At 38.3% G+C, this 72,089-nt stretch overlaps 1 pseudogene; it reads left to right on the forward strand.

The window, feature by feature from the left end:
* Positions 1–17,509: 17,509 nt before the first annotated feature.
* On the forward strand, positions 17,510–27,673 carry LOC149181119 (beta-amylase 1, chloroplastic pseudogene; annotated as a pseudogene).
* Positions 27,674–72,089: the final 44,416 nt, after the last annotated feature.

The following is a 72,089-nucleotide window of genomic DNA, read 5'->3' on the forward strand; positions in this document are numbered from 1 at the left end:
TGAAAACCACCTCAGATGAAGGTGGGGATGTGTACTTGGCTTCTTCAAGTACACATGTAGATCATGAGGCATGGTTGATTAACTCAGGTGCATCCTTTCACTTCAATCCACATAGAGATTGGTTCTGTGAGTATGAGAAATATGATGGTGGTGATTTCTTCTTGGGGGATGACAGTAAGGCTAGAATCGTTGGTCACAAAAAATTAAAGTTGAAGTTGCAAGGTGGAAGGGTTAGAACACTTCCGGGTGTTCTGGATATTCTTGCATTAGCTAGAAATCTAATTTCTGTAAGGAAGCTGGATGATGTAGGTGTAAAAACAGTGTTCGAGAAGGATACCTGCAAGATGGTTCGGGGAGCACTAGTATTGATGCGGGGAGTTTGAATTGGAACTCTGTACAAGCTGCAAGGTAGCACTGTTGTTGATGGGTGCAACAGTTCTGTGGTTCTTGAAAGTGGAGCAGAAAATCTAGTGGTCTCTAGAGAGAAAACCATGTTGTGGCATCAAAGGCGTGGAAATATTGGAGAGAAGGGCCTTCGAATACTTCATGGTAAAGGTATGGTAGAAGGTATGAGTAATAGTTCTCTGGATTTTGATTTCTATGAAAATTGTGTATATGGGAAGAAGAATCAGGTGAGTTTCCCCTCTGGTGGTAAGAGGGCGAAATAGATATTAGAGCTTGTGCACAGTGATGTGTTTGGACCTGTGAAGGTTCCATCACTGGGTAAGTCTGTGTACTATGTATCATTTATAGATGAATTCTCAAGGAATACATGGATATATTTCCTTAAGAAGAAATCTGAAGTCTTTGATAGGTTTAAAGAATTTAAGGCTCTGGTTGAAAACCAGAAAGAGAAAAAGATAAAGGTGGTGAGGACAGATAACAGTGGAGAGTTTTGCAGTAAGGAATTTGAAGAATTCTGTAAGAAGTGTGGTAGCATGGTAGAAGACTACTCCATATACACCTGGGAAAAATAGAGTTGTAGAAAGAATGAATAAGACATTTATGGAAAGGGCAAGAAGCATGCTTAGTGGTGCGGGGTTAGGACAAGAATTATGGGCAGAGGTGGTGGAGACAACATGTTACCTAGTCAACAGATCACCTTCATCAGCGTTGGAGGATAAGATTCCACAAGAGGTATGGATTGGTAAGAAATCCTCTTTTTCACATCTGACGGTATTTGGATGTGATGCATATGTACATGTTCTGAAGGAGAAAAGAACCAAGTTGGATAGTAAATCTGAAAAGTGCGTCTTTATTGGGTATAAGGATGGTTTAAAGGGTTATAAGCTTTGGAACCCAGTAACAAGGAAGGTTGTGTACAACCGAGATGTGGTGTTCAGAGAGGTGAAAGACGTTATTAAACATGAAGTCCCATTAAAGGAACCTGAAAAGATATAGTTGAGCTTAAGGAGGAAGAATCAGACTCTACAGCAGAGGAGAAATCAAAAGATGAAGAGCCACAAACTTTGGGTGTGAGAAGATTAGTTCAAGAGAGAAGGCAACCAGAAAGGTATAGTCCATCTGCTTTCTATTCAAATTTTTCTTTATCTATTGCTGATGATGGTCCCAGAACTGTGAAATAAGTAGTAGATTCAGAGGATGGAAAACTATGGAAAGAGGCCATGGTTGATGAAATGGCATCTTTGCACAAAAATGAGGCTTGGGATCTGGTGGAGTTGCCGGCTGGAAGGAAACCCATTGGCAACAAATGGGTGTTCAAGAAGAAGACAAATGTAGAAGGAAAGGTGGAGAAATAAAAAGCTCAGTTGGTAGCAAAAGGTTATTCCCATGTGTTGGGAATTGATTTTAGTGATATATTTTCTCCTGTTCCCAAGGTAGCTTCTATTAGATTACTTTTATCTGTTGTTGTTGCTTATGATTTTGAGGTAGAACGGATGGATGTGAAGACAACATTTCTTCACAGGGATCTGGAAGAGGAGATCTACATGAAGCAACCTGAAGGTTTTGCGGTGAAGGGTAAGAAATAACTGGTATGCAAGTTAAAGAAGTCTCTGTATGGGTTAAAACAATCACCAAGGATGTGGTATCAGAAATTTAATACATTTATATGGGGACTTGGCTTCACCAGAAGCAAAGCAGATCACTGTGTGTATTTTAAATTAATTGGTGACCATGTTATTTATTTGGTCTTGTATGTGGATGATATGTTGCTGGTTGGAAATGACAAAGAAATTATACAAGATTTGAAGACCCAATTGTCCTCCAAATTCGACATGAAAGATCTTGGTGCTGCAAACTATATTTTGGGCATGGAAATTAAAAGAGATCAGGCAAAGAGGAAGCTCTGGTTAAACCAGAGGAAGTATGTCAAGACAATAATGCAGAGGTTTAATATGCAGGATAGTAAACCGGTGAAGGTTGCTATTCCTGTAGGTGTAAATTTATCTATCGAACAATGTCCCAAGACATAAGAAGAGGAAGAGGGCATGTCCCGTGTTCCATATGCAATTGCAGTTGGTAGTCTGATGTATGTGATGGTTTGTACTAGACCAGAAATTGCACATGCAGTGGGAGTATTGAGCAGGTTTATGTCAAAACCAGGGAAGGAGCATTGGACAACAGTGAAGTGGGTTCTTAGGTATTTGCGTGGCATTAGGATTGGACAAAGTGTTGGATATTCATGGCTTTATTGATGCATACTAGGCTGGAGATCTATATCAGAGAAGACCTACAAATGGGTGTGTGTTTAACCTATTTGGAGGTGCAGTTGGTTGGATGAGTAAGAAACAATCTGTAGTGGCACTATCAACTACAGAGGCAGAATACATGGTAGCCACTCATGCAAGAAAGGAAGCAGTTTGGTAGCAGAGATTGTGTTCAAGTATGGGGTTAGTAAAGGGAGCTATAAGGATAGATTGTGACAGCCAAACTGCAATTTTCTTGGCAAAGAACCCTGCTTATCATTCAAAGGCAAAGCACATTGATGTTCAGTATCAATTTGTGAGGGATATGATAGAAGACAAAAAGGTGTTGCTGGTAAAGGTGGACACTTTGAAGAATACTGCAGATGCATTGACAAAATATGTGAGCTCTGAGAAGTTCTCTTGGTGTAGAGAAACAATGGGCATTGCAGGGCTAGATAAATGAATAAGCTCTCTTGTGGCCCCTTGTGGAAAGAAAACAACAAGTGGGAGAATGTTGGGTTGTGTTATATTCTTTCCACGACTAGCCCACATAGTTAACCGGGAGGTTAGAGGTGGGGCAGAGCTCCCCCTTCGTTGCACTGATTGTGCAGTGGGGGCGGCAGCCCCCCCTATCTAGGGGGTTTGAGGCGGACTTACCAATGGTTTTTTGCATAGTTTTCGCACATGGTTTTGGACGCGTTGGTTTTCGGTCCATGGTATTGGATGCTTTGACATGTATAAATATGTATTGTAACATTGAAAGGAACAAAATGAAAAATCAATCTGGTAGTCCTGGTTTTGGGATCTAGTGGAAAATCTCCATGTATATGTGTTTTATGTGTTATGCTTTCGCATTGTTTATTTTCTGTGTTTTAGAATTCATATGCAGGTAATTTTTGTACGGGGTTAAAACCTACACTATGGATCCTGATACCTGCACCAATGTGTTTAGAACTTCCAAATTAGATCTCTTTCTGAGCTCAATTTGGTAAAAAAATTGCTCAATATATGCTTCAGTCAATGTTTTCCTAAGAAACCCCGCTAAAATTAGAGAAGACTCCAGTTAACACCGCCAAAATTGGAAATTATGCATAAATTGGTGTGCCTCCAAAAATTTCGCCAACTTAAAAGACAGATTAATTAATTGAAAATTGGATTAGCTGCGCTCTAAGCGCACTTATCCTTTAGTGCTAGCCCATGGTTTATGCTATGTGGTCATATGGTGATGGGGTTGGCCCCCTTCACTCCACTATCAACATTCGATGTAAGCATAAATAAAGAATTGGGTCCATCGTTTAATAATTCTGTCACTAGCTCAACAGTTATGCAAGGGAGTTGGGAGGGGGAGGTCACAGGTTCAACCCACCCTCCGCTCGTCCCTTCATACATTTTTCCACCCCAAAAAAACATTGCCATTCAATTGTTTCGATGCCTTTGGATATAGTTCGGAATTATATCTATATCTATATATCTATATATATATATATTTCTAAAAAAATAATTTCCACATAATATTCATCATGACCCATAATTCTGCCTTGGAGGACATTGGGCAATTTCACCTTCACAAAACTAAATTGGTGAATCCTAAAGTGACACCTGTCACAACCTCATTAGGCAAAAACTGAAGAAGATTCCCATCATGCCGACTGTACTGCCATGTCATCATTATGTCATGTTCTGCAATTTTTTTAGTTGTTTAGAAAAATGAACAACAGGCCTTTTCTCCCTCATTCAGACTCAGTTTTCAGTGAAACGAATTGCATTGTGATCGTATTGACGAGACATACGTGGTCATTTAGGTTTTGAGCCAATCTGGGAACTTTGATTTTTGAGCTAAATACTGAGCACTCGATCATTCCTCCCCACTAGAAGCCTTTTGGACCCTAGAAGATACTATCCATTGTTCAACAGGTGAGGGTATAGCTCCCTCACCTTCTAAGTCTGCAACCATTTGGCTTGAGAAGGCTTTTGTCCCTTGAGTCCCACTCTAAGGTATTCGACATCTCCTCTCTTTGAAGTCCTAGTTCTTTTGTCAAGTATGAGATCCTGTTGAAGCTCATCTAGATATTCTGGTGAGAAATCATCTATTGATGTAAGCTAAACATGCTCTCCTCGATCATCAATCAAAGGAGGTTCAAATAATCTCAAATTATCAACATTAACAACAAAGTATATTTGCATAGAAGGAGGAAAATCAAGCTTAAATGCATTGTTACCAATCTTTTCCAGAATTTTAAAAGGACCATAATGGATTGGTTTAAGCTTTTTACCTTCCCCTTGAAGTCTCTCTTTGCTAATATATAACTAAACTTCATCGAAAACTTGAAATTTATGATAAACCTAGTGTTTATCATGCCTTTCCTTGTAGTTTCTTTGACTTTTCTCTAACAGTTCTTGCACTGTATGATGTATCAACTGAATTTTCTCTATGAGCTTCCATGCCTTATCGATGTCACTGTGACCTCCGATGGTGACTTCTTTCTCAAAGATGAACTCTAATGGAAATCTTGGCAAGTACCCATAACATGCATCAAATGGCAATGTGTTTGTGGAAGAATGTTTTGCCCTGTCATATGCATGATGTATGTAATGCAATTGTTCATCCCACAACTTGGGATGTTTGCTGCAATATCCTCTAAGAAGATGAATAACTTTTATCTTGCCCACCTTGGTGTTTCCATCTTTTTGTGGATGAAAGGTTGTACTCTTCTTTAACTTTGTGTCCATCATGTCCCACAAATTTGACAAAAAACTCACAAAAAATCGAGAATCTCGATCACTTCCAATAGAAGTAGGAAGACAAAAATGAACCCAAATGTTTTGGAAGAAAAGATGAGTTGTTTGTTCAGTTGTAATTTGCTTTTACATGGTGTTAGTATGCACATTTTTCTGAACCTTTCTACAACTACATATAAGTAATCATGACCTTTCCTTGACAATGGAAGACCTCCTACAAAATCCATTAAGATACTCTCCCATGGACGTGAAGGTACTGGAAGTGGAGTGTATAAATCAAGTTTCCTATTGCTAGGCTTACTTGTAGCACAAAAAGAACATCCTCTTATGAAACGAGGAACATTATCCAACATGCGTGGCCAATAACAATACCTTTGAAGATTCGCTATTGTCTTGCCTACACCAAAGTGTCCAACAATCAATGAAGTGTGCACCTCCCTTATGATACTGTTTCTTTCTCCCCGTGGAATACAAAAATTTCCCAAGTGATACAAAAAACTATTATGTACATGATAATACAACCCTTCAATTTGATTTTCTTGACTCAACTTGCATATACTTCGTGAAAGTCATTATCATTTTCATATTGTTCTATGTAACTTTCATGCAAAACAAAAATATGCTTGAGTATAATAGATGAATTTACAATAGGCCTTGAAATCATATCATCTACCTTATTGTAGATTCCCTTTTTATACCTGATAACCAAATGAAATTGTTGTAGAAAACCCATCCATATGAAATGTTGCGACAACTGCAACTTTGATTGTGACTGTAAATACTGCAATGGTTGATTGTTGGTATGGATGATGGTCTCCTTTCCCATAAAATAGTGCTTCCATTTCTTAACACTTTGTGCCAATGCATAAAGTTCTTTGTCATATGTGGGATATTTAGTTACAGCTCCATTTAATATTTCAGAATGAAATGAAATGGGCTTACCATGTTGCAATAGAACTGCTCCTCTGGCATAATCGTTTGCATCCATTTGAATCTCGAATGGTTTTCTAAGATTTGGAAGTGCCAATATTGTTGGTGAACTTATATTTTTCTTCAAAGAATCAAATGCTTTCTTCTTTACATCTCCCCAATGGAAGACTTTCTTGACACTTGTTAATGCATGTAATGGAGTTGCAATGGAAGAAAATTTAGCAATAAAATTTCTCCAATATTGTGCTTCCCCTAAAAAGCTTCTTACCTTTGTAAATGTATTGGGCTTGGGCCAATTCAGAATGACCTCAACCTTAGAGGGGTCAATCTTCAGTTCACCTCCTCCAATAATGTGTCCCAAATACACCAAATAAGTCTTGCCAAATTCACACTTAGACATCTTTAAAAACAATTGTTCTTTTCTCAAGACATCAAGTACTTTGTTTACATGCATGACATGTTCATCTCTTGACTTTATGAAAATGAGGATATCATCTAAGTAGAAAATGACAAAATCATCTATAAATGGTATCAATACATCATTCATTACCCTCATGAAAGCTGTTGGATCATTTGTAAGACCAAAAGGCATAACAAGCCACTCAAATAATCCTTTTTTAGTTGTAAATGCAGTTTTCCAAATGTATTCTTTAGCTATCCTAACTTGATGATAACCACTTCGTAAGTCTAACTTAGTGAAATACTTTTCATACCTCAACTGATCAAGCAAATCATCAATTCTTGAGAGTGGCTAACGATTCTTGACTGTGATTTTGTTCAGTGCACGGAAATCCACACACATGCACCAAGTTCCATCCTTCTTTGGCACCAAGACAATGGGCGAACCACATCGCAAAGTAGATGGGCATGGAGAACATCCTGTTGCAACTGAATCTCATGTTGAATTCCCCACTTGGGAGGTAACCCCTTTGGTTCCTAAAAATCTCACCATGCTTGCCTATCACATCAAACAAATCAGATTTCAATTTATCATCGCAACCTTTAAAATATTCATAATCAATATCATTCTTTTTCTTGATCATGAGAAGCACAAAATTTTTACTTGCATTTACTAGTCTCTTCATCTGTCCTGAATTAACCAAAGAAATGTTCAGTTTTTTACAATGGGCTCTCACTATGTACTCCACCCCATTCTTGAGAAAAATGTATTTGTCGTCATGACGATAAAATACTTTTTTTCTATCATACAAATAAGGACTACCCAAAATGATTCTTGAGATGTCAAGTGGAACTACATCTAATTCAACTTCATCAATGAACTTTTTAGTAATGGAAAACTTGAATAAACACTTCCTTGTAACATGTAAGTTTGCATTGTTAACTATCCAACCCAATGGATATGGCTTATGATGAGGTACAGTTTCAAGGTTTAGTTTTTTAACCAAGTCTTCTAAAATCAAGTTTGATTGTGACCCATTATTAAATAATGCATCAATCTTTGTATGATTTGAAATTACTCTAACATGAAACAACTCTATTCTTGACTCTTAATTTGGAGTGTTGTTTTGACTATGTGATGAACTAGTGCTTGCAACAGTTTCTTTTCCTTTTGTAACCATGGCTGAAATCTTGGTCTCATCACCAGAATTTGAACCAAGGTCATGTTGTGTGGTAGCGGTCATATTTTGTTTTCCCTTATTGTTTTGTTTCTTAGGCCTTAATTTGGGATGCAATTTCCAGTAGTGGGCTTCATCATGCCCCTCTTTGGAATAGTGTTTGCATGTGATTTTCTCCCCTTCTTTCTTCACACTTGCATTCTTTTTTCCCTTCCATTTTCCACCCTTTTCTTTCTCCTTACCCTTGAATGGCTTCCTCTTACTACCCTCTTCCTGAATGTTCTTTCCTCTAGATTCAAGGTGCATGGCTTGCACACATACCTCATCTAAGTTATTTGGATTAAACATAAGGATATTATGTTTCATATAGGAATTTAAACCCCTAATATATTTCAGCAGTGTATCTTGGGAATTCAAATTCACTCCTAATAACAAATCCCTTTTCGTAAACTCCTGTGTATAATATTGGACTGTTTGGCCTTTAAGCTACCTAATATTCTGCCAACTCATAATGGATTTTTTCATATAGGCTAAAGGTTAAAATAGTATTTTAATTGAAGAAACAAATTTAACCCAAGTGATGTATATATTACCATGCATTCTCATTTCCTCTTGAGTCTTTGCTTCCCACCAAACTAGTGCAGCTCCTTCTATCCTCAATGAAGCCAACTAGATCTTTATGTCATCTTCTTGAAGGTTCTGAATTTTGTAGTATACCTCCAACTATCGAATCCAATTGTCCAACTTTTCTGCATTCACCTCTCCATTGTACATGGGAAGTTCGAATTTTATGTCCAATTTTAGTAATGGAGTCTTTTCTTTTGGGGTTTTTGAATGAGTGTGGGCAGTTTCAGTGGTGGTAGTGGAAGATGATGATGTGTGAGATGGTGAAGATGATGAGGATGGTGGAGATGGATGTGGCTTTCCACCATTCCCTTTGGAATCCTTCTTCTCGACATTTTTGTCCTCTGAGCTTCCTTCTCCATATGGAGGTTTAGAACTCTCTCCAACCATTTTAGTGTTCCTCTCTTCATAGAGGAATTTAACCATCTCAGTCAAAGTATAGAAAGATTTCTTGAATTAATCCTCTTCTGAAGAGGGACCTTCAGGCTCTCTTTCTCCAGACATAATCGCTATGGATTCAAGCTCATAAATTGGTACTGCTTGTACCTCTTCAATCTCAGTTGAAGGAAAAACTTGAGCAGTTTCAAGTGCAGTTGGAATTGGAACTTTGGGTGGTGGAGATTGTGGCCTTATGGATCTCCTTCTTCTGGGCATTACCTTAGGAGTTGAAACCAATATCTTCCCTTCTCATTTTTGAAACTTTAACTTTGTAAGCATCACAATTTTGCAACCATTAAAACCCTAATTGCACAAACTCAGGAAATCAAGCAATTCAACCTTTGCTCTAATACCAACTTGATCTATTTTTGTATGACTAGTTTTCCCGTGCTAATAACAATGAAATATTTATAAATATGTGCATGCTTATTGCTTCTTGTGTTGAGGTTTCATTAGCTGTTTGTGCATAAAATTGGGTAAATTTCCTTAAGTTTAAAAAGAAATTCATGAGAAAAATAGCTTCAAAAAAAAACACTGAACATAAAACATGTACAGTGCAGCAAACCATCAAAGAGACACATTAATACACTGTTTTGACGAAGGAGTTCACCCCTCCTGGGCTACATCTCCTTGGTCCAGCTTCCATGGCTTGTGCCTCTATATTAGCTCAATGTAGAAAAACTGTTGTTTACAAAGCTCTATGGCTCCTACCCACACCAATGTGTTCAGAATGTCCAAATTAGCTAAGAACAACTCTTTCTAAGCTCAATTTAATTGAAACATTACTCAAGATATGCTTCAGTGAATGTTTTCTTATGAAACCTCACTAAAACTAGAGAAGACTCTAGCTAACACCGCCAAAATTGACAATTCCGTTGAAATTGGCGTGCCTCCAAAACTGTCGCCAACTTAAAAGATAGATTAATTAAATGAAAAACATATTAGCGGTGCTCTAACCGCACTTATCCTTTAGCGCTGGCCCATGGTTTATGCTGTGTGGTCATATGGTGAAGGGGTTGGCCCTCTCCGCTCCGCCATCGGAATTCCCTGTAAGCATTAGTAAAGAATTGGGGTCAACGTTTAATAAGTCCACCGTTGGCTCAACGATTATGCGACAAAGTTGGGAGGGGGAGGTCATGGGTTCAACCCACCCTCCGCCTATCTCTTCATACATTTTTCCACCCCAAAAAAACATTGCCATTCAATTGTTTCAGTGCATTTGGCTATAGTTCACAATTATATATATATATATATCTATATATATATATATATATATATATATATATATATATATATATATATTAAAATCATATTAAATAATATAATAAATATATATATCAATATTTCTAAAAAAAATAATTTCCACTTAATATTCATCATGAACCCATAATTCCACCTTGGAGGACATTGGGCAATTTCACCTTCACACAACCAAACTTGTGAATCTTGAATGACACTTGTCACATCCTCATTGGGCAAAAAATGAAGAAGATTCTCATCATGCCAACTGTATTACCATGTTGGGAACGGGTCCCCTGGGGTCACTTTTGGGGTTAAAAGCCCAAGTTTTGGGGCTAAAGGCCCATGTTTTGTGTAAAGGAATGTAAAGTCTCTGCATTTTGTGGTCGCAGAGCACGAAGATGTCAAGAGTCAATAAAAGGTTTCCACCCTTCTTTTGTGTAAAGGCATGTCAACTTTAGAGATCCACCCATGGTTCGCAGACCATGGGATTTTATAGAAAGGAGGTCTTAGAGGAGTCTAAGATAGTTCAATTCAAAGTGGAGCCTTGTTATGTTTTATGCATGAGTCTGTGAGAGCTAAGGGTGAAGAGTCTTAGCATAGGAAGAGGCTCTGCAACTGAGTGCGCAGAGGCCTAGGGTAGAAGTTCGTGGCTAAGTGCGAAGACCCTTGTAGTTGTGTGTGAAGGGTAGTCATAGTCTGTACTCGATATTTGAATCAATAATAAAGAAGAGTGTTCTGAAATTACCTGTGTATTTTACTTTTTTTCCTTGCATGTGATTATGTTATGTTGAATAATGGGCTAATGTTTTAATGCTACTCTGATGCGCGGATCTATATGTTTCTCTGTTTTATATGACCACAATTAGAGATATATGTTTACGCGAAGATAAACATAAATGCATGTTAAAGTAACCAATACTTAAGCAAATCTGGGTAGATACAGAAGTAAGAGTAGTTACAAGGGCACGTAAGTGCCTGATCTATATATTTAGGGCTCGCGAAGGATGAGCAGAGACTTTCACAGAGGCTTTGAGGATGAATAAGAGAAGTACTTGGATAAGCCGTAAAGGGCTTATCGATCTGCGTGAAGGAAGGTTAGGGAAAATAACCAACATCACAACCATCTCAGGGTGCGGAAACTTGGTTCCTGCATCCCTCCATACTGCTTCGGGTGAGACTTCAGTCCGCGCTCCACGGATTGATGCCGAAAGGTCTAGTAGTGTAGGGATTTGCTTGGTTGCTTAAATGTTGAACTTGGGTCAGGGCCCAACAAGCCAACATGCCACGTCATCATTCTATCCTGATCTGCAATTCTTTTAGCTGTTTAGGAAAATGAACAATAGGCCTTTTCTCCCTCATCTGGACTCAATTTTTATTGAAACAAATTGCATTGCGATCGTCTTTATGAGACGAACACAGTCATTCAGGTTTCGAGCCAATCTAATAACTTTGATTTTTGAGCTAAATATTGAGCACCTAATCACTATACGTTGGTCTATTCCCAATATTCCTTGGGATAAAAGAATATGCCTCCTTTGCAATACTAGGAAAGTCAAAGATGAAAATCACTTTCTCTTGCATTGTCTAGCCCTTATTTACATTCGTTCTCATTTCCATAACATTTGCCCCACTACCAACCACGTTGAGTCATGAGAACTACAGTGACCTCAGAACACTTCTTTCCTTTATTTTCTATCAAAGAAATAAATCTTGAATAATCTCAACTAACTGCTTCTTTCTTAAGGTCCAATATACCACATTGGTCTCAGTGGACGTTAATCATCATCATCATCATCATCAATAATTATTATAATTAATGTGGTTGTGCATGTGATTGATATACACCTATTATTATTATTATTTATTATTATTATTTAATTGCTATTATTATTATTTAATTATTATTTATTATTTGTTATTATTTAATTATTATTATTATTATTTAATTATTATATATTATTATTATTAATGTTATGAATTATTATATGATATTATTCTTTAAATATTGATATTATTTATTTATTACACCGTAAGGTATTTCCCTTTGAAATGAACTCCCCTCTTATCTTACCTATCTTACTATGATCCTTCTAATCTGTTGTTAGACAATTAAAATGTTTGTCACCGTTGGATCAAACATATAATTGAAACTCAAACCATCTATTATGCTTCTTTGTAGAACTTAGACCATCTATTATGCTTCTTTGTAGATTTTAGGGTTTAGTAGAGGAGCCGAGAGAAGACTCGAAGCGGAGCGAAGGAAGTGGAGCCTGAAAATGATTTGGATCTTCTACATAAGGTGTTGGAAGCCTTGCGTGATTCTCCTAGTCAATAGAGTGTGATAGAAGACATTGAAGCACAGATGGGTGTTGTATACTCTGTCTTGGGGAAGCATGCTGAGGCACAACATTTGTTAAGGAATGCCATTGCAAAATTGAGGGCTAGCGGGGAGATGAGATATGTCTTCTTTGGCATTGTTTTGAACCAAATGGGAATAGCTTGTGTGCAGTGCTATGATATAAATGAAGCTGTAGATTTGTTTGAAGATTCAATGTATTATAGGGTTTAGTAGAGGATCCGAGAGAAGACTCGAGGCAGACCCCGAACATGCTTTGGGTCTTCTTCATAAGGCGTTGGAAGTCTTGCGTGATGCTCCTGGTCAACAGAGTGTGATAACAGGCACTAAAGCACAGATGGGTGTTGTATACTCTATCTTGGGGAAGAATGTTGAGGCACGAGATTTGTTAAGGAATGCCATTGGAAAATTGAGGGCTAGTGGGGAGATGAGATCTGTATTCTTCGGCATTGTTTTGAACCAAATGGGACTAGCTTGTGTGTAGTGCTATGCTATAAATGAAGCCGCAAAATTATTTAAATAATCAAGGTTGATTTTGGAAGAGATCTGCAGTCCCTATCATCCTGATATGCTTGCTGTCTATAGCAATATGGCTGGAACATATGATGCAATGGGCAGGTGAATAAATTTAAACTTTTTATTGAATTGCCTCCATGGTGGTAATTGTAGTTTGATTTTGATTTTGAGTTCATTGCTTCAACATAAATCCAAGCTTTTTAGGCATTCACATTCTCATGGTGGCTTGGGAGGTCTACACAAGTTTCTTAGGAATTTTGAATCATTTTCGATGATTTCACTCATAGACAGGTTGAAAAATAAAAACTTATTGACGGTTGTTTTAGTATCTGCATGTCTTTTTAAGACCTTGAGATTCTTAGTCAAATCATTATGCTGAAGTGAAAGCAATTTTTTGGTGGGTAAACATAACACGTCCATTATTTTGACACTACATACACTTAAGTCCTCCAAGTTTTCGATGAATCCATTATACTGAGGCATTTTCCCTGTGCCTTTTCTTTTCAACTAGTCTGAACATCTTCACTTTACCTCAAATCAGTTCTTCACACTAAAAAAATATTCCATGTACTATTTAGCAAAATTTCAATGGAACATTCACCATTATATCTTACATTTATGTTGTTTCTCTATATATATTTGTCATTTTAAAAGTTCTTAAGATTTTTGTAGTAAATTATACTTTGGGATTACATTCGTCGATAAATTTCTTTATGGAATGAATAACTTTATCTCATGTATAGGTTGGATGATGAAATTGGTGTATTGGAGCATGTGGTAGGAATTAGAGAAGAAAATTGACACAAAAGACATAGATTTGGATGTTGAGAAACAAAAGCTGACATAGCTCTTGAAAGAAGTTGGCAAAGCTAAAAGTTGGAAGGAAAAATCCCTTCAAAGCATACCTAGTTCTCAGAATAAGAAAAAGTAAGACATCAGAGGATAAAACATATGATTATAATCCATAAGATCATCTACTGTATGGAAATTAATTAAATTAGAAGGTATCTATGCATTATTCTTTTGTGACAGATTGTTGTAGGACCTTTAAGAGTCTAATAAAGGATTGATATAACTAGACACTGTTGGTTTTCAAGGTTCCTAGAGTCTATCTATAGATTTTTTGATTGATTTGGAAATTTCATACTTCATTATATATAAAATTTCATTAAACAAAATAGCATGAGGATGCCTAACAAGGACAGAGTTACATTTAGTCCCCAAGTTTGGATAGTGCAAAATAGAGAGAAACCTAAAAAAAATGTGCTTAGAAAAGTGATCTATTTGAAGTTTGAACCTGTATGCTACTCTAAAATGTAAATAATGTTGACAGGAAGGTTATATATATATATATATATATATATATATATATATATATATATATATATATATATATATATCGAGAGAGAGAGAGAGAGAGAGAGAGAGAGAGAGAGAGAGAGAGAGAGAGAGAGAGATATGAGCGCTTGTTTTTATAATGAAAATAGAGGGTTATATTTTATAAATGTTAAAGATGCAAAAAAAATATCTTTATTTCACCTGTCCTCCTCCATGTGATCTTGTGCAAATACAAGATTTTAATGGCTACACCAACTAAGTATCATCAGGCTTTGTTACACTAACATGAATTCTAACTCAGTATAATTAGGCTTTAACACATTAACGTACATTGATTTGAAGACGTGTTTCAACAATATCATTGAAATTGCAAAACAATTCGAGTGATTAATTTAATAACTTAGTACATATGGAATCCATTTTATTCAAGCTTAATACAATAATTTAGTTAGTTCCTCGTATTTCTTAAAACTCGATAACTTCAAAAAAAGAGCACAACATCCCGACATTGGAAATGACTAGATGGAATACTCCTTATGGTGAGTTTTTCCTTGAGTGGTATTTTGGTATGCTTCTTGTTCATGGAGAGAGAATCCTAACAACGGATGAAGCCATTTTTCATGGCACTGGTGGCAATTTTATGGTGGGTCAACAGAACAAGTCCATTAGTTTGCCCCTCTGCATACCCTAAAGTCCACCAAGTTTTCAATGAATCCATTATACTGAGGCATTTTCCCTGTGCTTTTTCTTTTCAACTAGTATGGTCGTCTTTACTTTACCTCAAATCAATTCTTCAAACTCACAAACTATTCCATGTACTAATTAAAAAAATTCAATGGAACATTCACCATTATATTTTACATTTACGTCGTTTCTATATATATATATGTATTTGTCATTTTAAAAATTCACTAGATTTTTGTAGTACATTATACTTTGGTATCACATTCCTCTATAAATTTCTTTCTAAAATGAATAACGTTATCTCATGTACAGGTTGGATGATGCAATTGGTGTATTGGAGCATGTGGTAGGAATTAGAGAAAAGAAACTTGACACAGAAAATACAGATGTGGATGTTGAGAAACAGAGATTGACATAGCTCTTGAAAAAAGCTGGAAAAGCTAAAATTTGGAAGGCAAAATCCCTTCAAAGTGTACCAAGTTCCCATAATAAGAAAAATTAAGACATTAGAGGATAAAACATATGATGATAATCCATAAGATCATCTACTGTATGGAAATTGATTAAATCAGAAGATATCTCTGCATTGTTCTTTTGTGACAAATTGTTGTAGGACCTTGAAGAGTCTAATAAAGGACTGATCTAACTGGACACTGCTGGTTTTCAAGGTTCCTAGAGTCTATCTATAGATTTTATGATTGATTTGGAAATTGCATACTTCATTATATACAAAATTTCATTAAATAGAATAGCATGAGGATGCCTAATAAGGATAGAGTTACATTCAGTCCCCAAGTTTGGCTAGTGAAAAATAGAGAGAAACCTAAAAAACAATGTGCTTAGACAAGGTGGTCTATTTGAAGCTTGAACTTGTATCTAATGGCCTCAGGATGGGCCAGGTACTGCTACTATTCTATCTTTTGATGATCTGGTTTTAAATAACATTTCTTTGAACAAGGATTGGATTTGTTAATATTCTTCATTGTCTAAACGTTGTCATTATCGTACCGATTTTATAAAAACTGTACAATTGCAATCCATTTTCATTATGATCTAGTCTTTTGGCTTTAAAGTGTATTGTTGTCATGGGGTTTATTAGATCTTATATATTAAAGCATACCAAGATAGTTTCACTTATCTGTTCTCAATAACTGAAATTTTGTCTTTGGCTCATTGCATAAAAAGAATAAACCCTCTCAGATCTTCAACCATAAATTAGTCTTCAGAAGAAACAGAGCTAACCTATAGAAAATTTACTCTATTATAAATAGAAAAAAGTGCATTGCCAAATCTAAGTGCAGAAGCTGCAAGTTAAGAAAACTACAATTTTTTTCTCTTTATATTGGCATTGCTTTGTGTTGGTGATCATATTTGAAAGGCTCATTTTAGATATATTATAAGGCACGGTTACATTTATTCTAAATAGTTAGGTGGTTTTATATATAGTTACAACTTTATATTTAGTTTTATAGGTTGAATTAGGAAAAACATGGATATTTATATTTAAAATTTCGGTTTAACATTTTGGTGAAGTACCTATATATAGATCAGTTGTTCGTTTTGCAGTGTTTCAACCCACATACTCAACGCCATGTTTCAATTGCAAAAATTATTTAAATGTTTCTTTACCAACTTGATTGAGTCTTCCCGCTCCATCTTGGTTTGTGTAAAAAATTATTTACAAGGGAATTTATGTAACATTTTATTATATTTATTTGCAATCACATTCTATGTAAGAACCATTTCAGGATATTTTGTAAATTTTCATTTTTGTGATTGTCCTAGTTCATATGCTACTCTAAAATGTAAATAATGTTGACAGGATGGTTATATATATATATATATATATATATATATATATATATATATATATATATATATGAGCGCTTGTATTTATAATGAAGATAGAGGGTTTTATTTTATAAATGTTAAATATGTGAAAAAAAATATCTTTATTTCACCTGTCCTACTCCTCTATGTGATCTTGTGCAAGTACAGGCTTGTAATGGCTATGCCAACTCAACATAATTAGTTTTTGTTACATTAACATGAATAAAAGATTTTAATGGTTACACCAACTCAATATCATCAGGCTGTGTTACATTAACATGAATTCAAATTCAGTATAATTAGGCTTTATCACATTAACGTACATTGATTTGAAGACGTGTTTCAACAATATCATTGCAATTGCAAAACAATTTGTATCATTGCAACTATATAAAAATTCATTGTGATTAATTTAATAACTTAGTACGTATGGAATTCATTTTATTCAATATTAATACAAGCATTTAATTAGTTCCCCGTATTTTTTCGAACTACAGAATTTCAAAAAAAGAGCACAAGATTCCGCATTGGAAAAGACCAGCTGGAATACTCCTTATGGTGAGTTTTTCCTTGAGTGGTATTCTGTTATGCTTCTTGATCATGGAGAGGGTATCCTAGCAGCAGTTGAAGCCATTTTTAGTGGCACTGGTGTCAAGCTTTCTGGAAAAGTGTCTAGAATACATTGGCATTATGGAACTAGATCCCATGCTCCTAAACTCACTCTTGGATATTATAATACCCCATTCAGAGATGGGTATCAACCATTAACTTCCATGTTTGTGAGACATGGGTTGTGTCATGCGGAAAGAGTCGATAGTGCGGACAAAACCGACCTCCCTAGAAGCTAAGGCTTTCTAGTGACAAACAAGACAAATAAACACTACCTTTCTCTAAACATGCATTCAGAATACAAGTAATCAGGTGATTGTAACATACCTTTAGTCCAACGCTTTGTAGTAGTCCAGCCTCGCCGATCCGGATGAGCTCCTCCTTCTCTTCGAAACCTGCATTCGCTAACAAGCCAAAAGATTAAATAGCACCTGATAAACTCATAAAACAATACATATCCATCATACAGACCAAGGAGTATATGAAACAAATCATGAATAACAATCTGTTGAGAAAAATGAGTTCATTTGCATTAAGTGGAAACAAAGGAAACCATTACAACCTGAGCCTTGGTGTTGTGCAGGTCCCTCCTAGGGTCCAGCAAGAGTTCTCCTTTACTTTGATCAGCTCACCCACTTCCAAATAAGGCTAGGAAAGGATGGGAATCTCTCCTCTCAAGCTCTATAAGTGAGTCCTAATTCCAACAGCATCTACCCTTAGGAATGTTCAGCTTTCAACCTCCCCTCCCTCTGGCCCAATGCCTGTATTTATAGTGCTCTAGAGGAAGTTATTCAGGTCCACCATCAATGGGATAAGCCCCTCTTTGGATGGGATAGCTCCCCTCTTGATGGGATAAGTTCCTCTTTCATAGGGATACATGAACCATCTGGAGGCGCTCAATACACGTCAAACAAGCTTCTAGAATGCTCTAGAAATGACCACAAGTAACTTTTTTGAAGTGAAACTTGCGCCTTTTGACCTTTACAGGAGTACGCACCCACCCCTTTACAGACAGAGCGTACAAGTACGCAGGTATTGTGAACTTGGGGTGCGTACACGCAGGTAAGGCTAAGAGAAACTGCGTACCCAGAGATATATAGATTTTTAAAGAATTTCTCTCTTTCTTGGAGTTTGACATGAAGAGCAGAGGTATGAGACTTGCCAAGGAGGATAGTATGACAGTTGATGGAGCCATACTAACTGCAAATAGTCATGGTGACAAATTTTAGTGTAACAGATTGCCCCCTAAAGTGCGAAGCTTGTAGTAGATTAGGGTTTCATATCATCTAGGAAGGGTGAAGTACTTTATCATTTCAAGGATTATCTTGTGGAGAGCCCAGTCGGAACCTACAAATATTCAACACAAAATACATATATAAGATCATATCATCGCTGAGGTAGGCATTCCCATACTCAGATTGAAAACTTTAACTAACAAACTAACTACTGCTATGATACAGGAATGATTTCGCAATACATCATAATCATAGACTCTTGTAGACACAGTATGGACGCAGTCATCTGTTTATGATTAGTCTACTGTACAATGAATACAAAACTCCTCGCAGCCTGGATGGTGGAAACTAGATCCAGGGTCTTCATTTCTACTTCCCGAAAAGGTACGATTCTATCCATGCGAGTAAATGAGTTGATGTCGAACATGGTAGAAACCACTTGATTACCAGTCGATGATGTAAATTGTTAACACGTGTGAGAGAGACCACCAGTGATGTCAATGGTTCTCAAAGTACCCAGTACAATCCATGAGATGTGAATGAATGAGTTGATGTCGAACATTTCACGGAATCCTTCGATCGAAAGTGAATGATGTAAACCGTCGTCAAAGGCGAGAAACCTGCCATTGATGCATGCAGATTTCAAGGTACTGACAATTTCTAGGTCATCTTTCTAGATAATGTGCTGATGTCGATAGAAAGTGACCCATTGCAGGCAAGCCCACAACACGAAATCATAGATCAAGTTGAAGAAATGTAGCTGTAAGGACTGACTCAGGGATGGTCGAGATGGATGACGGGTATTTTGCAGATGAATGGTTTATTTACAGTGGCCTCTTGAACACATAACGACACAACAGATGGCTTGGTGACATTTGACCCAAAGTTAATACCCGGCTGAAGACTTTCAATGTGGTTTGATCAACTGTGAGGCAAAGGATTTCCTAACCCAGGTGAATGAAAAGTGTCGTGTTCAAGAGTGGTGATAAGGTTTCTTCTGAGACAAAGGATAACAAATAGGCTCATTTTTCTCTCTTTTCCCCCACCATTTCTGGCAAGTACCTCTTTATTTTTTACAATCTTGAGGAGGATAACATATGCTTGATTATAAGCTCATCCTTCGGATGAGTCCAACTTAGTTTTGATTCGAACCCTAAGAAGGAGTGGTTCGTTCCTGTTTGTAATCGAACAGGTCCTTTACTGTGAAATTTTAACAAGTCCAGTATAGGAGAAACTCGACTTTTTTCAATTTTAGAGAGTCTGAAAAAACTTAAGAAAACTCCAGGGTTGAACTTTTTCATAAATTTGTGTCTCCCAAGCCCGAAAAAGTATAAAATAATACTTGAGAGAACCGCTTGATCTTGCGACCAAGGAGTACTTTCATGATTAGTGTCTTCGACCTGAAAAGTAAAAAGCGATCAAAGACACGTCGTTTTATTTCCAGTATCGAATTTGAAACGACAAAAATCTGGCAATCTTTTCCTGTTTTTACGGTCAAAAAAGGGCTATAAGGGGACCGTCTTTTAATTCCGTTTTAACGAGTGTAAAAGAAACGCTCGGCAATCTTTTCATATTTTAGGAGTATGAAAAGGGCTTAAAAGAGAACTCCAAGGTTTCACTTTTTCGTAAGTTTTAACGAGTTCGAAAAAATGATAAAAATGTACTCATGGTTTTCACTTTTTCATAAGTTTTAATGAGTTTGAAGAAATGATAAAAATGTACTCATTTGGCCGACTTTCAATTTAATTTACGAGCAGGAAAAGACGGAAAGAACTCGGCATTTTCATTTGTTTTACGAGAATGAAAGATAGGAAAATAATCTCGGGATTTTCATGAGTTTAACGAGTCTTGAAAATAACTGAAATTGACTCGAGATAGGTTTCATTTTTACAAAAGCTTGAAACAGAGAAAAACTATGCTTCAGAGTAGTTTCATGTTTACACAAGCTTGAAACAGAGAGAAAACTGTGCTTGATGCCCCCTAAGCATAACTGCTAGAGCGCAAGACAAGGAACTATGCTCATGACTACTCTCTACAATCTACCTACTTAACCTACCCTTGTTTCATTTTTTAACGAGCTTGACACAAGACAAGGAACTATGCTCAAAAAGTTTGCATGCCCCCAGTATAATGATGCAAAGCGAGGTACATGCCCCCCAGGCTTCATTGCATTCAACCAGATGGATGGAATGAAGGTTTACTTTCAATATTTAACTTGAAAAGGGAGTTGTTTCATTTTTAAGGAGGTTGACACAAGAAAAGAACTATCCTCATACCTGATTCATTTTTAACGAGGTTGACTCAGTAATAGGAACTATCCTCATACCTACTTTCTACAATCTACCTACATATCCTAAAATCTAGCTGATTCATTTTTTAATGAGGTTGACTCAGCAAAAGAACTATCCTCATACTAGCATGTTCCATTTTTTAACGAGGTTGATACAGGAAAAAACTATCCTCGCACACACTGATTCATTTTTTAACGAGGTTGACACAGTAAAAGGAACTTTCCTCACCAACTGATTCATTTTTTAACGAGGTTGACACAGGAAAAGAACTGTCCTCATACTCACTGATTCATTTTTTAACGAGGTCGACACAGTAAAAGGAACTTTCCTCGTACTCAATGATTCATTTTTTAATGAGGTTGACTCAGTAAAAGGAACTATCCTCGTACCCTTGTTTCATTTTTAAACGAGCTTGACACAAGACAAGGAACTTTGCTCGAAGTACCTTGTTTCATTTTTTAACGAGGTTGAGACATGAACAAACTATCCTCGCACCCTTGTTTCATTTTTAAACGAGCTTGACACAAGACAAGGAACTTTGCTCGAAGCACCTTGTTTCATTTTTTAACGAGGTTGAGACAGGAACAAACTATCCTCGCTACATCCAGTTCATTTTTTAACGAGGTTGAGACGGGAACGAACTATCCTCGCACACATTGATTCATTTTTTAACGAGGTTGACACAGTAAAAGGAACTTTCCTCACACCTGATTCATTTTTCAACGAGGTTGACTCAGTAACAGGAACTATCCTCGCACCTGATTCATTTTTTAACGAGGTTGACTCAGTAACAGGAACTATCCTCATACCTGATTCATTTTTTAACGAGGTTGACTCAGGAAAAGAACTTTCCTCGTGACCAACTGATTCATTTTTTAACGAGATTGACACAGGAAAAGAACTGTCCTCATAACAGCCTATTTCATTTTTTAACGAGGTTGATACAGGAAAAAAACTATCCTCGTCAACTGATTCATTTTTTAATGAGGTTGACACAGGAAAAGAACTATCCTCAGACACACTGATTCATTTTTTAACGAGGTTGACACAGTAAAAGGAACTTTCCTCACCCTCCAATTTCATTTTTTAACGAGGTTGATACAGGAAAAAACTATCCTCGCGACCAACTGATTCATTTTTTAACGAGGTTGACACAGTAAAAGGAACTTTCCTCACACCTGATTCATTTTTTAACGAGGTTGACTCAGTAAAAGAACTGTCTTCTGACACACTGATTCATTTTTTAACGAGGTTGACACAGTAAAAGGAACTTTCCTCACCCTCCTATTTCATTTTTTAACGAGGTTGATACAGGAAAAAACTATCCTCGCAACATTGATCATGGCTTCCAACTGGAAGAAAGACATGTCAATGGACACACCTTGATCATGGCTTCCAAGAGGTCTTCATCAGAAGGAAGAATACTTCTTTGGAAGGAACACATGTCAAGGGACTCAAAAGGGATAAGAACATCGTGTTCAAGTAATCCCATAGAGTTTTCCATGTCAATTACCGGATCTAAATCAAAGGAAGATGAGCAAACAATGAGAGGTTCACTTACATCAGTAACTGAAAACATGGGACCCGTTGCCACATAATTAACCCGTGGCAGGGTAGATACCACTTGAGAGTCAGGAACTTTTAGGGCTGTCATATTATTGGTAGTTGAAACAAGACTAGGGAGCGAAAGCTGGTCTACAGTCACAATACTGCCATTGTGAGGGAAAGACATCACGTGAAAGAGTGTCGATATGACAGCTTTCATTGCATAAACATAGTCTCGTCCAAGGAGTAAATTGAAATCCAAGGGACCTCGAACTACCATAAGATCAATACAAACATTTTTACCTTCCAAGGTAATAGAAAACTTAGGAAGGATCCCTAAAGGTTCACTAATGGTTCTGTTAAAATCTTTCAGATTCTACGTAATAGGCGCAAGCTGAGGGGAACCCAAAGCTTTCCAAACAGTTGAGGATAAAATACTAACAGAAGCACCTTCATCTACCTGAGTATGATGTATGTCCCTACCACCAGCCTTGACAATGATTTGGAAAGGGATGGAGGAAGGAAGACGAGGTTCTGTCAATCTATTCCAATCAAAGGAAAAGACCTCAGTACTTGGAGGGGGTTCTGTAGAAACAGGTGAAATGCCCCCCGGCGTAGAAGAATCTGATGTAACAAAAAGAACCTCAGCGGTATGAAGTTCACTCTCTAAAGGGAAAGTGGGATCGACCGAATGTGAAATTGAATCGACCACTTGATCAACTAATGGATCATCAACCTGGGTGACATGAGTTTCACTCTCCAATGGAAGAGTGTGATCGACTGTACTTGAATTTAGATCAATCACTCCGTCAGTTGACGGTAGGTTGGGAGAAAGTTTACGGTGACCAGTTGGAAATTCTTGCTGTGGAACAGTAAGGTTTTCCAACAATTTTGAGGCTTCATCCATGTGAGGGCAAATGTGAGTTTGATGACTCCCTTTGCATAACTTACAAGGAAACCTAACTTTACCCTTTTTCCCAGGAACCTGACTATCACTGGTTGATGGATCAATGGAAAGTTGATGAGATTTTTCTGACCATACTTCCAAGACCTTTGGAATACCAGGACAATTGACAAGGAAGTGGTCACCCTTACAAAGCCTGCAAGGGTATTTGGGTTTACGATGCATGTTGGAGTTTTCCTCAACACAACTAACACTTACAACCACGGTTGGTTGGTTGAATTCTTTCTTATCTTGCTTCTTCTTCTTCTTCTTCTTCTTCCCTTTCTTCTTCTTCTTAGACACCTGGTTACTAGCATCAAGGCTTTTACCAAGCGAAGAGGAAGAAATGGAGGAAGAAAAATTAGGCGAAGAAGGTAAAGGGTCAACAGAAGGTTGGTGATGTTGAGATGGTGAACTCTGTTGAGGTGAAGCATTCGGTTGAGGTGGAACAATTGGAGTATTTTGGGCCAACGAAGTTGAAAATAACCATATCGGTAAACCTATTGTAAATCCAGGTAATGACAAAGTAGCCATATAAGGAGGACCAACATTTCCAAAGTAAGGAAAAGTACTAGGATTCTCATTAGGAGGGGTTCCTAGGTTGGTAAATTCCGGAACATTTGCCATTATATTCAACTTCAGTGAATTTTATTAACAATTTAAAACTAAAATTAAGAATTCACAATTCACACTTAACAATGAAAATTCACAATTCACACCTATGGTCTCTAAAAGTAAAAACAAACAAATTAACACACGCTATCAAATCTAGGAGTCAAACCACACAAAAACAGTAGCCTTCCGGACCGAAAACACTAGTTGGTGATGAAGCCCAACATTGTCGAATTCAGTACAGAAGTGGCGGGTGGAACAGTTACCCCGGCAACCTGCTTAATGAATAGACCGGCACAAGTTCCTCCACTTTAACCGTCTCAAGTGAAGTGAACCCCCTGGAAAATCCAAGTGAGTCTAGCCGACGTCTGCTCCAGCTACAGTGGGATCTTCCCTCCACCGTCACCTTCGGTAGAACCCTAAATATAATGGTCACTAAGGTCACCAATAGCAACAAATACACCTGGGGGAACAGTCTACGACCCGATAGCACGCAAGGGCAGAGTAACAAGCTCATTCCCCTTGCCGGCTCCTTGACAATAATCCAAGGTTTACCAACAAGTGACCCCAGGCTCCTTGACAATAATCTGAGGTTTACCGTTTGTAGTACGTGCGTATCTGGCATCTTTCCCAATGAAGGAGGATTGATCCCCTCACTGGTTCGGACACGGTCTCGTGCTTCTCCTTTAAGAGGAGCTTTCCCAGAGCATAAATGTAACTATTGGATTTATCCTACCATAAGATGAGCTACTTGTTTGGTTTTACTGTCTTGGAGAGTTAATTACTCTCCTACTCCAAGACACTAGCCTAAGCTATGTTGGTGTTTCAGAGCCCTAGAAATGTAAAAATTACTAGATGAATTTTAATTAAGCGTTGTGTTATTAAGGCTGTTATTACTCAAAGGGGTAAATGGATATGAAACCAATGGTGTTATGACCCGACTCAAAACTGAATGCAATCGAATATGATAATGTAATCCTTTCAATTCGATGAATCCTAACTAAAGTAAGGAGAGAGTTTCCATTCACTTCCAACAATGCAAAAATTGATCACTAAGAGAAAATATAACAAATTCTCTAATGCACTAATTTCATCAAGAAAAACTAATGCAAATCAATCCCAAAATAGTTTTTATTTTATTTTTATTTTTGTGTAAATTCAAATCAAAGAAAAATGATCTAAATCTACGATTGATTTTTCAGAATGTAAACTATGCAATTGTAATCTATGCACAATTCACTTGAAAAGTATGCAAATGTAATCTATGCACATTTTTCATTCATATTCCGAAAATGAGAATTCTAATTATGCAAATGTGATCTATGCAAGAGAATTCTCAAACACAAGACGATTCTAATGTAATCTAAGAACCAATCAAGTGCAAGTCGAGAAAATTGGGCAAGAGTTCCAAAGATCAAAAATAAAAACACTAAAAGGCGATTAACACTCATACACAATTTAGCCCCCCCCCCCCGGCGAATTAGGGGGAAATTTTTTTTGCAAAAACAAAAGCAAAAAGATGCAAAATTGTGAAAGGACTGAGACAAACCTCCAAGTAATGACCAAAGGAAATCAAATTAAGAATTTCTCGAAAAAGAGACTCAAAACACCCAATTGATGAAAGCTTAAAGTAGGAATGCTAATGAAACAAGCTTAGATGAAGACTTCTGACAGGTAACCAGTGGATCTGGGCAGCAAAAACAAATTAAAAACAAAATCTAAAAGATAAAAAAGAAAAAATTGAAATTTTCTAGGCTTTTGACAGGGGTACGCAGGCAGCCTGTTTGCACAGGTGCAGGTACGCTCTGTGTACAATGCTGCAGTGCGTACAGGTACGCACTGTGCTCAACGCAGAGGCTGCGTACTTCTAGCAAAACCAAGAAAAACTAAAATCTAATTTAACACTAAGCTATCCCACCCAAATGCACAGTCAAACAGCCAAAAACTAGAAAACAAACGACTTTTCTCAAATCAAAGTTTCACACAAAGGAAAAATCATTCACATCAATGGAGTTCCCCAGTGGAGTCGCCATTTTGTCATGCGGAAAGAGTCGATAGTGCGGACAAAACCGACCTCCCTAGAAGCTAAGGCTTTCTAGTGACAAACAAGACAAATAAACACTACCTTTCTCTAAACATGCATTCAGAATACAAGTAATCAGGTGATTGTAACATACCTTTAGTCCAACGCTTTGTAGTAGTCCAGCCTCGCCGATCTGGAAGAGCTCCTCCTTCTCTTCGAAACCTGCATTCACTAACAAGCAAAAAGATTAAATAGCACCTGATAAACTCATAAAACAATACATATCCATCATACAGACCAAGGAGTATATGAAACAAATCATGAATAACAATCTGTTGAGAAAAATGAGTTCATTTGCATTAAGTGGAAACAAAAGAAACCATTACAACCTGAGCCTTGGTGTTGTGCAGGTCCCTCCTAGGGTCAAGCAAGAGTTCTCCTTTACTTTGATCAGCTCACCACTTCCAAATAAGGCTAGGAAAGGATGGGAATCTCTCCTCTCAAGCTCTATAAGGGAGTCCTAATTCCAGCAGCATCTACCCTTAGGAATGTTTAGCTTTCAACCTCCCCTCCCTTTGGCCCAATGCCTGTATTTATAGTGCTATAGAGGAAGTTATTCAGGTCCACCATCAATGGGATAAGCCCCTCTTTGGATGGGATAGCTCCCCTCTTGATGGGATAAGTTCCTCTTTCATAGGGGTACATGAACCATCTGGAGGCACTCAATACACGTCAAACAAGCTTCTAGAATGCTCTAGAAATGACCACAAGTAACTTTTTTGAAGTGAAACTTGCGCCTTTTGACCTTTACAGGAGTATGCACCCACCCCTTTACAGACAGAGCGTACAAGTACGCAGGTATTGTGAACTTGGGGTGCGTACACGCAGGTAAGGCTAAGAGAAACTGCGTACCCAAAGATATATAGATTTTTAAAGAATTTCTCTCTTTCTTGGAGTTTGACATGAAGAGCAGAGGTATGAGACTTGCCAAGGAGGATAGTATGACAGTTGATGGAGCCATACTAACTGCAAATAGTCATGGTGAAAAATTTTAGTGTAACAGGTTGATTTTCAATTTTATTTGCATTGAAATGAACGATTGGGAACAACTACGAGATGCACAATGCTCCCTAGAGAAACTGATCAAACAAGTCATCCTTGCAACTCAGAAAGTTGGGGCCCCTCTTGTTGGGGAGAATGCTCTTCCAAGATTTGATCAAGATGCATACGATCAGATTGTTAGGAATGCCAATCTATGACTGCCAAAAGATGGTCATAACACCACAATGGAACCCATGTGTGCATTCACTTATTTGAGAATGAACCAACATTTGTTCTAGCCTGAAAATTGGAGGTTATTTGTCTCATTTGTTAGAAAAATGGCACAAGGAGGGGCCTAAAATTCATGGGAGCAAGAACACAAAGATACAAACTCATTTGTCTATGCTACAATCCCATTGGTCCAAGAGGCTATTGCACTCTTGCATAATTAAGCCTAAAGCTTACCTTTTTTGAAGCAGGCAAAATCTGAATGTAAAACATATTTATTGTTGGAATTAAACTAATGTGTTATTTCACCTATCCTACTCCTCCATGTGATCTTGTGCAAATACAAGCTTGTAATGGCTATGCCAACTCAATATAATTAGTTTTTGTTACATTAACATGAATACATGATTTTAATGGCTATGCCAACTCAGTATCATTAGGCTTTGTTACATTAACATGACTTCCAACTTAGTATAATTAGCCTTTATCACATTAACATACATTGATTTGAAGACGTGTTTCAACAATATCATTGCAATTGCAGAACAATTCGTATCATTGCAATTGCAGAACAATTCATTGTGATTAATTTAATAACTTAGTACATATGGAATTCATTTTATTCAAGCTTAATACAAGAATTTAATTAGTTCCCCATATTTGTTCAAACTCCAGAACTTCAAAAAAAGAGCACAACATCCCGACATTGGAAAAGACCAAAACCCAAGCATTGGAAAAGATAGAAATTGAAGCTAGCATTAGTGTTGTGAATTTCTTGGCAAGAATATAAAGCTATAGTAAGAGGACGAATAACTGAAACAATTATAAGCTTGGCCCATGTACTGCACTACCTCTTAAAAAAATTTGTTGGGTTTGATGATTGTCTATGTTACCTAAACATGATGGTTTCAAGCTTGTATACCCATATTTATCCACAGAGGTAATGCAGTAGAAACACTTATCCTAAATCAGTAGCATAATTCAATACATTTTGAAGGCTTTGAAGTCACTACAGATATGATGTAAAACAGAGCTCTTGTATACTAGCATCATATCCCATGTTATTATAATTGGTTTGAAGTGAGATAACATGTTCCATATTGATGAGTAAGTGCAACAAAGGAGGCATGTTTGTGGAGTGTTGCTGTTCCAGAATAGAAAAGTCAACCAATGGTTACAAATAGTGATTTGATATACAATGAGTATATGATATAAAGTTATAGTAAGAGGACGAATAACTGAAACAATTATAAGCCTGACCCATGTACTACACTACCTCTTAAAAAAATTCGTTGGGTTCGATGATTGTCTATGTTACCTGAACATGATGGTTTCAAGCTTGTATACCCATATTTATCCATAGAGGTAACGCAATAGCAACACTTATCCCAAATCATAATTTTGATGTGATGCTCTCAAGAAAGGTTTTAGGACTTTCATCCTGGTTATAGCCAAAATGTGCAATATTCCAGAAGCCCTACCTTTTCCTTGTCACTCCAAGATCTATGGAAGAAAACTCATCAGCTCTCCAATAGTTATGACACGAGAACAGGGCTATGTTTGAGGATCCTAGTGTAGAATTTGAATTTTAAAGACTTCAAGTTGACCCTGTTTATGTTGATGATTTTAAATAAGTTTAAGCCTCAACCTGGTCTATATTTTTTACATATAGGTATAAATGGGATATCAAACAGTTCAATATGTATAGTGAAAAGAGCACCCAAGTCTAGAAATCGATTTATGATGCATGATAAACTTTTGTAGCAGTTTTCCAGTGTTCCTTGTAGCATAATTCAATACATTTTGAAGGCTTTGAAATCACTACAGATATGATGTAAAACAAAGCTCTTGTATCCTAGCATCATATCCCATGTTATTATAACTATTTGAAATGAGATAACTTGTGCCATATTGGCGAGTAAGTGCAATGAAGGAGGCATGTTTGTGGAATGTTGTTGTTCCATAATAGAAAATTCAATGAGAATGATGATGAGAATGTGGGTAGGTGCCTAATAAGCATGTGTTATGTTTGAGCCTTGATCATCATCAAATCAAAATCAAAAACTGCCTAGAAAATTATGCCCTTTTTGCCTTAGATTCCTTGGACAAAACCCAGAAAAAATCAAAAGGGAATTTCTCTTATTTTGACTTTGGATTTTCGGCCTCTTGGGAGCTGCTCTCTGGCTGCATCTGCTGACTTTTGGTCTATTGGAAAGTGCCCAGAAAATTTTTCCCTTTTAGCCTTAGACTCCTTGGAAAAAACCTAGAAAAACCCAAAAGGGAATTCCTCTGATTTTCGCTTTGGATTTTTGGCCTCTTGGGAGCTGCTCTCTAGCTACATTTGCTTACTTTTAGCCTACTGGAAAGTGCCCAAAAACTACCCAGAAAATTATTGCCTTTTAGCCTTAGACTCCTTTGAAAAACCTAGAAAAATACAGAAGGGAATTTATTTGATTTTGACTTTGGATTTTCGGCCTCTTAGGTGGCTAAATCAACCTCTATGTATTTATGGATGCCCAGAAAACATGCAGTCCCTTCCTCTGTGTGGCTAGCTGAGTTGGGAATCATTGCTGGAAACTCCTGCAATCTCTATGTAACAACCTCCCTGGGGCGGGCATGGATGGTCCCTCGAGGTAGAGGTTGAATCTTCCCTGCGGAAGACTTGTGGCTAAATAGTCGGTAGACTCGCTAAGCAATAGAGCATACAAGAGTGAGTTTGTTTGTCAAATATTCAAAATGAAAAAAAAATGAGTATTGATCTCTCTTTATAACTCCTTAGCCCCCCTTAGCCTCATATGGGCCCCTCCATCCACCCATTCGATTTTCCCTCCAAGCATATCGAATGGCTAATTCAAACTCCTATGTGGGTGGCCCCCACATTCCACGAGCAGCTAAATAAAGTTGATTTGGCCCTTAAGTCCCTAAGTTGAAAGTGTGGGGCCCTCTTCCTTAGTAAAAAATGTGAAAAATTGTGTAGTAGAACCCTGTTACTAATGTGTTTGAGAAGGGACATGATAGTCCTCCCCTCCCAAATGTTGCTTTCGCTCAAGCAACCTTAGTTGGGTGCTCCAAAATATGTTCACCATCCCAGGTGGCATCCTCATCTATCAAGTTCTTCCAATGCACCAAACATTGCTTGTCCTTAAGAAATTCCTGAACAAACACCCTCTCTGTCGGTGGACCCCCACTATCACTGCAAACTTTACCAAGGTCCCAAATGTTCAATTGGATCGTCCTAGATTATTGTACTATCCTATAGTGAAGGAGTCCCTCGATACCAGGATCCCAAGCCAATCCTCCCAACATGAAGTCCCGCTTTCTCCACTCACTATCCTACAAGATATGGGCATTAGAACCCCTGTGTCTATCACTAATAAGTAGAGCATCCTGACGATGTAAAACTCTGCCCAAATCCTCATGAAGTTGCTCTACCGAATAGTCCATCTCATGCAATACAAGAGTAAACCCCTAAAGATGCAATCCAATCCTGGTGAAATTGAACCCTCGTCTACCCAGGCCTTCCTTAATCTCCTCCTGTCGATCACCCTGCCACACCGGTGAAGTTCCCCACACCATCAATGAATCACTAAAATCAAATGGAATATTTGCATGACCCTCCCCGGTAGAAACCAACTCACCTCTATGGGTAGTTGAACTACTCACCCTATTATGCTAGAATTCCCTGCCCATCGTAGAAGGAACCTATCCTGCTGACATCGTGACACCCTGGTCATGAATGACTGCCTAGCATGCTCAGACAAGAACCTCCTCTCCCATAACTCTCAACAATAATCTATATTATGATAGAGGCTAGGCCAATCTTGCCAAAGTGACTCAATAATGCCAGTGCCCATCACTCCATGGCTAACCCAAATCACGAACAACAATATGCCTTGTCCTATATTGAGGACTTCAGTGATTGCCCATGTGTCTTCCTATGAACAAATCAGTCTGCTTGTTATCCTGACCATGTTCACTGAGGAGTGGAGTATCCCACCAATCCATTGGATCCCTAGATCCCATAACCATACTAGAGGTCCACAAACCCCAATCCTCCCTCTCTGTCACTATGATATGCTGCTAGTTGTTGGGACCCCTTTGTGCCCCGTCTCTACCTCTTGTAGGTATCCAATAGGTATGCACAAAGCACCAAGAACTCATGCCACAAATATCCATCTATTTTGTGCCTGCCAAATCACACAATGAGATATGCTATCCTAGCTCCTGATGATGTGCTCGGGTACTTCCAGAAGCCTAGGCATCATCCTGCCAAGAAGGACTACTGTCAACCACACCTCATGCTCCCCTAATGCCCCAAGCCGCCCAACTGAAAAAGCACCATGTAACTCCCTCTCGATCACCTCCCCAAGTGTGACCCTAGGGGTGGAACATATGCTACCTCAACAATCAACCATGCCATCCTAAATCTATAACCGTCAACTTGTGCACCTACCAAGTGGCTCAATTAGAGAGTCTTCTCTCAACCCATGACACGTGGTGTCTCATCCAAGTGCCTAGGGTGAATCCCCCATGCCTTGCTGCCTGAATGGAGAGTTTCAAAGTGAAATAACCAAACTCTCTGCGATTGTAAGAAACACTGGAGGATGATGGGTGGGTATGTCCCAAAGAGTATGATCAAGATTCTGCCGAAATGCTCAAGACTAATCCTATGGACGACCCTCTCTCTGCCTCGGATCTGCTGATAACTCCCTCGAGGCTCTGCCTCCACTAAACATGGTGGCCCCAATTGCTCGACAATGTTCTCATGGATCCTCAGTGAGTTGCGTCCAATGGCACACCTATTATCCCTGTCCATAAGTCTCCCTGGAGGCAAAGTTCCAAGAGTCCGTTGTACCATATCATGTGTCACTGCATACCACCAAGTACCATTGCACTCCATGAAATGCCATTGTATGCCGCAACCTATCCTTGTACACCACTAGATACCCCCGACTACGGCTATACCATCATGTACCCTCCTCTGTCCTTCCTATGTCACTACACCTATCACTCCCCGCACGTCCTCAATGCGATGTGAGTCACTCCTCCTACCCCACAGTCTAAACCGGCATGCTATGGTATACCACCATGTATCTCCATTCTCCTCTACAGACCACTACTCCTCGCTACATAGACCTGCACACCACTGGGTGTTATGGCCTCTAATTGGGTCTGTTTGCATCAGGGCACATCCCTCTATATAGCATTGAACACTACGGCCTAACTCTGTGTAGTCTTGCGTACCACTCCATACTATCATACCACCCTGTAACATATGGTATCTTGCATGTGCCAAAGTGTCTGCCACTCTGATAGTGACCCCACCATGATGCACATCATGTCCCCTCGTCCATCCTGGTAGACCTTAGCTCCCTAACTCCACTCCTGCTAAGGGGGGATCTCTGCTGTGCCGATCATCTGTGACCCCTGGGTCCTAAACCTCAATGGGAGAACATCGTCTCCATACAATATTTGGTCTGGTGACCTAACCATGCCACCTCTTCCTACCAACTCTTGCTAGAGTAAGCTAGTCACCCTGTGACTCCATCAGCTGTCAATATGCCAAGACAACTCATGAAATTTGTATGCTCTATTGTCAAACCATCTTGTCACTAGTGGTGACTGGGGCTCTAGTGGAGATATGAAAATGTGGGTGCACTCAAGCATCAAACCCATCCCATAGCTACTACCATCACCTACAAGCTCTATGATGTGATGGAAAATCTCACCTGGATCCCAAAAATAGTCCTACCCTCGAGTCCCTCTTGTAATCCATGGCCTCTGCTGACATGTGGCCATGGATGTATTCAACTACCTAACCTATTCCATCAAGTACCAACTCAGTACCTCTCGCCATCCAATCCTAAAGGAGGGATCGAATGTGTAATCCTCTATGGAAGGAACAAGTCCTCCAAGCCGATGTGGTATCATGCTCAGCTCAGTCCTGCTAACTTGTCCACCACCTCGGGTACGTTTAGACAACTCGAAATCCCTCAATCCAATGCATAAGGGCGGGTTAATAACATTATATACCCCACCAGTGGGCCTCCGAAGTGAACTATGCTGAAAACCCAATGCATGACCTCTATGCTGCCCCTCATCAATGGCTAGCCCAAGGAATGGTTGCACATCCTCCTCCATCACGAGCTCGACATGAGCCTTCGACTGCTCCTCCATAGACAACCCAATATGCACGATATGCTCACCATTTAGTTGTAGGTGACTATGGTATGGCAAATCCGTCATAGATCTGGAGGCCTCTGTACCTATTGGCTCCTCAACAACAGTGAAGCTGCCTTTCAGCACCTCACCGACCTGTGGTGCATTGTTATCACCTGAGAAATCAGTCATAATGCCGAATAACTCATCAATGGATGACGCCTCATCAATGGGTGTATGCTCAACTATCTCTTTGCCAACCATGGCCCCTTCAACTACTCTTTCATGTTTTTCTTAATACTTCTCATCATCCCTGCAAAATCCCAGTGAATCTCCATTGGTTTGTGCATACCCCTTAGTTCACAGAATTCCTAAAAAGAGAGGGATTCCTGAATGCCATGACCCAATGATTGGTATGCCCTCCAAATTTCCCCCAATAACTCCAAATCAGTTGAAATCATGTTCGGATTCCCAACTGAGGAATGAATCAATATCTTCCCCACATCAATCATCATTTGCTGTATCCTCACCGCTTCATAGGTGACTGCCATGTTGTTTGATTTTAATCTTTCCCACAGGCTGAGCCAATATTATGGCTCTGATACAAATGTAATGCTCCTAAATAGGAATTTAAGTGATAAACCAATTAAACAAACAGTGCAATAGTGGAAAATTAAAAGCTTTTAGCAAACACCCATGAAACACTGTAATACTGGAACTATTGAGCCATATATTATGAAATATGAGAGCATGAGTATAATATATAAATGGAGTAGTGCACCTAGGCTTGTCACAAGGACAAGCTGGACCAAACCCAAGTGGTAGAATAGCTGGAAAGATTGTTGTTCAGTTGCTGCTCTACTATGCTCTGCGTTGTCCCAGTAAACTACTGATTTGCTGACTTCGACCTGCTGGAAAGTGCCCAAAAACTGCCCATAAAATTCTGCCATTTTAGCCTTAGACGCCTTGGAAAAAACCCAGAAGGGAATTTCTCTGATTTTGACTTTGGATTTTCGTCCTCTTGGGAGCTGCTCTCCGACTACATCTACTGACTTTCGGCCAGTTGGAAAGTGCCCAAAGACTGCCCAGAAAATTATGCCCTTTTAGCCCTGGACTCCTTGGACAAAACCCAAAAAAAATCAGAAGGGAATTTCTCTGATTTTGAGTTTGGATTTTCGGCCTCTTAGGAGCTGCTCTCCACCTGCATCTGTTGACTCATGGCTAAACAACCGGTAGACTCGCTAAGCAGCAAAGCATACAAGAGTGAGTTTGTTTGTCAAATATTCAGAATGAAAACAAAATGAGAGTTGATCTCTCTTTATAACTCCTTGGGCCCCCTTAGCCTCATGTGGGCCCCTCCATCGACCCATTTAGTTTTCCCTCCAAGCATATCGTATGGTTAATTCGAACTCCTATGTGGGTGGCCCCCACATTCCACTAATAGCTAAATAAAGTCGATTTGGCCCATAAGTCCCTAAGTCGAAAGTGTGGGGCCCTCTTCCTTAGTAAAAAATGTGCAAAATTGTGTAACAACACCTTGTTACTAATGTGTTTGAGAAGGGACATGATAGCCAATATGGTTGCAACACTATGAGCTTTTATGATACTGGGAGGGTCCTATGCCAATTTGATATTATATGTCCCTCAAAGGAATCCTACAATTGATCATAAGCTTTGGAAAATTGCTCTGGCACAAAATTGTACAAAATCCAAACACATATGCAAGTGTCATTAGAAATACCTGGGCTCTGATTTCTTACTGGCATTTATTTCTAAATTCTATGCATTTATTTCTACTCACCCAAAATTGGAAGAATGGATAAAATGGTAAAAGTTTAAACTTTAAATATCAACAATGCAAGCCTTAGGTTAGGATACCAGGAAAGTATTTTCAATATCATAATACTTATGTTCATTATGAGTTCCCAATTGTAAGGGAAATAAAATTAAGAAGGATCACAAATTACAAGCTACAGAACAAGGAAGATGAGGTAATGAGACTTTGTAATATTAACACTTCTAAACCTCAACTGGTGCTCATGATGATAGATTGTTTTTCCTTCCATTTCATTGGTTTAATATATCATATTACAATAAAATTTCTTGGAAAATGAAGCAAAGAAGTTCGTTAAGGAAAAAAATGCATTCAAAAAGTTGATCAACATAAAATAATATTTATACTGTACCTAATATGCATCTTCATATTCTAAACCAATCGGTTGCAGCTCATCATCTGCATTAGGCTTCTCAAGGTCTTCAAAATATAAGTTGGATACAATATTTCTTAGGTAAAGCTCGAGTTTTTCTTAAAGTTATTCTAACAAAGGATGGATTAAAGCAAAAGCCCAACAACATGAGAAATAGAATGAAGTTGAAAACCCTTGGTGGCTGGGTTTCCTTTGGGACATTCTTTGTAGATGCTTGAAGTCTATTGTGGAGATCATTGGTAGTCTTTTTTCATATCTTACTAGTGCATTTAGAAGAAAAGTTCCTTATAAGAAAGGAAATTTATGGCTACTTCGGGATATCCTTATTCTAGATGATGATGATGATATTGAACCCTAGCTAACACAAAGAAAACTTGTACAACATAATAGGTTAGGGTGCATATCAACTCAATCATGGGAGTCTCATGCAAAAGGATAAACCCTTGATATTGAATATTTTCCTTGAGCAACCCTTAACTATAATCTTAATTTGGACAAGATTGTAAAGAAACAAACCCACATAAAAGAGAAAATGCATCTCTTGATTGTAGGATCGAGATTTGGGTTCAAATATTGTAGGGGGCATCATGATGTTTGTTATATTTCCCCTATAGGTCAAAATTACTATTCTCTTTTACAAGCATGTTTGGCATGGAAGCAGAAGCAAAATATTCAGGGAGTAATAGATGGAAATCATGATGATAATGTGGAGGCTAACAAGTCAAGAAAATGCTTTTGGGGGGTGTTTCTTCATTTCCTCCTCTTTTCTGAAAACTAGGGCATGGGTTGCAAGAAACATGTCATCAAACGTTGTATGTCCAAAGAGGTTAAGAAGAGTTTATAGCTTTAGGGAAGTAAAAAAACAATAAAACAACAATAATGAAATTGTTGAGGATGCTTTGAAAACTGACATAGGACTAAAGAGAGAGCTTTGACTAAGAAAATGTGATGAGAAGTGCAAGCACACAAGGACTGAAACTCAAAAAGTCAAGGAAAGGTCTACTAGCAATTTATGGATTTGGTAGTAAAAGGAATAAACTTGGATTAGAAGATTTGCTTGAAGGTTCGAAATGAAAGAAAGGAAGACCATGCCCCCCTTATGAAGAGCTTCCTATGCTACCTGTGCCCAATTTTTGCTACACTATCAGGGATATTGTATTTGAGGCTACAAAAAATAAAGAAGGATTAACTTGGAATTAAACAATAAATGAATCATTATCATTGGGATTAATGATGGATGTTTAATCCAAATGAATCATGTCGCACGTGTGTCTTGTGTCGTAACAAAAAATATAAATTTATGTATTATTTTTTTCTTTTTTCGCTTTATAAACCATTTCAATGGTAATGTACGGCAGGACTACCATTTGAAGGATGCATATGGGAAGTTGGAACCCGTAGGTGATTTTAATGTTGTATTGTCAGGAGATGAATGTTGGCATGTCAACTGTAGAGCGAATTTTCTGAATAATTTTTGTCATTTGAGTCTAATTATTTTTTGACATTAGACTTTAACTTTTGCTTTTAATTTGGCATAATGGTTGTGCGGGTGATGACCATATCGCTAAAAGATTGGACCAGTTTTTAGTCAATTAAACTGCGTTAGAAAGGTTGCACTGTGTTAGATCATGGGTGGAAAAATCCTTGATCTCTCATCACATGTCGGTTGTTCTGAAATGGAGATTGGAGGGGCCATGTCTCAACATCCCCTTCAAATTTAACAGAATCTGGTTGGAGGATGAGGATTTCATTTCTTTGGTTGATAATTTTTGGAGGGATTATCCTCAGGTGGATGGTAAATCCCCGATGTTGCATCTGTCTGGATTACTACAGGCCTTGAAAAGTCGTGTTAGGGTCTGAGAAAGGGAGAAGAAAAGAGATTTGGCTAGAGAACTGAATAAAATTTCAGGTGAAATCGAGCATCTCTACAATCTAGTGGAGAGGGGCAACACATTTGGAAACATTTGGTACTCTCAAATCCCTAGAGGCAAGAAAGCGACAGATCCTCTCCCAATGGGGGGCGTCCTGGAGGTTCAAGAGTCGAGCCCTTTGGCTGTAGGAAGGTGATAATTACACAAAGTTTTTCCATCACTACGGAAATCAAAGGAAAAATCAGAACTCCATTTGGAAAATCAAAAGACTGGATGGAACTGTTGCCTATTCTACTTCGGAGATCCAAAATGAAGCTACTCTACATTTTCAATCCTTATTTCAGAAGCGACCTGGAAACTATATCGAAGATCAGTTATGGGGTTTGAGTGAGTATCCTCCTATGTTCAATGATGAATTGAATGTGGAAGTTTTTAGACCGGTCACCCTTGAAGAAATTCTACAAGTGTTGAAAAATTTTGCTAAGGACAAGAACCTGGTTCGAGATGGATGGACCATGGAATTCTTCTTACTATTCTTCAATTTGGTTGGGAAGGACCTGGTTAACATGGTGGAAGAATCTCAGTCTCTATGACGTGTTGCGGGATCTATAAACTCCACCTTGATTACTCTCATCTCCAAAGCTTCTGATACATCCACTTTCTTGGACTATCAACCCATTTCGCTTTGCAACATAATCTATAAGCTCATCTCAAAAGTCATTGCAGAGCGCATCAAGGGAACCCTCTCCTGCCACATCTCCAAGGAACAATCGGATTCCTCCACAATACACTGATCCATGATGTTGTCGCCACTGCTCAGGAAGTCATTCATTTAATACATACCAGGAAGATGTCGGCTATTGTAATGAAGGCGGACCTCTAGAAAGCGTATGATTGTGTCGACTGGTCTTTTCTTAGACTCATTCTTACAAATATTGGTCTATCAATTGATATTATAGTAATGATTATGGCCTATGTCACATTGGCTCATTTTGCAGTTCTGATTAATGGCTACCCCTCCAATTTTTTCTCTGCAAGAAGGGGTCTTCGACAGGGGTGCTCTCTTTCACCATTTTTGTTTATTTTGATGATGGATTGCCACAGTCTCAAACTTAGGGAGTTGGTTTCAGAGGTCCATTTTGAAGGTATAAGGTTGGCGGCAAGCATCAAAGTCTCCCATAATTTATTTGTGGATGATATTATTGCTTTTGGTATGGTTTCCTGCCTTTAATGGAGGCATTTCCATGACATATTGCAACAGTTTGGGGAAGCATCTAGTATGAAGGCTATTGAAGGAAAATATTTCATATCATATTCTATTGGAGACCTAGGTGTTATTAAGACATGTTTAATTTCCGGACTATGCCTTTAGGCGAAGGTCTCACATATTTGGGTTTTCATATCAAACATAATAAATATAACGCCTTAGATTGGAAATGGATGTTAGACAAATATAGGAGGCGGATTAATGGTTCGGCACACAGGAGGTTATCTTTGGGTGGTAAATTTATTCAGCTTCAAGTTGTATTACAACAAATGGGAGTATACTAGGCACACCTATACATCTTGCCTGCATCTGTCATTAAAAAGATCAAACAAATCATGGCATAGTTCATCTGGTCCGACAGGGAAGGGCACCACAAATTCCATCTGTGAAAATGGGATAACATCTCTACCCGTAAGGAGTTGGGGGGTTGGGGTATCATTGATATCCTCCTTTTTGGATGAGCCCTCATCCTCAAATCTATGTGGCGTGCATTTTTCACTATTGGTATTTGGAGAGACATTGTTGCTACTAAGTATCTTCATAATAGGGGGATTGAGTATTGGATCAGATTGGCCCGTATTGGAAATTACTAGGGCTCGTACATTTGGAGATGTTTTCAAAAAGTGGGCGATTGTCTTTTGTAGCGAATTTGTTGGGCTTTTGGCAGAGAAAACCATATCTTGATAGGCATGGAAAACATAAAAGGGGTGGAGGCTACTCAAGCCTTGTCGAAAAACTTGATCTTTTACCTCCAGCAACGAGGGATTTTTTTATTCTTGAACAGGTTATTGATGACTGGAATGGGCACTTGCCAATCTGGAAAAGCACAAAGTCATTGGGTTTTTCTAACATGTATATGGACGAATGGGAGGAACATATTTTTCGATTAAGATACGCTGGCCTCTGTAGATATGAAGTGGGCGACTTGCTTACCTGGGTGGGGAAGCTTCATGCAAATCTGATCGAGGTAGCATATACCTACACGTACCTATTTCATTCACATCACTCCATACTCCAACTGTCTTGGTTTTCACTTGTTTGGAAAATTGAGATTCCCACCAAGATCATTCTCTTTAATTGGCTAGTTTGGAAAAATAAAAACCTTACCTGGGAGAATCTGTGCAAGCGAGGCTAGATGGGACTAGGGAGATGTCCCACATGCAGGAATTCCATTGAGGACAATGGTAATTTATTTTTATATTGTCAGTTCACATCCTCCGTTTCGTATGGTATATGCTCATCTCTAAATGTATCCTTCAGAATATTTGACAACATGAACGACTGCTTTTTGTGGTGGCTGCATCAGGAAAAAAAGAACAAGGCCATTCCTCTTCTCACCACTTGGGATATTTGGTGCGCTAGGAATAGACTTATTTTTGAAGGGATCCTGACAATCTCTTCTGTCATCATTCACAAAGTATTAGTCAGACTTCAGGATTTTAGGATCCCATCGAGTGTGATTAAGGATAGGTCCCTTAGATCTGCTCCAAATGTATTACATTTCTCGACAAGCTATTTTCATGGTGCTCCTCATAATTTTATTTTTGTTTATGGCATTTGGTTGAGGTTGGATCATATCTGCATTATAGACTCTACTAGAATGGGGTACAGGGTACAAACGTAAGGGCGGAAACTCTGGCCCTGTGGTGACTATTGTGAATTGCCAGGCAACTTTGCATTGATACCCTATTGGTGTATGGAGACTCACAATTCCTCATCAATGGTATTACAACAAATCCAGATTTCTCTCCCCCACATCTTTCTGCTTGGATTGCACAGATCAAGCTTCTCATGGGAACATTTTCTGAGGTTACTTTCTAACATATATACGGTGAGAAGAACCAGGTTGCAAATTTGTTGTCAAAACATGGGATTGTTGATTCATATGGTAACATCCATTACACATACATGGAGGGTGTGACCATTTTGACTCAAGGATCATTTCCCCTCCCTTAGTCTTTTACCTGTTAGCGTTATCTCTTATCACATATATGTTTTTGTTTTTTTTTCGACGCCACAATTTATCACTTTTTGTATGACTATATGGGGATATTTCTCATCTCGGTTTCATTTCCAGATATGGTAGAAGTCACGTACCACAATTTGGCTGTTTTTTTGCCTTTGATGGACACTTTGAATATGGAAGGATATTTGGTCTCCTTCAGGTTTTTTGGCAAAAACATTTTGAATATGATAGCTAAGATACGCTCTTGTTTTATTTCGAATACATGTACTGGTACATTATATAAACCAATGTTTTTTTCATCTGAAAAAAAGTGTACATATAATAGAAAGTTAAACACAATAAGGTTGGATAACGATAATAATTTCATTTGTATATAATTTTGGAGTTTAATTTTATAAACAAATATAATTAGAAATACTAAAAAAATATACATTTTATTTTTTCATTATATATATATGTGTGTGGGGGGGGGGGGTATGTTATTAGAAATCTTGATAAAAGGATTTGAGTATAATTTTGTTTTTATTTATTAAATTTTAGAAATATTTTAAAATTTGTAATAAAAATAGTTTAATTAAAAATATTATTTTTTTTAATTATTTTTTAATTTTAAATATTTCAAATATAATTTTAGATTATATTTTTCATAATTTTTAATTAAAAAGATTATTTAATATTCTTTTTTAATATTTCAAAGACAATATTTTTAGACTATTTTTTTCATAATTTTTAATTAAAGGATTATTTTTTAATATTTTATTTAGTTTTTAAACATTTAATTTTTTGGATCATATATTTTCATAACCCTATTTATATTTGTTCTATTTTATTCAAGTTCATGTAGTTCTTAGATCCTCTCCAAGCTCTTGAACAAAACTACCTACACACATACTACAACATATACCTCTCTTAACCTTTTGTAGCATGAAATAAATCTAATATGCAAATAAATCTAATCTAATTTCCTCATGGAAAATAAGATCTACTAACATTTAATATGAGAATCCATAGATATCATACATTAGAGGGGTAAAATGTCATAAATTTATATATCAGAAGTGAAGAAAGTATAATAGAGTTATGTTACTTTGAGATCATTGAGGCATCTTTTTTCTCCAAGCTCTTGAGACACCCCGTTAGCCCTATGTCAAGTGTGAATAGATCAACAGTCAAACCTCAAAGTAATAGTACGAATGTCTAGTTATATTCTCCTAGCATAAAGTTATAATAGATTCTTGATGTGTAATGCCCCTCATGAAACTTCTCTATATAGGAATAAGAGATAAGGTAAAGAGATATGAATTACGCTGAAACTTCGTGAAAATAATTCTTGTATAAGTCAAAGAGTTCATCATGCATCATAGTCAATCTATCCTTTGTTCATCTCCTTGTAACTCGCTAGATCTAGAATTTTCTAGGAGTAGTTGTGGGTTGCATTAAAGCAACAAGTGACTAGTTGCTTCTTGCTAATGCACAAAATGTGATATGTCACTCTTTTTCCTAAGGAAAAAGTGACAATGAAAAAAACCTATGGTTTTAGAGGTAAAAACATGTAATCTCAACAAAGTGACATTAGTATGTCTCCTTTGATGTCTAGGTGACAAATATAGGTATAAAAAATGCTCCTTGATGTTTGAAGTGAGAAGAGGAACTGATGGCCAAAATACATTACCAAGGTACATATCAGTGGAGAGGCATATAGAAGGAGCTTGTATATTAAAGAACCAAGAAGTAATTGCAAATAATTATCAACCAAAAATATATATAGATCAACCCATAAAGTAGACACACCCATTCTTAAATATAAGAAAGAGCGTGGATTCCAAAACAATACACTATGAATCCATGAAACAAATACCAGGGTCATGAAGAAGTACATGGTAGATCCATGTCATAAAAGATATTATATCTATGAGAAAATACAATATGGATCTATTTCATAATATATATAAGGAATGCATATAACACCAATGATAGTGCTAATGTGATATTCAAAGAAGTCGTACAATAGTGATATACTCCGTCATGGATTGGGGTGGATATCATTAATGGATGATTCCCCCTAGGTCCACGCCCCAAGGTATTTAAACCAACCTTGTCAATGATATGATTATATGTTGTATGAATAGATAAGTTGATGTTGAGCATGGTAGAATTATCTAGTTATTGGTCATTACTAAATACTATTAATAGGCACAAGGGGACCCACCAATAATGAAAATGGACTCCATGCACCTAGTATGATAAAGCTAGTGTAAATAGAGTAGTTGATATCAAATGCTTATAGAATCAATTGATCAATCATTACTCAAGTAAACCCATTATCAATCATAATGAAAATTTCCACTTATGACTATAAGCTCCAAGGTACTAGTTGGATTCTAGATCCCCTTCTTAGATATTTGTTATTCTTGAAATGAATAGATTTGTTGGAGGCCTTAATGTATCCCCCAACAATCGATAATAGACAAGCATCGAGAAATGTTTTGAAGATAAAGTCACCATGTAAAACTAACATATGGATGATCAACATGAAAGGTTAAAAAAACAATAGAATTGATGACTCAGACTTCACTTCCCTTAAAAATATTTCATGTCATACTAATTACTTAGAAACATTGATTAAGAGGACCATTGATATAGTGATATAGTGCATAAGGCATTAAATCACTCTCCATGGTGATTGGAAGAGCAACTACTTGGAGGAATAAATGAATGATAATCATGGTAAAATTCCTAGGCAACTAATAACCCAACTATAAGAAAAGGACACAAACAAATGTCATGTTCAAGAGTCATGGTAATTGATATTTTCCACTTAATATAATAGAGACCATGATTTCACCTCCCTTATTTTGAATTTTTTTTGTCTTCTTAATGTTTTTACGAGTGTAAAAAAGAGATAGAAGTATGTTTGATAGTGTCTTTTGTTGGCCCAAGGGTCACACTGGGGGGGGGGGTGTGACGGTGAATTAGTGTGAAAACAATTTCATAGTTTTTCTTAATCACATAGCCATATAGCAATGAACTATAAGAATTACATCATCAACTATAACAATGCATCATCATATTAGTAACAGATCAAGAAGCTACCAACAACACAAGAAGGCTTCACATCAGTAAAGGACACAAATTTTTAGGTGGAAACCCATATCGGAGAAAACCACCAATCTTCTTCTTCTTTATCTTCAATTCAATTAGATCAATTTGTAGGTTCTGACTTGCTAGAGGAAACTACCCCTAATATATGCAAGTTTCCACTTACAGTAGTTTAAAACTTGATTGAGTCACCAACCTTAAAGGATGCGAGCAACTGTTCACTATAGCCTACAACATGATTAAGGCTTCAACCTCAAGAATGAATAGGCTCTAACCTAAATGAGGCTTCAACCTCAAGAATGAGTAGGCTACAACTTGCTCTAGGTTCTAACTCGATTGAGGCTCCAACCTCGAGAATGAGTAGGCTCTAACCTACACTTGGCTCTGACCTAATTGAGGCTCCAACCTCAGTGGAGACACCCACCTCCTTCTTCTACTTCCTTATGGACCTCTATTTCATCTCATTTTCAAAATGGATCCACTATCATCATATATCACTAAGTTATAAGGAATATCATAATCTTCAATCTTTTGTCATCATCAACTCAACTTGCACATACTGTTGTTTCCACAATCAAAATAATTGCAAAACACTATCATTAAACCCATAATTAATGCCATTGCAAACAATGCAACCATAATAAGTGTATAATCTACAACCAACATGTTGTAACCACTATAACAAAATTCATATAAATCTCTATTGTTGGTTTTCATATTGTTTTCCTAAGCTTTGTTTTGACCAGTTCATCGTTTTGGTCACTTAGACCTCTTTTTGGAACTTGTCTACACCATGTACTGAAAACTACTGCAACCAACTCACAGACCTTAAAATCAAATAAAATAGATTATGGCCATAAAATATGCGTGAAAAGAGCATCATAACCCTCTAGTTACATTCATTTCTGAGCCTTGATCGTCCATCTTCTTCCATATCTCAACTTGGACAAATAATTCTCCCAAAATTCATATGATGAATTAACTGTGCTACAAATTCATACTTCTCATGCGCACTTGTACATAATAGGAATTCTTAGTTTCGAAGCTAAAAAATGCTCATCAATGATTAGCTAGATATTTAACAGAATGCAATCATGGGTGAAAAAAAAAACTAAACTTTACCCTTTGAAAATCGAACCTCTGACCTCAACTTTTTTGAATACAATCCCATGACAATTGCTTTATTCGGTGTTAATCGATATACCATGTTTCATAGTTAATTTTGTTGTCAAATATGAAATGTGGCCTTACTCTATGACACATGGCTACATTGCATCAGTCCTTTGGGTAATCATGATTCCAATGTGTGAGACCATGTTGCATCATCTCCTTGGCTTATCCCGCTTTCATTGTATCAAAATGACAAAAAATTGTTTATAGCCCCACACGACAGTCCTCCTTTAACAACCTGATGGGACTATTGTGGCACTACATGAGCCAACTTGCCTTAAGTGGCAAAATTTTAGTTAATCTAAACTGTCCATATGGTAGACATTTATTGGTTGATTCCTATAATGTTATCATTCATTGCATTATATTGTGTGTAACATGCTCATCCTTCATCGGTTAACATAATAAAACAAGGATGCGCCACAACCTTTTCTATGTGTAATTGGTTATTAAAATCTCGCAAAACATAGTGATGTTTCCTTCATAATTATATTTGGGTTTCCATTATATACATATATAGAGACAAATCCTTCATTATATGCATGGCCAACTTCAAAAATTCTATAATATATATAGTTATCACCAGGCTTCCACTGCCATATAAAAAATATGCCAAATTTAAAATTCAACCAAAACTTACCTCCACAAAAGATTTAGACCTTAATTATGTAAACATAAACAATGAACCATCAAACAACTCTAGAAATCATATTTACATGGTTATGCCTCTCCACAAATGATCAATAAATTTTTGTGAGTTCTTTTAAAGAAAAATACCCATTTGTTGGCTTGTTGGGGCCTAACCCAGGTTCGAAGTTATTTAGCCAAACAAATCCCTATACTACTGGCCCTTTCGGCAACATTCTGTGGAGTGCGGACTGAGGTCTCACCCGAAGTAGTATGGGGGGGTGATGGGACCAGGTTTCCGCACCCTTGAGATGTCTGAGAGGTTGAATTGGTCCAACTTCGCGCACTTCCCTGGCCTTCGCGCCTTGATATATTTGCCTTCGCGTAGCCCTAACCAAGGGCTGTGGGGATTCTACACTACTGGAGCAATGATCTGCACTATTTCCCTAAGTCACACCCGAGGTCTTACTTATCTTCTTACACCAGTTAGTTATCTTTGCGTAAATGGAATCCTTATGTTATATTTATTTATATAACACATTCATATGATTTCGTGCAACAAATAACTGGTAAACTTGCGATTCATACCCAATAATACATAAAACAGGAAAATATACATAGAAATAAGGTATAACTTCTCTTTTATTAATTCTTCCCACAGTTACAGACTCGACTTGCCTTGCGCACTCAGCTGCAGGGGTCTACGCACTCAGCTATGGACTACTAGGCCTCTTTGCACTTAGCTGCAGAGCCTTCTTGTACTGTACAACCCAAAGACATGACTTACACTTGACTCAACGCTTCATCAATCCCGTAGACTCATCATGTTTCTATTTTATTCACTGTTTTATAAACTTAGAGCCTCGCTCTATTTATACAATCACGTGGTCCGCGGACCATGGGTAGATATTTCAAGCCAAAATTATATTACAAAAACAAGGGCAGACAACTCTGTGACTCTATTATGACTTCACGCTCTGTGCCACAAATCACAGTGCCTTTACAATGGACTTGGTCAAAACTTGGGCTTTAAGCCCCAAAACATGCCTTGGGGGGGATTCCACGCCCAATAGGCCCCCAACACAAACATCATGACTCACCTTCAAGTCACTTTCTTGGTATGGAGATCTTCACGTGGAGTCCCTCCAACTCTGCTCGAACAACTGCAAGGTCAGCAGCGCACTGAGCGGCTACCTACTGAATCTTCCGTATCCGTTGTTCTAAGACCGCAGTGTCAGAACTGCTTCCCTACATCTATTCCTGCATCCCCTGCATTTTTTCGAGCTTGCCTTCAATTGTTTTTATAATGGTGAAGGCCTCGTCAGTCCAAGCCTGAATGCATGCCTTCAAAATTGCTTCTTGGTGTTGTGTGGCATCCACTTGCTCTTTTATCGCTTTGGCCTGTTGCATTCGCGTGAGCCTCTCAGTGAGGGCCACCATTTGCGGGGTCCCTTTGATGTTTTCGTACTGCTTCTGGAGCTCACGTACCTCTGTCTCTAAGCACTGGATGTTAGGGTCCTCTTGCAGATTAGTGAGGACGTCAAATGACTCCTCCAACATTCTGGTGCAGTCCCTTACTGCACTACTGATCTCTTCCATCCCCAATGTAATAGTGCTAGCGCACTGTTCTCTTACCTTTGGAGGGGTGGATGGTTGCGCCTTCAACCGCAGCTCTGCTATCTAAAGGTTTGGCTCCAGTTGAACCTTAGTCATTTCTTCTCGCGCCTCATGCACCCCTGCTGCTAGTTTGTGGATGCGTGCCTCTGCTGGTGTGTCTGTTAGGATGCCCAGCTTAGGGACCATCTAACAGGCTTCTTCCAGTACCTGTACCATCTACTTGTTTTGCATCACCACCTCATCGCGTTGCAAGCTCAACTACTCCATGTTGATATTTTGCTCACTCAGCACTTGCAGCGCACGGCTCTCCCTAGCCCGCAGTTTTGCAGTAATCCCATCCTGCAGAACATATAGTGTCTCCTGCGGGAGTGCAGCCATGTTGATCTCGATACCTTTCAGTGCGCTAATCGTAGGCCCGTCGACCTCATTTATTGTAACCAGTGCCCCTTCTGGTAGCATTGTTGTGTTTGTTGTCCGAGTGCGTAGCATCTGCTCTGCTGCAGTTGTCCCTACTGCGAGGCTAGTCGAAAGGGTACTAGACTGAGGAGTGTGCACCTGTAACTCCTGAAGTTGCGCTCTGAGGGCCCCCAACACAATCTAATTGTTCTCCGCAAAATTTTGGAGGGCCTCTGTGGTGACATCACACACTGTTTCGCCTATGTCATGCAAATCACGCTTAGTAAGGGTGATCTAGCCGATCGATAGCTTAGAGGCTTTCACCTTCTTGCACGGCCCTGTTCGTTCACTCAGGCATTAGTGCTTCAATAGTGTTGATGTTGTTTGTGGGTCCACACCACCCTCTTCTTCCTTTGTTTCCATCTTTGTCTGCTGCCCATGCGAAGGTGACTTCTAGCCCTTGCGCGCCTTCTGGGCTGCCTCCTGTGCTGCTGCTGCTATGGCCTTTTTCTGTTCTACTCTTGTCCGCATAGCGTCCCGTGCCTCCTGCGCTTTTGCTGCCATGGCTTCCTACCTTCTCTTCTCTGCCAACTGCGCCATGCGCAGTTTGGCCTCCTCGTTCTTCTTCTGTGCAACAGACTTCTCTACCGCCACGATGTCTAGGGTGCACCACTCCGATGGCCATGTCTCCAGTACATCGAAAATTACATCATCTGTGGCGATGAAGGGTAGCTCGCTTCATTTCTTGGCTGGGTCCTTGCGCGCTCTAATATATATACTGTGGAGGTCTGCTTCAAATTTTGCAAAACTTTGTAGGTTGTTGTAGATAGTGGGTAATAATTGTGGCTTGTGGTTAATCCCCATTTTGATGTTCATTTCCATGAACACCCAGAATATCTTGCTGTCACGGATCTGGTTCACGCCTTTCGTGGCCCACAACGAAGCGTACTTCGCGGCCTTTGACAGATCCCTGTTAATTGTGGGGAACTGACTATCATCCGGCAATTCCCCTGCCATGAGCACTATGGATAGCAGAAGCCATGCATAGTGGAATGTTTTTCCTTATTCTTGGGCCTCACAGAAATTTTCCAGGAACTCTTTACATAAGAACTCAGACTAGTTGAATTGGACCCCCTCCACGCACTGATCTGCAAGTGCCACTGTCGGCGCGGGTACCTCATCTGCACGACACTTGAGCATAAATTTACTTGCCAGTAGTTGGGTTTCCACTTTAACTGCTTTGTTGTTGATGCTGGATATGGCGTAGCCCCTTTTCTTCTTCTCCAACTTCTATTTGTTCTTCATGGCCTTCGCGATGGCCAAGTCACCACTCTTCCCCTCCGAGATGTCTGTGGGGTCCTCTCCTTTGCATGGGAGCTGGGTAACGGGGTGGATTAAGTGGTTTGTAATGGGGATAGGATCCTCCAGCCACAAACATCCACCATGCACTAGGCAGAGCGGCTACCTGATGACGAATATTATTATTTGGGTGTGGTGGAAATGCGGTGCCTAGAGCAGGTTTAATAACCCTGCCTTTTCCACTCTGCATAATCACTTTCACAGCTCCATTTCAGTAACCCCCGTTGCGGTGTTCAACTTGGGATTCATGAGCTGCATGGTCTCTAGATGAGGGAACTTCTTGTTGTCAACGAGATCCAAATCTTCAAATTTCAAGTTAGGCACCTTCCCTAGGTGCATTCCCACAAAGATGATGTCATCTGGGAGGAGCAGAATCTAGAGAGAGCTCTTGCTCTCGTCGAGATCCTTGGGCACTTTTGCCTTCCCCTTCCATGGGGGGATATAGGCAAGCAGCTTTGTTGGAGGGTGCACAGGCTTAGTTTCTTCCTCCATGCCTTCGTCCTCATCTTCTTTAATTATAAGGTCCTCTAGGTCTTCCTTGTCCTTATTAGTTTCCAAGTTAATTGCTTTTCCTTTCTCCTCCATCGTTAACTTGGTGTTCAACAGGTTTTGAGGGGACACACGTATAGGAATCATTAGTCGTTTGTCTTTCTTTGGCCTCGCGTGCGCGGTGATTTAAGGATTTCTGCCACAATCTCAATGCCTTCACAGGCATCCCCCAAAGTCAAGGCCTGCACGACCTCTTCAACGATCATATTTGCAATTTCCCTAACTTCTTATGACGCTCCCATCTTGCTGGTCCTTAAATATTTCAATCGCGTAGTCAGGGGCTTAATCAACACCCAACACAGGGCAAACAGATCTTGGCTGAGAATACACAGGGCATCCAACAGCTCAATTTGCAAATGACCAAGTGTTGTTTGCTGGGCATCCATTTGTAATTTATAGCGCCTTTTGAATTTGAATTCGACCGCTCCCCCAAATCTAGTTCATTAATGCTCCCTTGGTGGCAGATTTTCCCAAATCTTTTCCATAAAGCACATCTTAAATTCTTGCCGCCTACTTCCTTTAGTCTCAAGTTGAGCATCACATCGTGAATAGTGACTCCAACAGTCACTTTCTAGCCAACCCGCGTGGCAGAACGATCCCCCTTGCATAGTCGTAGACCTTGTGACACTTTTCATCTGCGCATAGCTCTAACATCATATAGCTCCCGAGCCGAGTAGTTTATAGTCTTGCACCTCCTTTCAACTACCTAGAGTGCTAGGACTGTACTTCCCACAGCTAGTCAGGTGGCTCTGCCACTTGTATAGGGTTTCATTCGGGCATCCATCACTTTTCCTGGAAAATACCCACCTTTTATTGTTACTGGCTGCATCACGCACTTTATCATTGGCATCACACCACCATGGTTGATCCATTTAGTAATATGTGGTCCAATCCAAGGCATTAGGCTAATCAATTCTCGGCGATAGTCCCCAAATTCGTCAATGTGATCATGTGCACCTTGTTTTATCACCCTAGGTTCTTTATCGAGAAAATCCTTCTTGATCCCATCCTCAAGCTTCCTGGCTTCCGATTCTAGCAGAGTGCTTTTCTCCCTTAATTGCACCCTATCTTTCATAAGTACTTGGAGCCTAAGACCACCCTGTCGGATTTCTTCCTCAGGTCCTAAGCATTCTACTTCTTTCAGCTACGCAATCGCTTCTTCTAAGGCTCCTCGAACCGTTGTATTTTACGGTGCTACTATGCACAGACAAGGGATCTTATATTCTATGGGGATTATAACATTTGCTCGAAAATCTAGCCTCATAGGCACCTGCTCCATCAGTTTCTTGCATGTTTTCCTATAAGCCCACAGAACCGTTGGTACACATAGGTCCCAGTCAGTTCGCTGTGCATAGTGTACCTTGTTCATCACTTCACATACTTTGTCAAAGGCTTCTACGTGGATAACTTTCTGTCTACCTTCTTTCCATACTCTGTTGTCCTAAACTAAGAGGTCATTCGTGAAATTTCCTCACCCGCACATGCTTACTGATCATGTTCTTAACACAAAGTACGTATGCATCCGCGCAGGTTTTGTAACATATGCCTGCACCCATTTGGAAAGGTGCTTGCGTGGATCGCTCCTTTCGGCCTTTTTGTTTGTGAATCACATCCAAGGCTTCCCAAGCCATATGTGCATCGTTCTTCTACATTCGTGCCAGTCCTCAAAGCTTCCTTGGTGCGTACCCCACCACTTCGTGGGCATAGCACACTGTATCCATTTCAAAGCTTCGAAACGTTGCTGTTTAGGCACCTCTCTTTCAAATCTATTTAGGAAGTCATCTGCCTCACTTAACCCATCATACGTAGGTAGATCCCTTACCTCCGTTGATACGCAACACAACAATCTCATCATCATGTTACAGTTCAATGTGGTTACCTCGTGTTACCGGTTCTGCCATCATTCTATCTCCTCTTCAGAATCCGAGGTGCAGGAGATTTCATGCTCCCATGCGATTCGTTCGTCCGCGGTTGGATTTACCCAGTCTTGCTCTTGTGCGGTTATCTTGTAGATGCAATCAAGTTGTCATCACTTTTATAGTCATGCACTGGCTTTGTGTAGCACAATCCTTCTGCAGGGTCCAAAGGTACAACTACGCGTAGAGACTTCTTTTCAAAAACAATCTTGAACTTCTTCAGATTTATTATCCCATTCATGTCAGTGGCCCAATTGATTCCTAATAGCACGGGGTAGGGATTGTTGTCATCAACAATCTCTATCACTTCAAAATCTACTAGTGTGCTTTCCCCTTCAATATCCACTATGATCCCCTGTAATCTTCCCATAGGTAGGATCTTTTGCTGGTTCGCCATTCACAGTTGGATAGGAGACCATTACAACGTAGGCCTTCCCATGTGCTCCCATGTTTGCTTCAACAGAACATTCGTGTCTGATCCTATGTCTAGAATCACTTAGTCCATCTCATATTCTCCAACTTGCGCGGTCAATCTCATCTCCCTTCCCATCCTCGTCATATGCTTTCTAAGCTTCCGAACTATGTGCGGTTCTCCTGGCGCGGTCCTAGTGCTTCTATTTATGAGTTCCTACTACCCCTTTATAACCTTGTTGTCGTGCAGTAGCTTCATGCATGTTTCCAGGAACATTGTGAGCATAGATGGGTCCATTTCTAGCTCCGGTCTGTCTTTGCTTCCTAAAGTGGAGGCATCAACAAAGCTCTTCCTGGCTTCCATGAAGGTTTCCTTAGTGCGCTCAGAATCAAAATTTGGTTCTTTTTTCGGAGCCTGACGAACCCAGGTACTATGTTCAGGCTGCTTGCCTTTGCCATCCCTTTTCGTAATTCCACTTCAGAGCACAATATTCACATTAGGGTCTTCCTCGCTTGGCTCAGACCTCATCATTTGTAGGTTTTGAGTCGAGGGAGGTTGGAGCACTCCTTTATTGCGTAGCCTCGCTATTAGTGTGGGGCAATCCTCTGTCTCATGATCAAACAATGTACAATACAAGCATGATGGATGCATTGGTTTCGTACAGTCGCGGGCATAATGTCCTGGCCCTCCGCAATTGTGACATATCGACCTCTTCCAGGTCGTCCTCCACCTCGGCCTCGTCCGCACTCCTGAAATCCAGTTTGCACCATCCCTGCATTCTGGTCAAGGGGCCGTGTTTCAGCTTGAACTCTGTAAGTGGGAGTCCTATCCATCATCAGTTCATAACTCCTACAGGTGCGGTCATCATGTCCCATTGATCTAAAGAAATTACAGAACAACTGTTGTGAATTCTGCATGTACTTTCGCAACAGATTGCAGTTGTCTGTAGCATGTTTTCCCCCTATTTGAAAAGTCACCCACCATAATGTAGGCACTGTGCTAGGTATTGCTTGTGCCTCTAGTCTCAATGGCATTGGTCCTCCTCCCATGAGGTAATTTACAAACACTGGGCAGTGGTCCTTGTCATGTTCGTGACCCTTGCATCTTACGAACCATACCTCGTCGCACACTTCTGGACGAGCTGTCCTATCTTGTTTCAGACTATGCATCTCAAGGCACAAGTTTTCAATTGCACGTAAATCTGTTGAACTCCTAGATTGGGATCCTGTATCAGGGTCTTGTGCAGTCTCATCGTGATCTCCAAAGCCTCAGCCTGAATTGTTAGCCTCTGTTGTGACAACACTTTCCTTAGATGTGGCATTAACAATGCTACAAACCATTCACGGTGTTGTCCATCCGTTAACATCATGTTATCTTCATGAATTGTGTACTTCAGTCTCTGATCCAACTCATAAGGGGTCTCGCTTGGTAGCATCATGATTTCCTTGAACCCAATGATTGACTGCGCCTCTAACTTCGGCTTGCTAAATTCTTTGTTTATGACAATTTGGATATCCACGATCCCCGCATTCGATTGTCATTGGAATGCTTAATGTACAAGGTCAGTGCACGATCCTACAGAGCACTGACGAACGTTGCCTTATTTATATTTTCATCCGTAACTCCCTGTGCTTCCCATACAACTTTTATCATGAACCAAAACTGGTCCAAATCTTCATTTCCTACTCCCTTGAACACTGGCAACTTTATCGCACTTGCCATATCGATTCGTAGTGGTAAGGGCGAAGATGGGGGTGAAGATGGTGAAACTGGAAGTGGTGTGGGTGGTGGTGGTATGTGCGGAATCCTCTACCTTATCAAATTGATCACATTTCTTGGTGAGACCTTCGCGAGCTCTTCCTCGTCCCCTAGCGTAGGTGAAATCAAGGGGCTAGTTTCTAGTCCTGCACTACCTTCATTTATGTAGATTCTCCCACTTCGCGTAGCCCCAAACATCAGTCTATTCGCATAACCTACTTTTCACACAGTAGCATTTTAATCCAAGTGTTCAAAGACATAACGTACTTACCTTGCGATCCTTTGAGGAAGCGTCGCTCTGCATCGCTATAGCTGACTGAAGTATCTACCGTGAACTCAGTGATGAATCCTCTTCTAATTCGATCGAGCCAGTGATAAAAAACGTGTGCGATCTTATCCTCCAATACTTCCAATGTGTGTACCAATTCTGGGGTCCACACAATAGGTCTGTCGAGCTTGCACATTCCTTGGCTATCTGCTAGCTTTTCAATCCACTCGTATAGATCAGTAGGGAAAGATGTGGAGAAAATTTCATGGATCTCTGTGTATAAGTAGTAGTCTAACCACTCTTATTTTGATAGTTGCGGATTCTTATTCTCCTGCGTCACGAACTCGTGAATCTTCCTATCCAACTAATCCTCAATTCCTTTCTTAGTCGGATTCCAGTGATACGACATTAGACATCTCTATGCAGATCCTGTTCCTGGAAATGGAACCATTTTTTGGCTTGTTAGGGCTTGACCTAGGTTTGAAGTTATTTATCCAAACAAATCCCTGTACTACTAGCCTTTTCAACAATAGTTTGGAAGCACGGATTGAGGTCTCACACGAAGTAGTATGGGGGGGTGCTGGAACCAGGTTTCTACCCCTTTGAGATGTCTGAGAGGTTGAATTGGTCCAACTCCGTGCACTTCCCTAGCCTTCACACCCTGATATATTTTCCTTCACGCAGCCCTAACCAGGGGCTGTGGGGCTTATGTGTTATTGGAGTGGTGATCTACACTATTTCCCTAAGTCACACTCGAGATCTTACTTATCTTCTTACACCAGTTAGTTTGTAGAAATTTTGAATAATATGACGCTTATTCACAGAGATTATCCTAATTATACACTATTTCGGAATGCATGCATAATACATAACCTCCTTTACGTTGATCATCAATTTTGCGGAATTAAAAACAATGAAACATCAATCGCATGCGCACATTAACACAGTATGTAACCCAGGGAAAGCATACAGCTGAAAGCCCCATACTATCTATATATTATAATGATTAAGAACATGTAACAATACATAGTACAATACTCCTCACAAGTACTCAGTACTATCTCCACCTATTACACACAAACTAGCTCAGATATGAATCAATCACAGGTTCAAATCTCCTCCACTGCTTGCCTGCCTCCACTGCGCAATCCTGCATGAGAATAGATGATTATGTTGGAAATAATACTAAGAGGGGGGGTGAATCAGTATTATCAAGCCAAATATTCCCTTTTTTAAAATCAGAGGATATACACTACTTCAGTTAGTAAAACCTGCGTATATATGCAACTATGTAGAAGGAAACCCGCGTATACAATGAAAACTTGTGATTTACTTTATCTTTCAGATGTTGACTATTAATCTGTGTATTTGAGTGAAATAACCAATAACCAGACCAGTAAAACATAATAGAAGACAGTCACACACAAGAACACAAGATATAAGGTTGAAACCCAATCTGGGTGAAAACCACCTGCTGCAATTCGTCTCTATCTTTCTTTAATTAGAAACTTCCTTTTACAATGAACTGGTGCAGTCCTTTACCAGTACGTAGGCTACAACCTGCAGAGAGCTATAACCCTCTCTCATTTTCCAGCTTCTCCTGGAAGGGAGCTACAACCCCCTTAGCTCTTGTACTAGCCAAGATACTAGTACGTAGGTGCTGGCCTACTGAAGGCTACAACCTTCTCTTTCTTCTAGGGACCACATTTCATAAATTTTCAAACTGGATCCATGAACATCAATCAATCATCAAGATTTCTGCTTCAACCAATCTTCTTTCCACTGAACAAAAATGATTCACAATAAACACTTCTCTGACAGCTGTACCCAGAACACAGCAACAGTAACCATATACCAAATTCTGAACCCAGAACACTGCAACAACAAACAGAGGTAGCTAGATCACAATAAAATATGTATACGCTACTTAAACAACCTGAAACCTATGTGCATACGCTCATGTGTGTGGAGCAACCTGCGTATACGCAGTTTTCCTTTACTGAACTTGCGTGTGTATGCGTCTTCGCTTCACTGAACCTGCGTACAGATCTGTAAAGGAGAATTTACTCTTTCAAACAGTCAAATGGTAAATAACCCAGATTATCAGATTTATAGATCAAGTGTGCACCTCACAGGACAGATCAAAATCATACAAAGATACTATCATTCAAGCTTTAAAGATTATGACCCATCAATAGATCTTATCCTTCTTTATGCACTTAGGTTCCTCCTTCATTCAGATCCAGATCTACACCATAACCCCAATCACAAAAGTTTCAGATCTAGCACATGTTATATATTCAATTGATTCCAAAGATGCTTTGCCAAATGATCTCCTTCCTCTTTTATTGTCTTAGGCCTTTCTCAATACCATGGTCCAAAACCATAATAACACAATACCACGAGCCCAATACTTGGGATCAACACTTCTGAGGAGATACCATGGTCCAAAACCATAGGTTCAAGTACCAAGGACTAACTACCATGGACCAAAGGTAAGTTTTCCAACATGTACGTGCTTTTCCTTGCGTGAAAGTGCGTGTATACGCATACGTGCCTTTGTAATGTCTAACCTGTGTGTATACGCATCTTCGTCTAGATGAACTTGCGTATATGTCTTTTCCTTCATTTTGAAAGCCTGAACTGAGATATGTTATCAAAGAGAGTTGCCGTCAAGGACAACACTCCAAACCTGTGCCATAATGCCAACAAATTATGGCTGAACCAAACTCGTATTTCCTTGTCTGAACGAAGCAATCCTCATTGGCATTACTCAATCCATTGATTGTGCAAAATCTCATGCACAACTATAGTCACAGCTGATAGCAATCTCAACCTCTAACACCTGTCTCCACTGAATTGTCCATGCACTGAGTTAACTGATGTATTCTTTAATTGCTTTGTGAGTTAATAATTAGTGAATTAATTAACAATTAATTCACATCACTCATCACTAGTGTATTCTGCAGTTAGACTAAATACAACTAGTTCAACCAAGTCAAACTGAACACAACTCCATCAACTCCTCAATTAACTCCACCAAACTCAATCACTTGAGTTCTAACTGAAGTCCATCATGCAATAGCTCAACTGACCCATAAGAAAAGCATATTTCCTTCTGACAGCTACATGTGCCACATTCGTAGCTCGAACAGAAGTGCTCCAAGAGGATAAGATAATGTTTATAGTCCAATATTATTAAGAGCTAATAATATTCGACTATTCTATTTTTAGCCTGGCAGTCTAAAACTAGACTCCGCCCATATGTCTAAAAATAGAAGTCCATCTATTTTTACCAACATGACCAATCATCCACAAATAGCATCATGCAACTCATAGACCATGATCCATATGTCTAAAAATAGGCTTTGCTCCAAAAATAGCCTGTGGGCCCACTTAGTGAAGGCGACTCCTTTCCACTAAGCTCCATCATCTTGTTGCATTCTCAGCATAGTTATCTTCACGAAAATGGAAGAATTATGTTATATTTATTTATACTACATATTCATATGAGTTCGTGTAGAAAATAAATAGTAAACTTGCAATTCATACCCAATAATACATAAAACAAGAAAAGATACACAAAAATAAGGTATAAATTCTCTTTTATTAATTCTTCCCACAGTTATAGACTTGACCTACCCTGCGCACTCAATTGCAGGGGTCTGCGCACTAAGCTGCAGACTACTAGGCCTCTATGCACTCAGCTGTAGAGCCTTCTCCTACTCTATGACCCAAAGACATGACTTACACTTGACTCAACGCCTAATCAATCCCTTAGACTCGTCATGCTTCTACTTTATTCATTGTTTTCTACACTTAGAGCCTTGCTCTATTTATACAATCCCATGGTTCACGGACCATGGGTAGATCTTTCAAGCTGACATTACATTACAAAAACAAGGGCGGACAACCCTGTGACTCTATTATGACTTCGCGCTCTGCGCCCACAAATCGCGGAATCTTTACAATGGACTTGGTCAAAACTTGGGCTTTAAGCCCCAAAACATGCCTTGGGGGGGATTCCACACCCAACACCATTATATAAGACCTTTTATTGACACTTACTTTGCTTTGTGCAATCATAAGCAATGCATATTATAACGACACTTTAGAAAACCATCAACATGGAAAAAGAAACAATAATCATGAAAAACCATAAACACACGATATGATAACGGACTTTGTCCCCAGTGGATTATGTTAATGGGCCTGGTTTCAAGATTGGGGAGGCCACTTCATTATTTGTTGCAAGAAGATGATGAGTACATGATGCAATCTTTGTGGCATGTCTCTCCATGAGGTGTTCTTCTATAAGAAATCTCACTCATAAAATCTCTCTTTCTGCATGAGAAAATAAGAATCTCTCACATAAAGTGGCATACAATGATCCTCTCATGAAGTGGCATACATGGATCTCATAATCAAATCATCATCTCAACAAAAAAAAATGAAGACATGGCAACAATGCACCTTATACCTCCAAGTCCAGGGACAAGGTGAAAATTAGCTACTCAAATGAAAAAACAACAAGAAGCATCATGTTCCTTGTGAAAAACCGTGAAATTTAAGTATAAACATGACCCATTTATGTCTCAGTCAAATTTGGCCTCCCTGTGAATCTTTTAGATTCCTCACAAGATTCTCTTCTTGACATGGGTGAAAAACTTGCTGCTCAGATCAGAAAATGGATTGCACCATCAGACTCCTAGCGAAAAACTAGTTCATTTGAGTATAAACTCGACATAATTCTAACGCTATGAATTCTAGGGCTTTATGGAATCTAAATATTCCCGACAAGATTATCCATGGAATATTCTCTTAATATTTTTCCAATATTTCATTGGAATGTTTCTCTAAAAACATGCTTGGGGTGGTGTGGTTCCAACATAACAAGGTTCCACAGGCTCGGCGCAGGTGATCCTTCTCTCTCCTCAACCTCCCCTTGGACAAATGAAAGAACACGTTTATATACAAAAACATTGGCGTTACAATCTAAGCGAGCTTGACTAGCAATCAAGTTGGCAGAAATGTTTGAAGTAACTAGCTGGGTGGCGAGTTGGGTTCAAAACCCATCGCCCCCATTTTAATCCTCATTTTGTTTTAAGTTTGGTGGCATTTTCGTTTTGGATGAGTGGTGACTATCTGTTATTGGGTGGTGTTTGTTTTTTTATTATTTGAATATGGTGTGGGGGGGGGGGGGGGGCGGGCGGCGTGAAGCAGAACAACCTATGCGATTGGTCAGGCTCGGTCCCAACCGACCCCCTTTTTAAGTGGCTTTACATCATATTGTGGCCAAAAGGTCATTAATATATATATATATATATATATATATATATATATATATATATATATATATATATATATATATATATACAGGTTGAGGTTGGGCGGATCCGTTGGGCTTGCGCTCCCCATTTTTTCTAATATTTTTGTTTTAAAATGAAATTGATTGGACCGATTGTCGGATTTTTGGGAGTCATTAGAAAAATTAAGTAGGTGACAATTTCGTTAGTTCTGACCGCTAATAAGTGCCCAAATGTCACTTAGTTAGTGACCACCAAATTTAGCAACTGCCACCAAATTTAGTTGGCACTTTGCCAAAATTAGAGATTTGGGCCAAGTTGACCAAAGCTTGAATGAAAATATATTGAGCATACAAAGTTGGATTTTAGTGTTTCCTACACCATCAAAATCAGGAGGAAGAGATCCATGTTTCAATCCTAGTTTTGACGAAATCCGAAGACTTTTATTTTTGAACCTTTCTAGAGCCACCTGGATCATTCCTCCCCAATGAGGAGCTTTTTTCCCTCCAAAAGCGTGAAAAAAATCTGCAATTTATTGTACTCCATCATTTCCACAACGAGTGCCCTAATATGCCACACTTCCTTCTCCTTCACCTTTGTACTTCAGAGCCATAAGTGATGAACTGACACCTTCATCTTATGCAAACCTGTAGTAGAACTTACAAAATACATGTTCTTTTACAAGACCAATCATGACCCAAGAAAGCCCCTTACTTGCCAAGAGTTTATAACATACTCATTGGTCAGGTTTACATCATAATCACAATAGAAACCAATCCCAAGCTATCAACTAAAAGGGCCAAGAATATCACTATCTTGTGCTCATAAGTGATAGCAAACACTTCATCGATTACAAATATATCAGAACATGGGATTTACAAAATGTGGCCATGCTAAACTACTTAAAAATGGTACCCATATCTTACCCAACTAGGTTGTTGGGCTCTCTTCTTGTAGCTATCTTTCTAGTTGATTTGCTTCACTGATAGGTTCCCTTTTAGGTTCTTTCAGATCTTCCTTCGATTGCTTCTCTGGATGGAGCTGCAAACATGTGGCTCTCTGATGTCCACCTTTGTTGCAATGGCTGTAAAAATTATTCTTCCTCTAGACCTTCCCAACCTTCCTTTTTCTCTAGTGTGGAGAAGGGTCTACACATCTTGTCCCCTTCCTTACTTCCATTCTTTTCCAAAACTTGGAAACAACATGGTTATAAAATCCATGAAAAGTACATGGTTTTCTATGCCACAAATTCTAATCACCATTATCAATCTTGTAATCAAAATGAACATTAGAATATTGATACCTTTTATACCTTGCTTGGTTGCCTCTGGTGCGAGCCTAACAAGAAGAATGTTCCTTAGTTCTCCCTCTACAATGCTTACAATCAAGAGAATATCGTGATGTGTTTTCAACATCCTCTTTCCTTGGTGGTTTTGACAATGTCTTGGATGCTTCTAATGCTTCGAACATTCTCCTTCAATGCACCCCAATCCTGCAAATCGAGGCCTTTGTACAACCCCCAATGGATGAGTCATTCCTTGGCCATTAACAACAAAGGCATCCTCCTTTATACCCCATCTTGGTAAGGAGTCTCATGTCATTTCCTAAAATGGGTACCTCAAAGCTTCCAACAGAAATAACATCATGTGAAAATGAAACTAAAGAGCTACCAACACTATTTACCTCAGTTGTTGGTTTTGAAGTAGTTGATGATGGGTTTTTTAATCCTTCATTGCACTTTAACCTTTCCAAGGCCTCTTCCATGACTTGTAATTGAAGCTCCAGTCTTTGCTTCTCCTCTTCTTCTTCTTGTAGAATTCTCCTTAATTGGAAAATCTCTGCTTGAAAGCTCGAGTTGATCTCTTCATTTGAATGATCAGAAGAGGATGAAGAAGAAGAATATTCACCCGAAGATGGAGAAGGAACATCGTCCTCTTCTCTCTCTTTCTCCTATTCCTATTTTCCCATTTTCTCCTCATAATCTACAAACAATATATCTACCATGTTTTCCATCCTATAGAAGGACTCATAGAGATATTTGTTATTCCCTAGTTCCCTTCTTGTTGCATGCTCAATTCACAATCCCTAGCAAAGGAGTCAGACTGCTCTAATACCACTTGATCCAGGAAATTTTCATGAGTGTTTTCAAACAAAAATACCCATTATATAGGGCCTTTTAAACTTACGTTTTATTTGTGAAATCATGACAAACTCATATTCTAACAAGACTTTAGCAAACCATCAACATGGAACAAGAAACAATAATCATGAACAACCACAAACACATGATATGATAATGAAGTTAATCCTTGGTGGAATACATCTCCAAGCTCAGTGTTAAGAGTGGGGAAGCTTCTTCATTAGTTGTTACAAGAAGATTACATGATGCAATCTTTGTCAATACAAGGATGAAACCCTTAACTAGAGTGGCATGTCTATCCATGAGACATTCTTCTATAAGAACTCTCACTCACAAAATCTCTCCAACATGAAAAGATAACAATCTCTCACATAAAGTGGCATACAATGATCCTCTCATGAAGTGGCATACATGGATCTATGAATCAAATCATTGTCTTAATAAAAACAAATGAAAGCATGGGAATAATGCACATTATACCTCCAAGTTTAGGGACGACCTGAAAATCAACTACTCGGATGAAGAAACATCATGCACCATTGTGTTCCTTGCAAAAAATGTGAAATATGATTACAAAAATGACCCCTTTCTGTCTTGGTCAAATTTGGGCTCCTCGAGAATCTTTTAGATTCCTCACAAGATTCTCTTCTAGAGACAGGGGAAAAATATGCTACTCAGATTAGAAGATGGACTGGACCATCAGATTCCTAGTGAAAAACTGATTCATTTGTGTAACAACACTAGTGAAAATTCCATGTACAAATAGTTAAGAAAAATAACCACGGTTGATGGGACTTATTCCAAGCTGAATGTTGGGAAAGACATCCTAGGGGTGTTCATTTGGTTGTTTATGGCTAAGGAAATTGGCAAAGGAAATGGCTAAGGCTTTGGAAAGGCAAAATGGCATTTTTGGCACAATTATTTATGAAAATAATGGAAATTAGGAGAAAAAGGAGGTGAAAGGTCACAGGTTGCATGTCAGGAGGAAAATGAAGGAAAATAATGGAAAATGAAGAAAATAGAGGCCTCATTCATAAAAATGCTTCTGAGAATCAGTTGGTAACCTTTTGTCAGTTCAGTGTTGGAGCTCTCTCTCATACTCTTGGACACTTAGAGTTTTCTTGGAGCACTCTTGGAGGGTGTGGTACACTTGGATTCTTTGAGCAGGAAGGCAGAGGAAAAGTAGGAAAGGGCAAGGAGGCATTGAGATCAACAACTACATCAGATTTGCTTGTAAGTATCGAGTTTCATGTATGTTTCCTTCACTAGTTTTGGCATGAATGGCACATGCATGTGGTTTCTTGGTTGTGATCTATCATTGGCATGGAGGATTTCCTGGATTGGCAGTGGATTGCCTAGCCTTTCCATTTCCTGTATTGCCATAGTGATTGTGGGTTTACGTTCATTGTTTGTTTTTGGTTGGTTCTCATGTTTTCTTAGCTTGAGTTGAATTATTAGTTCTTTGAAGCCCTGGTTGGACAAACACTCTGGAAGCCCTGTAACATTTTGGGTTGAGTTACTAGTCTTCGAAGCATTGGTTGGAAAAATGATCTAGAAGCCCTTGGCAGGTTGAGTTACTAGTCCTAGAAGCCTTGGTTTGACAAACGCTATGGAAGTTCGACGACAATTGTGGGTTGATTTAATAGTCCTAGAAGCCTTGGTTGGAACAAACGCTCTGGAAACCCTAGAAGGCTTAGATGGAGACCAATCTGATGATAGTTTTGTGATGTCTGACCATGAGGTGGAATCACTATTTGATGATTGAGGTGGATCGCCTCTAGAAGCCCTGGATGTGTTCTATGAGATCCCACATTCATGCTTGGAATATGGCATGGGGGTGAATGGTTGAAGAGATATTTGGCTTAGCCATTCTATGGTCGGGTGGAACGCGGAAGTCCCATCCCGAGTTTTTATTTTTCATCATTAATGAATGGTTATTTCTCCTTGTATTTCTATGAGTGCTTTGATGGATTATATGTGGTCTATATGATTGTAATTTCATGAGTATTTTCAACTTTTATTATGCTGGTTATGTATGTGTTTTATGACAACAGCCATGTGTGGCTCTCATCATGTTTTTACTTATAATTGAATGATCAATGTGTCTATGACCTAATGGATGGAATGGTAGTTGATGCATTGAGACATCAATGGTTCTTAGCGATTCTTAAATAAGTATGAGATCCATATGCTCAAAACTATAGATTACACATTTGCAATATGTTTGATGAAATGCTTGTCATGGCTAGTAGGGGTCCAGTCAAGGTCTTAAAGAAGTATTTCCTATAATACTATCATTTCCATGTTATCTTATTGATTTGAAGAGATGGATCACTTTTGGGTAGTGACCTGGGCTTTGATCCTGAAAAACTGGATTAAATCCCAGGGCTTTTGGCACAACACTGACAATTCTGCTCCATATGTTGAAAATAATACTGAGGGGGGGGGGGGTGAATCAGTATTATCAAATTCTTTTCAATATGCCTTCCAGATTTATAATTTAATTTATTCTTCAGATATTGATCATTAATTTGTATGTCAGTGCCATATAATAATGAACAAGAGCAAGAAAAATAGATAAGCACACCAAAGAACACCAGATATAAGGTGGAAACCCAATGTGGGTGAAAACCACCTGCTGCAATATGTCTCTATCTTCTTTCAATTAGAAACTTCTTTTACAAGGATTTTATACTGGTGTAGGCCTTTACCAGTACGCAGGCTACAACCTGTAGAGAGCTACAACTCTCTCTCGTTTTCCAGTCTCTCCTGGAAGGGAGCTACAACCCCCTTTGCTCTTCTACTTCTTTAAGGACCACATTTCATTAATTTTTAGACTAGATCCAAGAAGATCAAATAATCATCAAGTACATGCAAATCACCCAATCTCCTTATACAATCAACCAATGAATCACCCAACTTCTCAGAATGTTGTAAACAGAAAAGTAATACCAGAAATCTAAACCCAAAACTCTATAGCAATAGATAAAAGACATGATCCGGATTATCCACAGTTTTCAGTTCCTTCTTCCAACGTTTCAAACCCAAAGGGGGTCCATCATCAGGACAAATAAGAAAGAATATGATTGAAAACTATTGAGAGAAGAGAGCCTTGCGACCAGATATAAATAAACCAAGAACCCTAATTTTTATAAAGGCCGACACATGATTCCTAATTTTTATTAATAATTAATTTATTTTTATTTATAATAATTACAATTTTTTTTAACTTTTATTAATTATTCCTTATTAGTCTAATTAATTAATTCCTTTCTTATCTAATAAAATTATTCTAACCATCCTTTAATTAATCAATTATTGATTAATTAATTAATTGATTGATTAATCCATTAATAATTAATTAATTAATTTAATTGACTATTAATCAATTAATTCATCAAATTAATTAATTAATTAATTTTAATTTTAATTTTATTTGTTTTTAATAAATAATTTTAGAATTTAATCCATTAATAAGACCCTATTAAATTTAATTAAGATTGTTAAAGAAATTAATTAATAAAACCAAAGCTTTAATTCTAATTTTTTTTTTATTATTATATTTAAAATTTTTATTTATTTGATTAAAATTTTTTAATTAATAGATTAAATTAAATTAATATATTATTTAAATTGTTTAATTGATATTGATTTTTTAATTAATTTAAAATCAAGAAAAACCAAGATATCTCCTATTGTTTTAATTTAATTTAATTCCAAATAATCTATTGATTAATATTTATTCAAATAGAATCTTAATTACATCTTGTAATATTAATTAATTTTTTAATCAAAGTTATTTTTAGTTATATTTTTAATCAAAGTTATTTTTAGTTATATTTTTATATCATAATTTATTTTAATTATTTTATTAAGAATTAAATTATTAATTTTATTTTATTTTATTTTATTTAATATAATTAATTGTATTAAATTAAATTAATTAAATTAAATTAAATTAAATTAATTAAATTAAATTAAATTAATTAGATTAATTTGTTTTAATTAATTTGTTTTAATTGATTTAATTAATTAATTAAACTTCGAAATGAAAGACCCCTTATTTCCGACTTTCAACTTCCAAGGGTCGGGGGTTTATTTGCTTGATGAGAGGAAGCCAATTTCCACTGATTTCACTCCCATTGTCCCTGTTGAGGTTCTGAGGGAATTTCATAATTTCAATGGCCTCTCTGATTTTTCTTTTATGATAGTTGTCCTCCCTTGCAATTACCTTGGCGTCTTCTAAACACACATGATGTTTGGTCTTGGACGAGTGCTCTGCAAGGGCCGATGTGCGAGATCTTTCATTCTTAATGTCAGCGGCATGCTCCTTAAGTCTTATTTTCAGAGACCGACCTGTTTCCCCAATATAACTCTTGCCACATGAGCAATCGATCTTGTACACTCCCTTGAGTTGTTGACGATCAATGTTATCCTTAACTGACCTCATCATTTGCCTTACTGTTCCACATGTTGTAAATTGAGTGTCTATGTTATTCTTCTTTAAGATTTTTGCAATCTTATCAGTAATCCCTTGGATGTACGGAAGGTAAACTTTCCCTTGATATTCCTTCTTGTCTTGAGGGGAATGCTCAGAGAGGGCTCTATCCTGAGCCCTTCTTATAGCTTTCTTGATGCTCCACTCCTTGTATCCAAGGTTTTTGAAGATAGAGGTTAAGTGATCAATCTCATCTTTTATGTGATCAGTGTCAGAAATCCTGAAAGCTCTCACAGCCAGGGTGTTTAAGACGCCGGATTTTTGGGAGGGATGATGGTAAGAGTCAGCATGAAGATAGCTATCAGTATGAGTTTTCTTCCTATAGACCTGATGTCCCAAAGTACCATCTTCTTTTCTATTGATCAGAACGTCTAGAAAGGGGATCTTACCATTCTCCTCAAGCTCCATTGTAAATTTTATTTCGGAAGATATAGAGTTAAGGTGATTGAAGAACTTCTCAAGTTCTGCCTTACCATGAGTCCAATTTAGGTTGGTGTCATCAACAAATCTTTTCCACCATGCTGGCTTCAAGTGGAATGAACCAAGGGCTTTTCTTTCAAAGTACTCCATGTATAGGTTGGCGACAATAGGTGAGAGCGGGGAACCCATGGCGACTCCAGAAATTTGTTCATAATAGTGATCTTGGAAACTGAAAAAAGTGGACCGTAAACAGATTTCTGCAAGCTTCGTTGTTTCAGGATCGGTGGCCATCTTTATAACATGAACAGCTTCATCAAGAGGAATCTTTGTAAACAAAGATACGACATCAAAGCTTACAAGAATATCATCTTTATGCACCCTTTTATTCTTAATAAGCTTTACAAAATCACTTGAGTCTTTTATAAAAGAGTCAGTGGTTCCCACCTATGAATCAGCTTAACACCATTGGTTCCCCTACCTATGAATTAGCCAGGTATGTAGCTAAAATCCTAAAACCTTTGGTTGGTAACACTGACTCTTTTATAAAAGACTCAAGTGATTTTGTAAAGCTTATTAAGAATAAAAGGGTGCATAAAGATGATATTCTTGTAAGCTTTGATGTCGTATCTTTGTTTACAAAGATTCCTCTTGATGAAGCTGTTCATGTTATAAAGATGGCCACCGATCATGAAACAGCGAAGCTTGCAGAAATCTGTTTGTGGTCCAGTTTTTTCAGTTTCCAAGATCACTATTATGAACAAATTTTGGAGTCGCCATGGGTTCCCCGCTCTCACCTATTGTCGCCAACCTATACATGGAGTACTTTGAAAGAAAAGCCCTTGGTTCATTCCACTTGAAGCCAGCATGGTGGAAAAGATTTGTTGATGACACCAACCTAAATTGGACTCATGGTAAGGCAGAACTTGAGAAGTTCTTCAATCACCTTAACTCTATATCTTCTGAAATAAAATTTACAATGGAGCATGAGGAGAATGGTAAGATCCCCTTTCTAGACGTTCTGATCAATAGAAAAGAAGATGGTACTTTGGGACATCAGGTCTACAGGAAGAAAACTCATACTGATAGCTATCTTCATGCTGACTCTTACCATCATCCCTCCCAAAAATCCGGCGTCTTAAACACCCTGGCTGTGAGAGCTTTCAGGATTTCTGACCCTGATCACATAAAAGATGAGATTGAACACTTAACCTCTGTCTTCAAAAACCTTGGATACAAGGAGTGGAGCATCAAGAAAGCTATAAGAAGGGCTCAGGATAGAGCCCTCTCTGAGCATTCCCCTCAAGACAAGAAGGAATATCAAGGGAAAGTTTACCTTCCATACATCCAAGGGATTACTGATAAGATTGCAAAAATCTTAAAGAAGAATAACATAGACACTCAATTTACAACATGTGGAACAGTAAGGCAAATGATGAGGTCAGTTAAGGATAACATTGATCGTCAACAACTCAAGGGAGTGTACAAGATCGATTGCTCATGTGGCAAGAGTTATATTGGGGAAACAGGTCGGTCTCTGAAAATAAGACTTAAGGAGCATGCTGCTGACATTAAGAATGAAAGATCTCGCACATCGACCCTTGCAGAGCACTTGTCCAAGACCAAACATCATGTGTGTTTAGAAGACGCTAAGGTAATTGCAAGGGAGGACAACTATCATAAAAGAAAAATCAGAGAGGCCATTGAAATTATGAAATTCCCTCAGAACCTCAACAGGGACAATGGGAGTGAAATCAGTGGAAATTGGCTTCCTCTCATCAAGCAAATAAACCCCCGACCCTTGGAAGCTGAAAGTCGGAAATAAGGGGTCTTTCATTTCGAAGTTTAATTAATTAATTAAATCAATTAAAACAAATTAATTAATTAATTAAAACAATTAAAACAAATTAATCTAATTAATTTAATTTAATTTAATTTAATTAATTTAATTTAATACAATTAATTATATTAAATAAAATAAAATAAAATAAAATAAAATTAATAATTTAATTAATTAATAAAATAATTAAAATAAATATGATATAAAAAATATAACTAAAAATAACTTTGATTAAAAAATTAATTAATATTACAAGATGTAATTAAGATTCTATTTGAATAAATATTAATCAATAGATTATTTGGAATTAAATTAAATTAAAACATTAGGAGATATCTTGGTTTTAAAAATTATCAATATCAATTAAACAATTTAAATAATATATTAATTTAATTTAATCTATTAATTAAAATTTTTAATCAAATAAATAAAATTTTTAAATATAATAATAATTTTTTTTTAGGATTAAAGCTTTGGTTTTATTAATTAATTTCTTTAACAATCTTAATTAAATTTAATAGGGTCTTATTAATTGATTAAATTCTTAAATTATTTATTAAAAACAAATAAAATTAAAATTAAAATTAATTAATTAATTAATTTGATGAATTAATTGATTAATAGTCAATTAAATAAATAAATAAATTATTAATGGATTAATCAATCAATCAATTAATTAATTAATTAATTAATCAATAATTGATTAATTAAAGGATGGTTAGAATAATTTTATTAGATAAGAAAGGAATTAATTAATTAGACTAATAAGGAATAATTAATAAAAGTTAAAAAATTTTGTAATTATTATAAATAAAAATAAATTAATTATTAATAAAAATTAGGAATCATGTGTCGGCCTTTATAAAAATTAGGGTTCTTGGTTTATTTATATCTGGTCGCAAGGCTCTCTTCTCTCAATAGTTTTCAATCATATTCTTTCTGATTTGTCCTGATGATGGACCCCCTTTGGGGTTTGAAACGTTGGCAGAAGGAACTGAAAACTGTGGATAATCCGGATCATGAAACTACAAAAAACTTCCACAGAAGCTTAAAATCTAAGATAAAAGACAGTCAACAAATGTTTTAAGACAGGTCCGCAACTTCACCGATATAAACCTGTGGATATCCGCAGCCTTTCTGTGCCTGAATTGCGCAGATCCGCACCGTATCCTTCTGCTGCTCTGCGTACCACCACACTTTCTCCTTCTGCTGAATTTCGTACCTCAACTCAGATACGCACTGTACTCTCTGTCTGACCGCGTACCTCCGCACTGTTCCTTCTGTGCCTCTGTGTATCTCCGCACCTTGTTTTCTTCTGTGCTGCGTACCTCGCACTGCGCCTTCTGTTGCGCTATGTACCCCTGCACTGCATCTTCTCCTGCACTGCGTACCCCCACAATTACACTGTGGATCACCTGCGAACCTCTGATTAGGGCCAAATTAATAGTCCTCCAATGTGCCACAGTCAGTCAGATCCATAGATCTGATCATGCGCCCGAGAGATCACGACTTATCAATAGATTCGCCTTAAATTTTCTCCTTGATTTAGATCTAGCTTTTAAAACCAATCACCCAAACATTCAGATCTTAAGATATTCAAATTTCACAAGTGTTTAGCCAAGTGATCTCCTTCCCCTTTTTATAGTCAAACCCTTATCCACACCATGGGACAAAACCATCAAAAACCAATACAAGGGATCCAAACCGGGGTTCAATAAATTAGATCCTATACCATGGGCCAAAACCATAGGATCGTAAAAGACGGGCTAAAAACCAAGAGCCAAACATAGGATACCCCACGTGAGCGTGCTTCTCTGCATTGGAGTGAGTGAACTGGGGGACCGCACCTTATGAACGGTGACCCTGCGGGTATGTCCTCACTTCCTGGATGGCGAACCTGCGGGTCCGCACCTTTTAAACGATGCACATGCGAACCTCTTATTTTCCATTATTTTAAGAGCCTGAATAGAGTTTTGCCACTTGAGTGAGTTGCCATCAAGTACAACACCTGTACCAGAATCATAATGCCAACACCATAGTCACTGGTAGGCAGGCCTTTGAGAGCAAATTTTGGTTGATGTCCACTCCCTTACCCATAGCATGTGAGTGACTATGGACTAAGAGACCTAAAACAACAATGGGACTCAGGGACAGGCTATCTAAGTGGCTGACTTGTCCTATAAGGGTTCTGTTGATGATGTTGGATCTTTGTATGGTGTGTTTCCATTAGTTACACTTCCTTAATGTAACTTAGGAGGTCGAATCATATCATAGCATCTTGTCACATGTTTACCCTGGTTGGTCATTTTCTTGGGGAGATGTGGGGGGAGGGTGTTACCGAGTGGCATCAGATCATGGTTCTCCCCTCAAACTGGATGGGCTATGCATTGGTCATGCATACAGTTGCATGTGTGTCTATAACACTTGCATTCCATGTGCTTGTTGCATTTGCATGATGCTTTTCATGGTTGTAGTGATGTTGTCATGTGAAATTTGAGGTGTGCTTGTGGAATGCATCATTGTGAGTGTATGACTGGGTACATGTCGATTTATGTCGCTTACATGTATCGTTGCAGTATGCTTGGTCACATTCTTGCATGTTTGGTTACATTCTTGTATGTTTGGTCATATGTATCATTCTTTTGTATTGGGTTACATGATGCTACATACGAGTGTTGCTCATTTATGATTGGTTATATGAATTATGTGTGGGAATGGACCATACTCATGCTTGAGTGTTATTTTCATGTAGGCTAGTGTATTGTCTACACTGTGGTTGTGCATGGTCCACATACAATGGTACAGTTTATGTCGTCATGCATAAAGTCATGGTATGTATGGTTATGTAATTATTTTCATGTGATCAAGTGTATCGTGATGTAGTGGATGTTGTCATGGATGAGGTTGTTGGAAATAATACTGAGAGAGGGGGTGAATCAGTATTATCAGAACAATAAATTTTCATTTCCCAAATAGATTTAGATATGCTACTTCTGTGAAGTGAACTAGCATGTACACGCTATTTTGATTAGAGAAACTAGCGTATACCCAGAGAACCTATGATTTAGTCAATTTATCATGTGTTGATATTTAACCAGTCCATTAGTAACTTATTAAATAGTGCAGTAAAATTAGAATAAACGATCACACATAAGAAACACACATGAACACCAAGATTTAAGGTGGAAACCAAATGTGGGTGAAAACCACATGCTGTTGTCATCTCTATCTCCTTTTAATAATAATAAAATATGTTTACAACCTTGTACTGGTGTAGTCTCATACCAGTATGCAGGCACCCACCTACAGAAGGCTACAACCTTCTCTCGTTTTCCAACTTCTACTGGAAGGGAGATGCAACCCCCTAGCTCTTGTACTAGCCAATGTGTTTACTAGTACGTAGGCGCTGGCCTACAGAAGGCTTCGACCTTCTCTCTTCCACCAGGGACCACGTTTCATAAATTTTCAGACTGGATGCTCCTAGTACACAACAATGCACATGAAGGCCTCATTTCATCAAATTTTCATACTGGACCCTTTAGAACTTTCAAACTGCATCAACCAATAATCAATTAATTTGAACAATCAGATCACTGTCACCAAAACACTGTGTTGAACCTAAAATCCTGCATCATTATTCAGAACCAGTTGCAACCTCAAAAATTATACATTAGAATGTATACACTACTTTCTTTAATCAAACCTGCGTATACGTTCAAAAATACTGAAACATAAGACTTCTTAATCAAGTCTATACCAACCAACAATATACAGAACATCTATTGTCAATTTACAAAG

This window comes from Pinus tabuliformis, chromosome 3_2 (genome assembly GCF_031772625.1).
Source record: "Pinus tabuliformis cultivar Carrire ecotype Pingquan chromosome 3_2, CPIR1, whole genome shotgun sequence".
NCBI lineage: Eukaryota > Viridiplantae > Streptophyta > Pinopsida > Pinales > Pinaceae > Pinus > Pinus tabuliformis.